Source organism: Arachis ipaensis, chromosome B10 (assembly GCF_059453495.1).
Source record: "Arachis ipaensis isolate K30076 ecotype BB chromosome B10, ASM5945349v1, whole genome shotgun sequence".
Lineage (NCBI taxonomy): Eukaryota > Viridiplantae > Streptophyta > Magnoliopsida > Fabales > Fabaceae > Arachis > Arachis ipaensis.
Window position 1 is genome coordinate 129799419 of NC_142435.1, and position 72089 is coordinate 129871507.

The 72089-nt window shown below is 34.9% G+C and overlaps 1 protein-coding gene and 2 non-coding genes across 3 annotated transcripts; 2 read left to right on the top strand and 1 right to left on the bottom strand.

Annotated features, from left to right (window-relative positions):
• Positions 1–12541: 12541 nt before the first annotated feature.
• On the top strand, positions 12542–13903 carry LOC107624487 (ARM repeat superfamily protein). Its single transcript, XM_016326977.3, has one exon. It carries the CDS (start codon positions 12765–12767, stop codon positions 13743–13745), a length of 981 nt encoding a protein of 326 aa, XP_016182463.1. The 5' UTR covers positions 12542–12764; the 3' UTR covers positions 13746–13903.
• A 24889-nt stretch (positions 13904–38792) lies between these two features.
• Positions 38793–38900, bottom strand: LOC148581705 (small nucleolar RNA R71). Its single transcript, XR_015895916.1, has one exon. It is a non-coding gene; the product is annotated as a small nucleolar RNA R71 (small nucleolar RNA).
• Positions 38901–53028: 14128 nt separating this feature from the next.
• Positions 53029–53136, top strand: LOC148581706 (small nucleolar RNA R71). The gene has a single exon (XR_015896743.1). It is a non-coding gene; the product is annotated as a small nucleolar RNA R71 (small nucleolar RNA).
• The last annotated feature ends 18953 nt before the right edge of the window (positions 53137–72089 follow it).

The window sequence follows — 72089 nt, forward strand, 5'->3', positions numbered from 1 at the left end:
CCAAGCTACAAGGATTTGAATATCTTCATAAGAGTTTGGGTATCAAAGCAATCAAGCTAGAGGCAATTTCTTTCATGAATTGAAATTGCTTGGTGTAGTTCAATATAGCTGCGAACCATGGGTAGAATAACGCTTTACATCGCAGGAGTTGATGAGTTCGTTTTATTAAGGGTTTTGTTCGAAATGACATCGAAAACTCATCGTATCCGTGACTAAGGGTGGCAATTGGGGAAGCCCATTCTATCCCGCTGAAAGTCCGCCTTTTGGCAGGTTGGCCCGTCCCGCCCCGCCTAGTAAGGCAGTCCTAAAATTCCATCCCGTGCCGCCTAATTGTGGGCTGGCAAGCTAAACTCGTCAAATATTATTTTTTTTTATTATTAACTATTAAATAATATATATAATTTTATAATCATTTTAATAAATTTATAATTTCTAAAAGTATAAAAAATTATCATTTTTATATTCACAAACATTTAGTCTTTGTAATTATAAATATCTAATAAACATAATTATAAACCAAGTTTTCATCCAAAACATAATTATAAATATTGTCTCCAAAGCAAAATAAACATAATCTAAAACATTAAATTTTCATCTTCATTCTCTTGTAAGTTGGGTTGGAAGAAGTTGGGTTTTGGCAAAAAATTGAAAAATACCCCCTTGCCAAAAAAACACTAAGCCCGGCGGGAAAGCCCACCCTGCCCCGCCAAAGCCGCGGTCTAAGCGGTATGGGTTAGGCAGACTTTTGCTATTTGGCAGTCCCAATTTTTCAGTCCGACCCGTCTTTTTTGGTAGGTTACGCGGGCCGGTCCGGCGGGTTTAGCCCGTCTGCCACCCCTACCGGTGACAGCATGATTTGTACTTTATAAATAGCATGGTTCTACAAATCGAATAAGATCGGTTGGTTCGACATTAACCGGAAATTAGTCCTTTGGCCGGTTCGATTGATGAAAAACAAACAACAACAACAACAACAACAAAGCCTTGTCCCACTAGGTGGGGTCGGCTACATGGATCAAATGACGCCATTAAGTTCTATCATATATCATGTCCACAGAGAGATCATTTACATGTAGATCTCGTTTGACCACCTCATGGATGGTCTTTCTAGGTCTTCCTCTGCTTTTCACCTATTGTCCATCTTCCATCTCATCCACCCTCTGTCTGGATGCTCTGTCGGTCTTCTTTCCACATGTCCAAACAATCTGAGACGCGATTCTACAATCTTTATCACAATAGGTGCTACTCCAATTCTCTCTCTCTCTTATATCTTCGTTCCTTATTCTATCCAAACATGTATGACCACTCATCCATCTCAACATCTTCATCTCTGCCACACTTAACTTATGTTCGTGCTCCCCTTTGACCGTCCAACACTCTGTACCATAAAACATAGCCGGTCTGATAGCAGTGCGATAAAATTTGCCATTAAGTCTTAAAGGCACTTTTTGTCACATAAAACCAGACGCACTTCGCCATTTTGACTAACCTGCTTGGATCCTATGATTTACATCATGATCAATCTCTCCATTATCATGTATGTTATACCTAAGATACTTAAAACTTTTAACTTTTCATAGGATGTGTTCTCCAATCTTCACCTCTATATTAGGGTTTTTCTTTCGACTACCGAACTCACATTCTATATATTTCGTCTTGCTGCGGCTTATGCGCAGACCATATACTTCGAGAGCTTCTCTCAATAAATCCAACTTCTTATTTAGGTCTTCTCTTGACTCTCCCATAAGGACAATATCATTAGCAAAAAGTATGTACCATGGCAAAAGCTCTTGGATATGCTCTGTGAGTACTTCCAAGACTAATGTTAAAAGGTATGGACTTACGGATGATCCCTTGTGTAACCCATCACCAATAGGAAATTCCTTTGTCACACCACATTGAGTCTTCACGCTAGTTGTAGTCCCATCATACATGTCTTTAATTGCACGAATATATGCGATCCTTACTCTCTTCCTTTTCAAAACCTTCTATAAGACCTCCCTTGGCACCCTATTGTACGCTTTCTCCAAATCAATAAACACCATATATAGATCCTTTTTATTACTATGATACCTCTCCATCATCCTTCTTAACATGTATGTAGCTTCGGTGGTGGATCTGCTTAGCATAAACCTAAATTGGTTATCTGTTACTTGTGTCTCTTATCTCAGCCTCCGTTCTATCCCTTTCCTATAACTTCATAATGTGGCTCATGAGCTTGATCCCTCTATAGTTTTCGCAACTCTGTATATCCTCCTTATTCTTATAGATAGGTACTAAGGTGCTCTTTCTTCACTCATTTGGCATCTTCTTTGACCTTAAAATGTCATTAAAAGGCTTGGTTAACCAACTGATACCTTTCTCTCCAAGGTCTTTCCAAACTTCAATCGGAATATTATCGGGTCCTACTATCCTGTCATTTTTCATCCGCTTTAGAGCCTCTTTTACTTTAAAGTCTCGAATCCTTCGATAGTTGTTGAGGTTTTGATCTTCTTTCCTCGTGCATAACCAACCAAGGCTCGGAAAAGTCTTCTATCTTTCATTAAATAACTCGTAGAAGTAGCTCTTCCACCTTTCATTGATCTTTTCATCTTGAGTCAAAACCTCTCTATCTTTACCCTTTATGCACTTAACCTGTTCTAAGTCTCTTATTCTTTTTTCACGGCTATTTACGATTCTATATATACCTTTTTCTCCTTCCTTCGTCTCTAAAGACTGGTAGAGACCCTCATATGCTCTTGCTCTTGCTTCACTTATAGCCACTTTTTTCTCTTTCTTAGTTGCCTTATATGTTTTCTAGTTATATGCATTGCAGCACAAAAACCACTCTTTAAAGCACTCCCTTTTTGCCTTTATCTTTTCTTGTACACTCACATTCTACCATCATGACTCCTTGTCTCTCGATCCTGTCCCTCTAGATTCACCAAAATTTTCTTTTGCTATTCTTCTAATAACTCTGCGATCTCCCTCCACATCTCCTCTGCGCTTCCATCCCCTTCCCAATTTGCCTCTTCTCCTACCTGTCTCAGAAAGCTTCTTTGTTACTCACCTTTCATCCGCCACCCCTCGTCCTTGGATTCTTCGTATGATGTCTTTTTCTCAACTTGAAAATCCATGACGAACATCCTATGTTGTGTTGTTAAACTCTCTCCCGAAATAATTTTAGAATTAATGCAAAATTTTTTATTGACTCTCCTTAACAAAAAAAAGTCGATTTGAGAGCTTTACATGCCACTCTTATAGGTTATAAGATGTTTGTCTCGCTTTTTAAAACATGTATTTGTGATGAGAAGGTCAAAGGTTGAGCAGAAATCCAAAATAGTTTTACCCTCAGTATTGACCACCCCGAAACCATGGCTTCCATAAATACTTCCATGCCCAGTCACTTCTCTTCCAACATGGCCATTTAAATCTCTTCCTAAGAAAATTTTATCTCCCGAAGGTGTGTCTTAGACCAAACTCTCTAGATCCTCCTAAAACCTTATCTTGTGTTGCTCGTCCGAACCCACTTGCGGTGCATAGGTGCTAATCACATGAAAAGTACCTCCTTCCACCACAAGTTTGATAGAGATGATCCAATCACTCAACTTCTTGATATCCACTACATCCTTCTTCCCCTGCTTATGCACGATAATACCTACTCCATTCCTGTTCTTCACCTTTACTATATACCAAAGTTTGAACTCTGAGGTATCCAACTCCCTAGCGTTTGTGCCGACCCATTTTGTTTCTTGTAGACACATGATGTTAATCTTCCTCCTTGTCATGGTATCCACCACCTCCATAGATTTTTCTATTAGAGTGCGTATGTTCCATGTCCCAAATCTCAACTTTTTGTTACTTCGACCTTTACCTTTACCTCTTTCTTTGTGAACAAGCTTATTTACTCTCGTCCGTTCACGAAAATGCAGTAACCCTTACTCGTTTAACACTACACCCGGGCACTAATGCACTAGCTCTTGCTCATTTGATATTGTACTTGAGCCATACAGCATGTTGCTTCCGGCCAATGACCTAGTTTTAGCGCAATAACGTCTTTGATCCATGCCATGAAGCTTCGACTAAGTTTTTATGTTAGTTGTCGAAGGCCTAACACAACCTTCCTCCTTTATCCGGGTTTGGGACCAGCTATGTACCGCAGGTGTAACATAGGCGGAGTTTGATTGATGAAAAAAAACTGACAAAAAATCAATAAAAAAATTAGTCGATTCGGCGGTTAACCGTTGAACCAGTTTGGTTTTTGAAGAGTTCAGTTCAGTCCTAAACCCCAAAATGATGCTATTTTAAGGTAAAAAAATAAAATAAAATAGAGATTCCTCCTTTCTTCCCAACCTGCTAACCTTAAACGCACTAATTTTCAGTACTCAGAGGCAATGAACACCCAAATTCAAACTTCAACAGCAGGATCCAGTAGCCCCACCGTTATTGAACTCTTCTCCTTGGCCATAGGGTGCCGCTGTCACCGGCAGTGACAGACAGAGGGTGTCGTCATCACCTCTAGAAGGTCTGCTTAGCCCCCTCTTCTCCTCTATGTCGCACAAAGGTCTGCTCGGAGCTCTTGGCGTTGCCGTCACGAACAGTTGCTCTCGTCATCCCTATTTCATCGGTCACGAACGGTTGCTCGATCCTCTTCAAGTGCGTCATCTTTTTTTGTGGAATCAATGCGCGGAGCCCTTCCAAAGGCAACAACTGCACCTTGTAGCCGATGAGAAGAGTTCGGCGATGGTAAGACTACTAGGCGTTGGCTGCTGCTGCTGAAGTTTGATTTTGGGTGCTTCACTACTTTTTAGTTCTTAGGGTTAGTGCCTTTGGGATTAGTGGATTGGAAGAGAGAGAGAGAGGGAGAATATCTGTTTTATTTTATAACTTAAAATGGAATCGTTTTGAGGGTTTAGGACAACCAAAAATTCTCCAAAAATCGAACTGATTCAAACGGTTCAACAGTTAACCGTTGGTTCGACCAGTTTTTTTTACCATTTTTTGCTAGCTATTTTTTCCGTCAACAAACTTGACAGAAGATCGGTTCCTAGTTAACTCTGTTAAACCGGTCGATTCGGTTTGATTTTCAAAAACATGATTTGGATTCTTTGTATAGTTTTTCTATTTTTGTATTCTCTGCTTTTAGATGCTGAGTTTGCTGTTTTTGGATTCTGAATTTTCGTTGCTGAATACTTAATTAGAAGTTATTGTTGACATTTTTGTGTTACTTATTTTTTGTTGTTGATATGATGAGTTTTGGGTAAGTTTATACTTTTCATTGTTGCTGAGTATTTGATTATTAGAAGTTGTTAAATTTTTTTATTCCGAATTTTTGTTGTTAATGTGATGAGTATTGTTATTGATTACTTAATTAGAACTTAAAAGATAATTAATTTAAAAATTATTGAATTTAAATATTTAAAATTATATATTAAATTTTAATATTTTTATTATATATTTAATTAAATTAATTCAATTATGGTTTAATTCTAATTAGACTATTAAACTATTAAATTCGTCACTCGATTGATTCAATAATTAATTAAGTTTTCGCAACCTTAGTAAATAAGTGACAAACTATTAAACCAGTCACTCGACTGGTTCAATAATCAGTTAAGTTTTTGCAACCTTGGTAAATAGGTGACAACTTGGATATTTACAAAATTGTCAAAAATTGGATGCCATGGAAATTGTGATGTGTGCGTGGTAGTGTGGTACTGTTATTTATTGGTTATGTTGCAAAGCCAATCCTTCTAAACTATGGATGCTTGTGGGTTTTAATTTGGTTTGATTTTAAGGAAAAATACAATCGAATTATTGTAAAATAACTAAATAAATAAATAAGGAAGAAGTAACAAATATAAAATATGAAAATATAATTAGATAACTCTAGTAGTAATATTCATTAAAATTATTATATTAATATAATAGATATAATTAATATATTTAATAATATTATAATAAAGTATATAAGAGAGAAAATAGTATGAAAGAGAGAGAGAAGAAGTTTGATATTCTTCTTGTTGTGTAAAATATATCTGACGATGCCTTTTATTTATACAGGTAAGGTGCTTTTATTTTCAACTTTTATTTATTTAAATTCATCCTTGAAAAGTGATTCCTTCATTGTTAACCACCCAAGTCATAAATGGGCATCCATGTATTTGATCTTATCATAACACTCCTCTTTGGATGACTATTTAGGAATATGCCTCGTTAAAATCTTACTAAAGAAAAATCCAGTGGAAAAAAACTTTAGTGAAGGAAAAAAGAGTACAATATCCTTTGTGATGGGGACTGCCTCATTAAAAACCTTGTCAAGAAAAACCCAATGGAAAAAATTCTGACCAAGGAAAAAAGGGTACAGTCTCCCCCTCTTGTCGTCATCATTTAATGTCTCGAAATCGATGCATCCCAATCTCATGTACCAATCTTTTAAAGGAGGATTTAGGAGTGACTTTGTGAATAAATCTGCCAGATTGTCACTTTAGTTGATCTGTTGGACATCAATTGTTCCTTGATTTTGAAGATCATGAGTGAAGAAGAATTTGGGAGAAATATGCTTTGTTCTATCGCCTTTGATATAGATATCACGATCTAATGAGCTGTATAAGTAGGCTGTTACCACATCCATTAAATGCATATGTAGTTTATGATATGCAGATAAACTAACCAAATAACGCAATGTGATCGCATCCACTATAGAGGAATACGTTTTTTCATAATCTATACCGGGCCTTTGTGAAAATCTTGTGCTACAAGTCGAGCTTTGTAGCGTACAACTTCATTGTTCTCATTTCATTTTCTCACAAATACCCATCGATATCCAACAGGTTTTACATCTTTTGGTGTACGGACTACAGGTCCAAAGACTTCACGTTTTGCAAGTGAGTCGAACTCAACCTTCATGGCTTCTTTCCATTTTGGCCAATCATTCATTTGTCAACATTCTTCAACTGATCTTAACTCAATATCCTTACTTTCATGCATGATATTTAATGTCACATTATATGCAAATATTTCATTGACAATTGTCTTATTTCGGTCCCATTTCTCTCCTGTAAAGACATAATTTATCGAGATCTCGTCATTTTCACAATTTTCAGGTACCTGAATGTCTTCTGGCGTTAAAAATATATTAGAATTTGGACAACTGTAGATGTCTCTACTATGTCTTTTTTAATAGGAATCGTATTTACTTCTCTTCTTTTTCGAGGATTTTTATCTTTGGAACCGACAGGCCTACCACGCTTCTGGCGTAAATTTGCTTCAGTGGCTACTTGTCCTACTGGGACATCAATTCGAATTGGGGCATTTTCCGATGGTATATAAGACTTGGTTATCCTCTTTGTATCGGAAAATGCATCAGGTAATTCATTTGCTATTCTTTGCAAATGTATAATCTTTTGAACTTCTAGTTCACATTGCCCTGATCGAGGATCTAAATGCATCAACGATGATGCATTCCAATTAAGTTTCTTTTCAGGAAGCTTATTCTCTCCCCCTAATGTTAGAAATTTTGATTCTTCAAAATCACAACCCGCAAATCGGGCTTTAAATACATCTCCAATTTGTATCTCGAGATACCTCACTATAAAGGGAGAATCATATCCAATATATATCTCTAATTTTCTTTGGGGTCCCATTTTGGTACGAGAAGGTGGTACAATGGGAACATATAGCGCACACCCAAATATTCTTAAATGGAAAACATTTGTTTGCTGGCCAAAAGCTAACTTCATAGGAGAGAACTGATGGTAACTCGTTGGCCTCAAACGAATACGTGCTGCGGTATGTAAAATAGCATGCCCCCAAAGCGAGGTTGGGAGATTTGTTCTCATAAGTAAGGGGTCTAGCAATTAATTGGAGGCGTTTAATAAGTGATTCTGCTAACCCATTTTGTGTGTGAACATAAGCTACTGGATGTTCAACACTTATTCCATTAGCCATACAATAAGCATCAAAAGCTTGGAAAGTAAATTCATCAGCATTACCAAAACGAATTACTTTGATTGAATTTTCTGAAAATTGTGCTTTTAATCGAATAATTTGAGCAAGTAATCTCGCAAACACCAGATTGCGAGAAGATAATAAGCACACATGTGACCATCTCGAAGATGCGTCTATTAGGATTATAAAATATCTAAAAGATCCACGTGGTGGATGAATAGGTCTACATATATCGCCTTGAATCATTTCTAGAAATTCAGGGGACTCAAATCCAATATTTACTGATGATGGCCTTAAAATTAACTTCCCTTGAGAACATGCAGCACAACAAATCTCACTAGATTTAAGAATCTTCTAATTCTTTAGTGAATGTCCATGGGAGTTTTCAATAATTCTCCGCATCATGGTTGTTCCCAGAGGACCCAATCGGTCGTGCCAAGTTATGAATTCATGTGGGTTAGTAAACTTCTGGTTTACAGTGGCATGTGATTCAATTGCACTAATCTTAGTATAATATAACCCAGATAAAAGTGAGGGTAACTTTTCTAATATAAAATTTTTATTTAAATCATGAGTTGTGATACATAAGTACTCATCATTTTCCTCATTCATAGTCTCAATATGATATCCATTTCAACGAATATCTTTAAAGCTCAACAAGTTTCTTAGAGACTTGGTAGACAATAGTGCATTATTTATTATGAATTTTGTTCCTCTGGAAAACAAAATTGTAGCTCTTCCGGAGCCTTCAATCACATTGCTTGAGCCAATAATAGTATTAACATATTCTTCTTTTGGCACAAGATGGGTAAAATATATATCACTTTTGAGAATGATGTGCGAACTTGCATTATCCGCAAGGCATACATCTTCATTATATATCCTTGCCATTTTCTTCAAAGACAAATAATAACAATAACATGAGTAATATGCACAGTTAAATTGAATACTTGATCAAAATTATTTTTCTAAGAAACACTGTACACAAAAATAATGTCATATACTAAAATTTTATTTTAAAACTTGACACCTTTAATGATTTTAAAATTCATAAACATTAATATTTCATTATTTATATACATCATATTTGAAACTTAAATACATAGAAAACAAAACTTAACAACAAGTTTTTTACATTATTTATTTACATGGATACTTAACAATCCCACATATTAAACTATTCCATCATTGATCAAATGACCAATATTTCTTTCAGGATCCTCAAAGAAGTCAGATACATCATAATGAGTGGTGGAATTTTCAGCATCATTTGAAACAAAATTTGTTTCCTTTTCTTTGTCATCCCTTTTTAAAGATGCTTGATAAAGATCGACTAGGTGCCTTGGTGTACGACAGGTACGCGACCAATGGCCATTTCCACCACAACGGAAACACTTATCCTCTGTTGATTTATTTTGCCCAATATTTCTTTCTTTATCCCACTTCTGGTGAGATCCTCTCTTTTGAACATAATTTCTTTTCTTTCCATAAATTTTTTTTGTCACCAAAACCTTGCCATTTACCTCTTCTGGGATAATGATTTACCGCATTTATTTCAGGAAATGGGGCGGCACTAGCTGGGCACGCTTCGTGATTCTTTAAGAGCAACTCATTGTTGCATTCAGTAACAAGAAGACAAGAAATTAGTTCAGAATATTTTTTAAATTCTTTTTCTCGATACTGCTATTGCAGGAGCACATTCGAGGCATGGAAGGTCGAGAAAGTTTTCTCTAACATATCATTATCAGATATCTTTTCCCCACATAATTTCATTAGTGAGGTGATTCGAAACATTGCCAAATTATATTCATTTATGGATTTAAAATCTTATGGACGCAAGTGCGTCCATTCATATCGGGTTTGAGGAAGTATCACCATCTTTTGATGATTATACATTTTTTCAAGGTCTTTTCAAAGATCTGCAGGATCTTTTAACGTGAGATATTCATTTTTCAATCCTTCGTCTAGATGACGACGAAGAAAAATCATGACTTTGGCTTTATCTTTCTAAGATGCATTATTTTCAACCTTAATGGTATCTCCAAGATCCATTGAATCAAGATGGATTTCAGCATCTAATATCCATGATAAATAATTGTTTTCAGATATATCAAGAGCATTGAATTCAAGATGAGAGAGTTTCAACATAATGAAAATTTATTACCTGAAGTCTTCCTAAAATTTGATCAGAGTCTCATGCTGATAACGTGTTGTAAAATAACTAAATAAATAAATAAGGAAGAAGTAACAAATATAAAATATGAAAATATAATTAGATAACTCTAGTAGTAATTCACTAGAATTACTATATCAATATAATAGATATAATTAATATATTTAATAATATTATAATAAAGTATATAAGAGAGAAAATAGTAAGAAAGAGAGAAAGAAGAAATTTGTTATTCTTATTGTTGTGTAAAATACATTTGACGATACTTTTTATTTATTCAGGTAAGGTGCTTTTATTTTCAACTCTCATTTACAAGTAATTCCTTCATTGTTAACTGTCCAAATCATAAATGGACATCCATATATTTAATCTTATCGTAACACGAACTAAACTATAAATTTAATTTCAGTTTGTTTTTATTTCATTTAAAAAATTGAACCAAGCCAAACCTAATCAAAGTAGTATATTAATTTGGTATATTAAAATATATAAAAATAATTTTAAATTTTGTTATAGTATATTAATTTGGTATTGGCATATAATATATGTTATGATAATGTCTAAAATTATTAATAAATAAAAGAAATAAAAATCATTCAAACAAAAGCAAATAAAAATCATTCAAACAAAATATAGTAAATAATTTTTGGTTCTTTGGTTCTTTTTCTTTCAAACAAAATATAGTAAACAATTTTTTATTCTTCTCTTCATTATCGTCATTGTTATCGTTATCATTATCTTCTAATTAAGTTTACTGCGTTATCTACCGATTTTTCACTTAATTTTTTTTATTAAAATTTGTAAATTTTCAACTCAAGTTTTCATAAAATAAATTTTTAGTTCTATTACATTATTTAGTTAAAATTTTGGTGTTAGAATAAAGATATTTTAGTGTTAGAGTAAATATTTCGGTATTATTCTTTAAAAATTTATATATTGTTTTATATATCAAATACGTCGTCTTCTTCTTATATGTAAATACCACTGTTTATTTTTTCTTTTGAATTTTTGTACTCTTTTTACTTAATTTTGCTGTGTTATCTACAAATTTTTTCACTTATTCTCTTTCTATTAAAATTTGTGAATCTGCAACTCAAGTTTTCATGAAATAAGTTCTTACTTCTTTCACATTATTTAGTTGAAAATTTTGATATTAGAATGAAGATATTTCGATATTATTTTTTAGATTTTTATGTGTTGTTTTATATACTAGATAAGCATTCAATTCATTAAATGTATAATATTTTTTAAAAAGATTCAATATTTTTTTGTGTCGTATTACTGAATTTCTTGTATCAATTCGGTGCTATCTTATTTTATTTTATAGAGTTAATGTGATTTTTTAGTATACAATTTATATTTTACATTATATATGTATTTAAATTCTGATGTCACTTTAAACAAATTTTGGTACTATTTTTATTTTTGGTAAGAATTCAATCCAATAAGTATGAACTTATGTTCATTCAACTAAATAAGATTACAATATAACATATTCATTCATTAAGTCGAATATGAGAAGTAATGCTTCTAGAGAAAAAAGTAAGAGCAACAAAAAAAAAGTAAGAAAGAAAGAAGAATAAGAAGAAAAAAAAATACAATATTAAAAATGAAAGATATTTCTGTATTTTTTAGTAAAATTTCGGTATCAAAATTAAAATATTATTTTAATGTTATTGTTAAAATATTTCGGTGTTATTTAAATATTTATTTTAATTTTAAATAAATTATATTAATATTAAATTTAATGTTAAAAATATTATTTATTTTTAAAGATTTGTAAAAAATTAGATATTTTTATATAAGAAATATTAAAAGACTAATATTTTTTATTAATATTAACTAATATGTTAGATTAATATTTTATTTTTATACTATTAAAATTTAAGTTTAAAATCTATAATTTAAAATTTAATATAAAAATATTTTTGTTAATCAAATATTAACAAAAAAAAATTTATTTATCATATAAAATTGTTATCGTATTGAAAAAAAAAAAAAAGTCTCTCTTGTAAGTACCCGTCTTCATGCAACTTCAGTTGCCTACCAAAATCCAAAGAAACCTTCAACGTATCACGCAATTTAGTTCGCAAGAGGACTACACCAAATACAAATACACCCATGATGAAGTGCAGCAGAGTATTATATTAATATTTCTGAAGCCGAAACACCACAACTTCGCAAGACAAGGACACATCTATGTTGACCCATCCTAATTTGTTTTCCACACAGATGACAGAAAGTGAAAACCACGTCGTACTGCATCACCATCAATCCTGTACCCTCTATAGAGTAGTAGCATTTCATAATTTCATTAATTATTAGGCTGTGTTTGGTTTGGTTTGGTTTGGTGTTTCCAAATCATAAATACAGAATTTGATATAGGAGATATAAAATGATTAAATATATAATATTTAATCATTAAAACGGTAAGTAAATTCCAAATGAGAATATATTCTCCCCGACTTTCTCCTTTATCTGTATTTCTTAGCCTCTATATCCCTGTGGCAAATACAGAATCTAAACAAACGTTGTTATTGTTGTTGTAAGTTTTTCAAACACAGCACATCAAAAGCAACACAAAATCTACCTACATACGCAGATAGATACAGAGAGAGAGAGAGAGAGAATCAAAGATTGTTAACACAACACAAAAGAAAGCATGAAACCCCATCAACCAAAGCTGAAGACCCAACTCTTCTCCTGCGGCTTCTTCCGCCACTGTGCCCAAACTGTTCTCAGCCCCACCGGCAACACCCTCCACTCACCACCCCTCCCCAGCACTCCTCCACCACCGCCACCGCCGCCACCACCACCACCGCCTCACAACCTTCGCAACTCATGCGAGTCATCCACCTCTTCTTCTTCCTCCACAACCTCCCAAAGCTTCACCCAATGGAGGTTCTCTCTCCCGACAACTCCCTCCACCACCACCACCACTACTCTTCCGCCACAACAACCACCACCAACTCCACCACCGCTTCTACTTCCCAACAATCTCGAAGAACTTTTTCACCTCTCTGAGCTTCAACTCACAACCGGCTCCGAATCCGACCGCGCCGCAGCCATCCACCTTCTAGAACGTTCTCTCGTCCCAAACCCTCCTCAGGACCAGCCACCATGTCCACCCGCCCTCCTCCGCCACGTCATCCGCCACCTCACCGCCACCACCAAGATCCTCTTCGCCCTCTGCCTCTCCCCCTCCAACCGCCGCCTCGCCGTTGAAGCCGGCGCCGTCGCAGCCATCGTCGAGTCCGCCCCTGACCTCGACGGCGCACCCGCCGAGCGCGCCCTCGCCGCCCTGGAGCTGATGTGCACGGTGGCGGAGGGCGCGGAGGCGGTGAGGGCTCACGCGCTTGCAGTGCCTGTGATGGTAACCATGATGGGGAGGACGGGTGCTCGCGGGAAGGAGTACGCGATCGGAGTGCTTGCGGTGGTGTACGGAGGTTCTGCGGCTGCGGAGAGGGAGACGGCTGCTCCGCCTGAGGAAGTGGCGCGTGCAGTGGAGCTTGCGCTTCAGGGAGAGTGCAGCGCGAGAGGAAGAAGAAAAGGAAGCCAGCTTTTGAAGACTCTTCAGCTTCTTTCTGACTCAAATTATGAGTCTCCTCACTCTCACATCAATAATGAAGATCAACCAAGTTGAAAATCATTTTCATGTTTGCGGACGTAGTGTTATGGAATATTTCCATCAGGTTTTCTTCTTATTAGTGCTAGCTCCTGTTTTTGTTGTTATCAACTTTTGTTAAGACAACCAAGATCGAATTATGTTACTACTTTTGAATGATGTAGCTTAGTTGTTATTATAAGACTATCAACATCAAATTATGTTATGAATTGTTATAGTTAGTTGTAGGGTTTATTTATAGTTGAAGACCGGCATTAAGTTAAACAGGTTAAGTTAATAGTTAAAAATTATTAGATAATTAATTTAGTTAAATTAAAAAATATTAAAAAGTTATTAGAATTTATTATTTTTGTTTATAATCTTGTTATGTTATTAATAGTATTTTTGTCAATTTTTATCAATTTTGATTTATAACAATATTTAATGAAAGTGTTTTTGTGTATGTGTCTAATAAAAATATTTTTTTTATAGTTGTGTTTAATAAAAATATTTTTATAAATATAGTCTCTTTATATATGTGTTTAAAATATAATAATTAATTATTGTTGGTAATAATAAGTTGACAGATAGTATATTGATATCTTATATTTTTTTTGTTTATTATTTAAAATTATAAGATAAAATATGTTATTTAATTATTAGACTAAAAAAATTAAATAAAAAAATTAAGTTAATAATTAAGTTGTAATTAAAAATAATAAATTATGATATTTTTTTAATATTTTTTTGTTAAAGTATTTGAAAAATTTTAAATTTTTCAATTTTACATAGTTGCGTGAATTTTCACCATATTTATATATATAATCATTGAATTTACCTACCATGTCATGGCATTGTTGAAGTTCAAACTAGTTCGTATAGTGGACCTAAAATTTTCAAATCTAGGGCTCATTATCAGCTTCCATTTTGAGGGTGGCCGATCCCACTCAATTGAAAGCCTAAGTCAGTAATTCCGCAACTGATATATATAAATGATGATGCGAATTGTAAATATAATCTCACACTTTATAAAACTTTAAATATTATATAATATGAGTCATATTTATAACTCGATCAATTAAAATAAGGTATTTGTTACGGTACGATAATAAATTCATACGTACCGATACGTTTAAAATATGGACAAATAATAACAAATTATGTGAAATTTATTTTTCACATTAACATTTAATTTTTATTTTTCTAAATATATATTATATCACTACTTTTATTAATACACCTATTTAATTAAATAAAAATAAAAATATCTTTTATTTAATTTTATAAAAAGTCTTAAACATCTTTCTTTTATTTGATTAGACAAAAATATCCTTTTAAATTAACAAAATTTTAGAATTCAATTAATCCTAATTTTATAGTTTCAAATAATTTAAATAACAAAACAAAAATATATTAAAAAAATAAAAAATCAAAATTTCTTTATCTTCTCCAATTTCTCTAATCATCCGTGCCCCCTCTAATAAGCAAAACATATTAAAGAAACAAAAAATCGATCGTTCTTCATCTTCTCCAATTACCCCTTTAAAGCAAAGCAGTGAAAGTTCCAACCCAAAACTCTAGTTTCTTTGCCACCGCCGTCCCAAATCAAGTGGAGGATTGGGTTTCTCCGGAGGCACGCTAACGCTTCGTTTCTTCCTTCCGGAGTTGATAGAAGTGTCATCGCTGAAGTTGGAGAAAATAATTGGTCTAAACTTTTGTCCGCATTACTTCCTTTTGTTGTTGTAGCCACTGCAGTTGCCGCTCTTATTCAACCTTCCACTTTCACTTGGTGTGGTTCTCATCGAACTTTTTTCTTTCAAACTTTTGTGAAAAAGGAAAAAAAAAAGTCATGATAGGATTTTACTGCTTAATGGGTATATTATCATTTTTGTCATCCAATAGATTATAGTTATAAACAAAATAGTCTCTTAATAAAAAAAATTGTAACCCTCTAAATCACACAAGATTTATGAAGTTGTGCCAATCTTTTGTGATCTTTGGAGGCACTACGGGTGCATTTCTTTCATTTTGAACTGGGAATGGAGATGTTGTCAAATTCTTAAAATTCAACATCTTCTCTAGGTATTTTCTCTTGATCTCCAATAAATTAGTATATCGAGAGGTCACAATTTAGGGTTCTGGATAGGGGGAAGAGGAAGAAGTGGAAGTGCTGAGCCTGGGATGGCAGCGGCAAAGAACCTAGGGTTTTGGTTTAGGATTTTCACTGCTTTGCTTCAGAGAGGTAATTGGAGAAGATGAAGAACGATTGATTTTTTGTTTCTTTGATATGTTTTGCTTAGAGGGGGCATGAATGATTAGAGAAATTGGAGAAGACGAAGAAATTTTGATTTTTTATTTTCTTAATATGTTTTTGTTTTGTTGTTTAAATTATTTGAAACTATAAAATTAGAATTAATTGAATTCTAAAATTTTGTTAATTTAAAAGGATATTTTTGTCTAATCAAATAAAAAAAAAGATGTTTAAGACTTTTTATAAAATTAAATAAAAATTATTTTTATTTTTATTTAATTAAAGGGGTGTATTAGTAAAAGTGGTGATATAATATATATTTAAAAAAACAAAAATTAAATGTTGACGTGGAAAATAAATTCTACATAAATTGTTATTATTTGTTCATATTTTAAACGTATCGGTACATATGAATTTATCGTACCGTAGCAAACACCTTAAAATAATATATATTTTCAGTTATATAGACGTGGCATATGATAGTACATAATTTAGATGTATATATAAAAAATTTTTCTATCAATAAAATATTAAGATTAATCTCTATTTTATATTAGAAAAAGTATAGATAGAGAATGAGAATATTAAATAATGTGAACAATAAATATATCAGATGTTCAATTCAATAGATATGTAGATAATTATATTTATTATTTTTAATTAGATGATTATTTCTTTTGATTCGATTTATTCATACACAATTAACAATGAGTGATGTTTAATTCACTAAATGTGTCTATTATTCACATTATTTACAAAAATCATTGTTTACCTAACAAAATCGTTTGTATTATTGAACACACTGGAATTATATACGTTGGACATGCATACACAGTAAAAACAATAATTAATATCCAAATTTTTTTTTTGGTTGAAGTGCAACAATAGACAATACTAATAGCAATAGTATGTATAAAGAGGTAATTTTGTCGACCACACAACTTTTATAGATTTTAATGCAAGTGAATAATTCAAACATGTTAATGAAAGTGAATAATTCAAGCAAGCATATATATATTGGTGAAATTGAGCATGTCAGATTCACGTGGAGTGGGGTTAAGTTTCAGAAATAATATTTCTGAAGTGGCTGGTGTGTTTGTTTTTGTAGGAAAGAGATGTCAGATTTGGGTGAGAATCAACGGTGTGCAACGGAAGATACAGATCAGTGTGATGGCTCCATTGCTGAACATGGTATCTTGATTCCTGCGAGTGAGGGCTAGATAAAATATTCTATCTTGTGTATAAAATGTTAACTAAATCAAATATTTCTTACACTGATCAATTACTTTAAAATTGTGGTCATAATTGATATTGACAGTGCGTGACATGCACAATTTGGGTGGATGTAATGTAAGTTCACTTAATTTGATTTACAAAAAGATTTTATGTATAAAAAAATTCAGTTGTTATATAAATTATATATATATTTTAATAAAATAATTAATTATTAAAATAATTAAATCTGATAATAGAATAATCAAATTTTGTATGAATATTATTGATAATTAATTTTTTATATAACATATATGGTTGTTTAAGAACACTTATAGTATCTTTTTTAATAAATGAACTATACAAATACATTCAAAATTTTAAATTTCCTGATTTTTAATAAAAAACTTTCTCTGTTTAATCCATTTTATTTAAATCATTAATTTAATTATAACCTAATTTTATTATTAGGGTTGCAACAAAATGCAGAAACTCCAATAGATTGTATCTAGAGTTTAGCTTTTAGGGATAATTATTAATGTAAAATATTGTTGATGAAAAATTTACATTATTAGTTTAAATATTCATACATTTATTATTTTTAAAAAATTTAAATTTTTTATATCTTGAATATCCTTTACCCTAAAGTTAGAAATAGGAAAAAAATCACACTAATGCAAAAATTGTCATACACATCACATAAATTACAGTGTCTACAATACAATGTAGGAACTGAGAACAGCAAGTTAATGGGTCAAACTCACAAGTCTATAAATAAATTTGTGGAGATTGTCTAGGCAAGACTTGTAAATTCATATAATATTATTTATTATAAAATTATTTTTAAAAAAATATATATCATACATAATTATAATATATATTTATTCAAATCTAGTCACCAAAAATATTTACTCAAATCTAAATATTTAAAATTAATAATTTTATCACAAAATACGTAATAAATTAAAATAGTAATATAAATGATAATGAGTATATTTAAATCTTTCGCAATTATACAATAAGCACAAAGCAAAACACAACCACAAAGCAAAAGCAAGACTTGAAATCAGGGGCAAAAGCACAAACACAAAATAAAAGCAGGAGTTAAAATTTAAAAATTCAAACTAGGAGCAGAATTCAGAAGTAGATGTAACAAATTAACAATGATCAAAACAACAAAATAGAGACAAAATGAGTGAATAACAAAGCAGACCAACGGTAGAAAATATAGAAGGAGAAGGTTGAGAAGTACGAAAGAAACAGAGGCTGGGAGTACTAGAGTTAGCTAGATGTCGAATAACGAGTTATTTTAACTTTTAAGTCAAAATGACGTTGTTTTCCTTTAAAATTGAGTAAAAATCAAACTTGTAAATTCGAGAGTAAATTTGCGAATTTGAATAAATTTGTCTGAATCTGTCCAAAAAAAAAATATTTAAAGCCGAATCAATTTGATTCTACTACTTATACATATAAACTAAAAAAATTCTACCATATCTATAGTAGTATGACTAGTTTCTTTAAAAATATTAAATATATATTAGCTAATTAATAACTGACTATATTGTAGGCAAATTGTAGCTAGGAAAACAAACATACAATACACCCTATGACTCACAATAGACCCTATGACTCGAGAAACGAAGTTAAAGAGGAGACATTTAACTGAGTATCATATAAACATTCTTATTATTAGGATCCTGTAACAAAAGAAAAACAAACTCGCTCAATTTTTTCGTTATGGACCCATGAATGTAATGTGTCTGGATATGGAAATAGAGCGTGCTAAATCAAATTGTGGGACAGTTTTATATGAGTCGCAGAAATTAGAATTCGGACTGTGCGAATTTTATGTTGGCAAAAATTGCTTAACAAATCGGAGGGTCCGATTTGACAGGGATTAAAATTTGAATTTCACAGCATGCAAATCGGACTGTGCGTTTTGTATCTATATAAATTTTTGTATGAATCCGTGTTTTTACCTACAAATCAGACCGTCCGACAAGTTATGAGGAACTCACATGGTCTAATTTGTGGTGTTCTGACACCACACACAGGTCAAGCATCTCCATTCTCCATAACCGCGTCCAATCCAACATTTACATCCATATTGAAATTAAAAAGTGACAAACTGTGTCATCATCTTATAAATATTCTCGAAATTTTAAAAACAAAATGTCCAACTAGGAAATCAATTTTTTTTTTCTAAATAAATATCAGTCAATTTTTTTAAAATTATTTTATTTAGAGTTAAGTACTATTTTAGTTTTTATTAATTTGGTTGAAAATAAAATTTGTACCTTGTTCTGCTAAAGATACTTTGCCGAACTATAGCTCGCCACCGAGATTCCACGAAGGCTTCAAGCTTTTTATTCGGCACAAATGAGCAATCCTCCAAACTTCGACTCGGGTGTGAAACCTGTAAAAAGAACCCCGACGTTCAAGTCAGTCAAATATCTCCTATAAAGTTTTAAGTGTTGAGATGATGATTTGTTTTCTGAATGTGTCCCATATGATCGTGTTAGTGCTACTATTTATCATTGTTCGGGACAAACAGATTTTTACCATTGTTTCTGCATTTTGAGATAGGTCAGAGGAAGTAAAAAATCATTCTTCGTAGTGGACTATTATTACTTTGAAAGATTTTTTGAATGAGTACCCGAGGTATAATCGTTTTTTGCCGATTTGCGAGGGATTAGGAACACAACCCCCAAGCTTGACTTGCTAAGGTCACATGTGAGCAAGTTGAGCTTTTTTGCATAACGGTATACCTCGGTTTAATTTATTTCTTTAGTCCCCAAGTTCAACGTTCGTCGTTTTGGCGGGTATAGACAAGCTTGGTTTAATTTATTACCTTTGTAGAATGCAAAAACGTGAAAAAGTGTAATAATGACAGTGGCGGTTACTTCGAGATAATCATAGTCACCTATCACCATTCTAAATGAGCCGTTTTTTAAAATCTAACCGTGGAGAAGCAAAAAACGTGTACAAAAGTTTATTGTAGCTCTTTATTACTGCTCTTGCTTCGGAAAAAGGTATTGGTTATCCCATCCTCTCCAGGTGTGAAGCAGAAATAAGATGACTTCTAAAGGTTAGTGACTTTTTGTCTTTTGTTTTTGGTTTCTTGTAGTGATGAATAGTGGTAAAGAAGTAGAAGTGAAAAAAGAATATATCTACTATTGGGTTCATGTTGATGTAAAGCATTGTGCTTCCACCTTTAGTAATGAGGAATTATTGGTTGGATTGAAATCTTTGAACTTGGTAAAATCAGGCTCTGATACTGGTGTGGAGCTACTTCTTTGTAGTAGTGATGTAAGAATGTGTGAGAGAAGAGGAGATTGGGCATATTTCTATCTTTATACCCCATGTTTGACAGAGCTAAATTTAAAATTCCCATTCTTAGAGCTTGAGTATAAAGTCTTGACTCAGTTGAATTGTGTTCCATTACAGCTTCATCCGAATGCATAAGCATTCCTTCGGGCCTTTCAGTGCTTGATGGACTTTCTTCATTTTCATCCGTCCTTGAATATATTTTTTCTTTGTTTCAGTCCACCAGTGTTCATAAAGATCTGTGGGTTAACTTGAGTAATTATCCCGGACGTTCTTTGTTTCGATTGTTAGAGATTGAGTATCCCTTCTTTTTAGATGAGAAATTAGGTGAAAAATTTTCTCTATATTGGTGTCCAGAGCCAATGCAAAATTTGAAAGCTCTGAAAAGGAGTGAAGATGAAAACTTGTTTTTGGATTTTTTGATTGAATGTTTTTTGGAAGGTGAATTGTTGTGAATTACTAAAGGTTGAATCAGATAAGGAGGCACTAGGGGCTTATATAGGTAAGTGAATGATTTTAGAAAATGTCCCTTTATACTTGCTATTGTTTTTATAATTGTTTAAATTGTGTTTGTAGGTGGACGAGTGCCGAATTTGATAACTTCTCGACTTCAATCATTCATAGTTCAGAAGAAAAAGAGTGAAAAAGAGGATGGTGCTTCTGGAGTGGTGAAGGAAATTGGTGCCGATGCTTCACAATCAAGCGCTCGGCCCATTCCTCCACAAAAAAGAAAGAGGCTTGAATCCGAAAAATCTTTGGAAATTCTCTCTGAAGAGAACTTGGATGTTACTGCTGGCAAGTCTGTTTTTGAGAAACAGAAAAAATTACATAGTTTTATTGAAGGGGTTAATTCGAAATCTTTGTAGAGCGATCCGTTTTCCCTAACAGAACTTGCTGACAAAGTAGCTCAATATCCTGGAGATGTGAGGATGGTGAAGCATATTGGTACAGAGGTCAGAAAATATATGCAAATAAATTCTATTTTTGCTGTTTTGTTTAGTGTATTTATTTTGTCTGTGTCTAATGTGATCATGCATTTGTAGATAGTTGCGTCATGACTCTTATGTATAGGTCGGACTGATGAACTGTTGGGTGCTGAGGAGATTAGTATTTTAGAGAAGGTGACTACTTTGGAGAAATCTGTGAAGGAAAAGAAAAATGTCATTATAGATGTAACTGCTAAGATGAAGAATGGAGAAGAGGAGATCCCGAAACTCCAAAATCAAATACGTCTACTGTAAAACTAGACTAAAGAGGGTGATAAAGACAAAGGTCAAATAACATCTAGAATTCATGAGATGGAGAACGACGTGTTGGAGATGTTTATGGCTAGCTTTGATCGGGCTGTAAGCCAGGTATCTGCCTTTGCTCCTAAGTTTGACATGGGTAAGTTGGATATTACCAAGATTATGGTGAATGGTGAGCTGGTTGAGGATGAAGCCAGAGAGGTAGAGGATGAAAATGATGCTCATGTTGATTAAAGATATATAGGCTCCTTTATTTGTATTTGTTTATTTTTGAACTTATGTTTGGAATCTTAGCAGTGTTTAGGTGCTAAGTGAACTTTTGGATGTTGGTTTTTTGTTTGCTAAACTTGTGCCGACCTTGGATGTCGGTTTTGTATTAGATATGACTTTTGAATTTTGAATATGTTGCTGATCTATATTATCAGTTACTTTATGAAAATCATTTGATGTTCAGATAAATAGTACAGAAATGTATTTGATTGAATTGGGAAATCCTTCTATCATGGAAGGCGCGAGATGATCGGCCTCATTAAAACCTATCCGAGTAAAATTCTTTGTGAGAAAAAACCTCGAGACTAGGAAAAAGAGTACCTTTCATCCCGTCTTTTACAAAGGATTAACTGTAATACAACTTTAAGGAAGTGATATTCCAAGTATTGGGCAATTCATTGCCATCTAATGTCTGTAAGGAGTAAGCTCGTTTGCCATGGTCGTGTGATACTCAGAAGGGACCTTCCCAGATTGCTGCCAATTTTTCATGTCCTGAAGGTTTTCGTACTTCTTCAATTATTTTGAGCAACAAGTCTCCTTGCTGTGGTGTGCATGGTTTAACCCGTTTGTTATACTTTCTTTGTATTGTGAGCTGCATAGATTTTTGTCTTAGTGCTGCCAAATCGCAGTCTTCATCTAATGTGTTAAGCTCGGCTAATCGTGTCTACGTGTTGGCCTCATGCCTAATAGCTCGGTTTGTAGTGAACCTTGGAAAATTTCTACGGGTACCATCGCATCTGCACCGTATACTAATCAGAATGGAGTTTCTTTAGTTGTTGATTGTGATGTTGTGTTATAAATCCATAGAACCTCAAGAACGAGCTCGGCCCAGCTTTCTCTGGTGTCTGTCAATTTCTTTCTTAGAACCTACAAAATAACTTTGTTAGCTGCCTCTACGAGCTTGTTGCTTTGTGGGTGCTCTACAGAGGAAAAATGGTGCTTTATGTGAAGATTTGTCAAAAAAGATGCTATTCTTTTATTCATAAATTGCTGACCATTATCAGAAATGATATGTCTGGGCAAACCATATCTACATATTATAAATTTCTAAATAAAAAAGTATACCTTATCTGAAGTTATTTTGGCAAGTGGTTGTGCTTCAATCTATTTTGTAAAGTAATCTATACTAGTAAGAATTTTACCTGTCCAACTGATGTTGGAAATGGTCCGAGTATATCAAGACCCTATTTGTGAAAAGACCATCCAATTTTTGAAGCATGCAATAGCTCGGCTGGTCTATAGATAATTGGTGAACACATTTGGCAATTATCGTAGCGTTAGTCTTTTTCCATGCAATCTCTTTTTAGTGTCGGCTAATATCCTACCCTTAGGAGTTTTGATGCTAAGCTCCGTCCTCCAATATGCGTGCCACAAATTCCTTCATGCACTTTGGAGATCGCCAACTCTGCTTCTATGGGTCCAAGGCATTTGAGTAGTGGTTGGGTGAATCCTCTTTTATATAAGTCATCCCCCATAAGTGTGTAATAACTCACCCTTCTCTTAAATAACCTCAGATGGTATGTTTCCTGTTTTTAAATAATTTATGTACGGGCTTGTCCAATCTGCCTGCTGTGACAAACTCAGGATATTCTTATTAAATATAGTTAGTTTATCAAGAGTTAATTATAATAAAGTACTCGGAATGCCTTGTTTCCTGGAAGTAGCTAATTTGGATAAAATATGTAACATCCTCACTACCAGAATGTCACGCTTCCGGCTGCGCCACTCTGATTGCAAGAAGTGTTACGACTACTTTATATACTTAATATTAAAATAGGAGCCTGTGACTCGATACCGTATCGCTGATTTCTTTGAAACCCAGAAATAAATACTTTATCTAAAAAAAACTACAAGCAGGCATAGATTCATATACAATACTCCTTACATAATATCTCATAATATAATATACATATAAAACATACAACTCCTATCCCTCTTACAAACTTGTAATAACAAAGACGAGGGAAGAAAATAATCTAATTAATACAACAACATATAAACCAAACGCAGTTTAACTCTTCATAATGCTTCATCCGGTTCCTGAAAAGGTAAAGCTGTAGGGGGTGAGAACCTAACCACATGGTCTCACAACAGAGTTTCAAAGTTATCATAAGAAGATATTTAATAAGAAAACTATTTTCAAACTCAGTGATTATCATTGCCTTATGAATCTTTTAAAAACCAATAGGTAATCGTTCAAAACATTTTCAAAGAAACAATGTTTAATCTTTCAGAAATTCGAAACATTTCCTTTCTTATAAGAAAATCTCAAATAAGAAGCCAACCAGGCAATCAAACAACAATCATTAATTCAGCACCAAAATTCATTCTCAAATGTAGCACGCCAAGACAAACACAGGCAAGACAGACAAGGAAAGTACAAGTAGGTAGCAGTTACAGCAAATAGTTAAAGTAGCAGTTAAGAACAGTTTAGCAATTAGGCAAACCAAAACAAGTTCAAACCCAAGCAAAGCATACAAATGCATATGATACATGCCTGTCCTATGGATGATGAGGCTCATCTGTCGGTTATCCAGCCAACCCGACAAGTCTGAATTGTCCTTAGACTGTCCCCCGACGTGCATCCCCAAGAGTCTATGCATAGCTTTTTCTCAAATAATCAATATTGCTCAATAGGGGTAACATTCCTGGAATTTATATAGTGCCCGGTCACACTTACGTCGTAGGGTCAACAGAGTATCGAGTTTTCAACCTGGTACACGTGGTGGCAAGCCACGACACTTAATCCAGGGAACCTCATATCTCAGATATTTCAAATTCATAAGCCATATGAATAATTCAAAAATCATATCTCAACATTCTCAATATCATAATCATTCATCAATCCAAATTCCATTTCCAAATTCATTCAAAAACCATATTTCAAAGAAAAATCAATCCTCATCATCCTTCTTTCCATCCCATTCATTAACAATAAACATAATTCTTTCTTTGATAAATAAATCAATCTTAAAACATATAATGTTTAAAAACAAATCTTTTTAATTAATTACTTCAAATAAAACTTCTAATTTTTTATAAAATTTCGGCAGCATCTCCTTTAAAACTTGGTCACTGCCACCCTTTTTCTGGTCCCAACCAAACCAAACCAAATGCCTGTTAATCAGTCAAATCACTTCCAATAACCATTATCACAACAACACTCAATCCAAGGAAATTGCAAAATCCAGAATTCAATCAACCAATCCTATATAAATCATAATTTAAACCGACTTCAACCAATAGCATCAATCAATAGTTAAGAATTCTCGGTCTTCTCAAACAGTTTCAAACCAAACCATTCCTCAAACACTTTTCGAATAATTTCCAAAATAGCAAATCATTCTCAATAAATAACCCATTTTCAAATATCAAGTCCTTTCCAAATTTATTTTAAAATCAAATTCCGATATCAAATCGGGTTTATTATCAAATCAAATTTTAATATTAAATCTTTTCTAAAATCAAACGGTTTCCAAAATTAACCTAAAAGGAAATAATAAATCTTCTCTAATAATTCAAGGAAAACCACTTTAACAACATCAATCAACTAATCCAAATATCCAACTTTCTCAATCGATCAGTTTATCAATCAAACTAATAATCTCATTCAACCAAAACAACTCAATTCAATTCATAAGACTCACGAAATCACAAAAAGTGTATTTTACGCGTTAATATCGATTTATAACAACCCTGTAATGTAAAATAGATTTAAGAAAAACTCCTACCTCGAAAAGTCGAAACATAATCAAACGCATTAAAACCCCTTTTTTCTTTCCTTGCAGCCTGCCACAACCACGGCTTTAGACCACTTCCGAGGCAACAACAGTGACCTCAAGCACGACATACAAGCACCGACACTCAACCCTATGTCAAATATTACCACAAAACCTCAGCCACAACCAACTCATATGCACTTTTCAAATATTTATATATACTAGAAACTGCAATTTTAAAATAAAGTTCTTACCTTTTTTTTATATAATTAGTAGGAATTGGACTCAATGACAAGGTGAAACAGTGCCAGTGGGTGTTAGGCAGAATGGATTGCGGGCAAGAAGAGGTTAGCTCAGACTTTGACGGCAACGGCTCTGGCAGACGGAAAGGCACCAAGAATAACCATTAAACAGAGGGCAGAGCAAAGCAACACAGAGCAAGAGCAGCAGTAATTGCAGGTTCTTACCAGGTAAAACGGTGCTAGCACCAGTCTCTCTCTTTTCGCGACGAGCTCCAGCCGGCTCCAGCAATGACGGCAGCGGCTCCAAAAGCTTCAACAGGGCACAGCAGAGGTAGCAATGGAGTTATACAGCAACAAAACCTAGCCTCCATCCTTTCTTACTCATTGAGCGCGCTCTCTTCTCCGTCTCGGGCTTGATGGCGGTGACAGTTTTGCGGCAGTGCGACGCGGTGAGGGCGACGGCGATGGCACCGACAGTAGCGGCGGCGCGACGCTCCTCGTGGTGATGACGGTGACGCGACTCCACGGGACGGCGATGCCTCCTCCTCGCGCAGCTGTCGGCGACGCATGGCGCAGTGGCGATGCGAAACAGGGCAGAGCGCGGTGGCGAGCTGGACAGCGGCGACTTCTTCTCCGTCTTCCTTTGCCGACGATGCTCTCCCCTCCTCACCGTTCTCCCTCTCTTCTCCCTTTCCCCTTTTCTTTCTTTCCTGTTCTCGTTTCCCTTCTTTCTTTCTTTTTTTCTTTCTTCAAGCTTCCCTTGTTTTCCCCCCTTTTTATTATTTTTCTTTCTTTTTTTTCTTTTCTTTCGTTGGGTATAGGGTGGTTAGGTTAGGGTTAATTCTTTTGGGAGTGTAAAATTATTAATAAAATAATAAAATAAAATAATAATTTAAAACTAAATTAAATATAAAGTAAATATCTTTGAAATACCATTTAATTACCAACTTGAAATTTATTTTCGAATAAATACTAATTCAATGAAAATTGGTGATAATTAGATTAATTCTTCTTTATTTATAAAATAAGGTTAAGAATCTATATATTAAAATTAAGGCATATAAAATACTCATTATTTTTCAATTATAAGAACTCTAAATAATAAATGAGTTTACTAAATTTTTATATAAAAATATCTAAAATGTAGTCTTAAATAAATATAATACATCATAATAATTTATTAATAACTTTCAAAAATTTAGGGGTCTTACATCCTACCCCACTTACAAAAATTTTCGACCTCGAAAATTAAAGTAATATATAAGGTAATACATAGTCTTTGTACTCTACTTTTTAAACACTTTATAAAAAGGTATGAAATCTTAGTATGCATATATAAATGTTCAAAACTTTACAAAAGTTTGGGGGAACAAAATAGGGTGCAAATCAAGATAGGCGTTTACAAATAAAATGGTAGCTTGTGTGGCAAAAGGGCTATAAAGCAGGCTGGTATAACATAACGGATATAATGCTCGCTCGCAGATCTCTTACCCATTTCAAAACTTCGACTCCCCAACTCCATCACTCACTTCACAACTGCATAACCTATCACATTCCTAACATCCGCAAACTTTTACGAGGAACAAACGACTATACTCCTCATAACGTTGCATACTTACCACTCCATCTTTCACGTTTACGAACGGCATTTTTAAAGTTCCGTTTGCTACCCATAAAAGTCATACGTGATTCTAAGGCAATCCTCGAATTTATTTAAAAGAATACAAGACCTTGGAAAAAGACAAGCGATAAAATTCGCCAGGGTTTGAAAGGATTGTTGAAATCACAAGTAATTAGGAATGCATAAGAAATGAAGAGTATCCGACAGAAAATTAGTTTAGCAATCTCAAGAATGATTCCCGAATCTACAAAATCCGATAAAAATAACAAAAGAAAAAGTAGTACAGTAGTTTGAAGCAAAATTAAGTCGAGTCAAGGAATATGAGATTTACAGAAAAAGAATGTCTAAGACCAAAGACAAGGTTCATAAGTCTCGAGTAGAATTGAGAATACTTTCGAATGAATTGCTCATAGAGAATGAAAAATTTTTCAAAAACTATTTCACATTTGTCAAAGGAAAAGTGCGCATCAAACACTTTGTAAAAGAAATAACAAAAGTATATTTGTGGCATTACTTCAAACAATTCCATGTTGAAATAAGTTATGTAGAGTTTTAAAACAAAATGAATACCGATTTGGCTAAGAACAAAAATATTCTCTCAAATATTTGAGAAAAATAATTAGGTGAACCACTTAACCAAAAGTAGGCATAAAGCTCTGAAGGAAATCAAATTGTCTTTTGTTAAAATAATTTACAAGTTAAAGACAAAATAGGTAAGGTTTGAAAAGGAAAAGTCAATTGGGTTAAGGCCAAAAAAATTTTCTAAAAGTCTTAATAGATATTTAGGTATTTAGTCAAATAAAGGTATACAGTGAAATTGTGGCAAGGTTATAAAAACTCAAAACGTTTATTTAAAAATTCTCAAGGTTTATATTCAATCAAGCGTGTATAAAAATTATAGCAAATATGAAAGAGGAAGAAGTTAAACTTTATTTAGAAAAGAATTTCGAAGTAAAAATTTGCTTATAAATTGGTTTCAAAACTTTATTTAAAACAATGTATGCAAATTTCAAAATAACTTTGTCAATTTAAAGAATAACTATGGATGTGATTCAAACGAGAAAATTTGATTTAACTTTCTTAAGAAGAGAATCCAAAACTTGTTTTAAAAGTTAATATCAAAACGAAATTGCCATCACATAAGAGTATTCAAGAATATTAAGACGTACTTAAAAAAGAAATCAAGCCATATGAAAAGGGATCTTAAATCAAGGGAGTTCAAACAGGATCAACTAGGCATAAGATATCAAACAAGCTTTCAATCGAGCTACTGAAAACTCAAACTTCTTCTTCTACCAGTCATTCCCTAAAAAGCTAACACATCGGTTCTCACCTCTAAGGACCATGTGTGACACTGAGATAAGTATAAGTACGTTCAAAGAGATACAATTCGCAGGAAGAGAAGAATAAGCGACAAAATTATGTTTCTCATAAATTCGGAAGGAGGTGTAAGATTGCAACTAAGCAATAATGTACAGGTACGAGAAAATGTTTCGAAAAGAGTTATTTCGCATCCTAACAAGAAATATTGAATTTAGGAACTCCAAAGAAAACAAAAAAAAGGCAGTGGTAAATTAGATCAAAATAAATTAAAACCATATCAGAGGAGCACAAGGCTCACAAGAATATGAAGGAATGGTTCAAATCGCCAACAAATAAGAATGATCAAAATCATGAAGTATGCCGGAAGAAAGAATCAAATTGCAAATGAAAAAAAACTTTGATTTCAAAGAACTTCAATAGAAATAATGGAGGAGAACAGGGCAATTGTTTTATAAAATTTAAGAGAATCATCAAAAACGTAAATATTATGTCATGTTAAAACAAATTCAAGTTAAACTAAATTATGCAAGATTTGTGAAATGAAAATTATCCAGACTAAAGATGAAATATTTTCTTGACAATCTTGAAAGGTACTTTACATAATCAATTAAGAATTTGCATAAAAACAAAGCGAGCTTGGTAGGAAATCAAGTTGTTTTTCACCAAAACTATTTCTAAGGTAAAGACAAAATATGTGAAATTTGAAAAATGGAATTTAATTGAATAAAGGATCAAAAGTAATTCCTCAGAAAACTTAAAAGATACTCAAGTATTTAGTCAATTAGGTGTATATAGTGAAATCACGGTGATATTGAAAGGAGTTCCAAATTTTGTTTAAAAAGGAAAATTTGAAGTATGGTTTCAAAAATACATATGAATAAAGACATGCCAAATTCAAAACACTTTTGTCAAAATTTAAAGAATGATTATAGGTACAATTAAGTAAGAGAGGATTGAGTTGAAATTTCTTCTAAGAGAATCGAAAATCTCCTTTTTAAAAAGTTTAAAACTAAAATTCCAAGTGTTTTTTTTTTTCATTAAACAATTTCAGATTTACATAAAAGACTACATGAATCAAAAGAGTTTGAAAAGACAAACAAATCCTCCAAAGAATTTAAGTAAACATAAGCAGTTAGGATTAAACGAGAATGCATTTCAACAAGAGGCCAAATTGAAAAATAATCAAACTACTTTTCAGAAAGAAATCTCAAATAAGGATTTCAAGGCACACTATGAAAGAACAAGTTACCAGTCATTAGTAAAATTTTCGAGACATATAAAAGAATATCCTCGAGAATTAATTCCTAACGTCCGCAAGGATCGCGATAAGCGTTACCTATTACTTATCAATTCCAATTCGCCCATAATAACCTATTAACTTCCCCATTCACATAGCCATCAACATTAAGTTGGCCAGACTTAACATCAACAGATATGCAATGACAAGCTAACATTGTTAATTAATAGACAGTCATGTGCATAAAATTCTAATTCTTGTTACTTGGACAAGACCTACAACATGACAGACACTCAGAGAATGCAATGAAGCATGGTCAGTCCATCCCCAAGGCTCTAATTAGGATGAACTACTCTGATACCAAAATGTAACATCCTCACTACCAGAATGTCACGCTTCCGGCTGCGCCACTCTGATTGTAAGAAGTGTTACGACTACTTTATATACTTAATATTAAAATAAGAGCCTGTGACTCGACACCATATCGCTGATTTCTTTGAATCCCAGAAATAAATACTTTATCTAAAAAAAACTACAAGCAGGCATAGATTCATATACAATACTCCTTACATAATATCTCATAATATAATATACATATAAAACATACAACTCATATCACTCTTACAAACTTGTAATAACAAAGACGAGGGAAGAAAATAATCTAATTAATACAACAACATATAAACCAAACGCAGTTTAACTCTTCATAATGCTTCAACCGGTTCCTGAAAAGGTAAAGCTGTAGGAGGGGTGAGAACCTAACCACATGGTCTCACCACAGTGTTTCAAAGTTGTCATAAGAAGATATTTAATAAGAAAACTATTTTCAAACTCAGTGATTATCATTGCCTTATGAATCTTTTAAAAACCAATAGGTAATCGTTCAAAACCTTTTCAAAGAAACAATGTTTAATCTTTCAGAAATTCGAAACATTTACTTTCTTATAAGAAAATCTCAAATAAGAAGCCAACCAGGCAATCAAACAACAATCATTAATTCAGCACCAAAATTCATTCTCAAATGTAGCACGCCAAGACAAACACAGGCAAGACAGACAAGGAAAGCACAAGTAGGTAGTAGTTACAGCAAATAGTTCAAGTAGCAGTTAAGAACAGTTTAGCAATTAGGCAAACCAAAACAAGTTCAAACCCAAGCAAAGCATACAAATGCATATGATGCATGCCTGTCCTATGGCTGATGAGGCTCATCTGTCGGTTATCCAGCCAACCCGACAAGTCTGAATTGTCCTTAGATTGTCCCCCGACGTGCATCCCCAAGAGTCTATGCATAGCTTTTTCTCAAATAATCAATATTGCTCAATGGGGGTAACATTCCCGGGAATTTAAATAGTGTCCGGTCACACTTACGTGGTAGGGTCAACAGAGTATCGAGTTTTCAACCTGGTATACGTGGTGGCAAGCCACGGCACTTAATCCAGGGAACCTCGTATCTCAGATATTTCAAGTTCATAAGCCATATGAATAATTCAAAAATCATATCTCAACATTCTCAATATCATAATCATTCATCAATCCAAATCCCATTTCCAAATTCATTCAAAAACCATATTTCAAAGAAAATCCTCATCAATCCTCATCATCCTTCTTTCCATCCCATTCATTAACAATCCCAATTCAAAACATAATCCTTTCTTTGATAAATAAATCAATGTTAAAACATATAATGTTTAAAAACAAATCTTTTTAATTAATTACTTCAAATAAAACTTCTAATTTTTTATAAAATTTCGGCAGCATCTCCTTTAAAACTTGGACACTGCCACCATTTTCGGGTCCCAACCAAACCAAACCAAATGCTTGTTAATCAATCAAATCACTTCCAATAACCATTATCACAACAACACTCAATCCAAGGAAATTGCAAAATCCAGAATTCAATCAACCAATCCTACAAATCGCAATTTAAACCGACTTCAACCAACAGCATCAATAAACAGTTAAGAATTCTCGGTCTTCTCAAACAGTTTCAAACCAAACCATTCCTCAAACACTTTTCGAATCATTTCCAAAATAGCAAATCATTCTCAATAAATAACCCATTTTTAAATATCAAGTCCTTTCCAAATTTATTTTAAAATCAAATTTCAATATCAAATCGGGTTTAATATCAAATCAAATTTTAATATTAAATCTTTTCTAAAATCAAACGGTTTCCAAAATTAACCTAAAAGGCAATAATAAATCTTCTCTAATAATTCAAGGTAAACCACTTTAACAACATCAATCAACTAATCCAAATATCCAACTTTCTTAATCGATCAGTTTATCAATCAAACTAATAATCTCATTCAACCAAAACAACTCAATTCAATTCACAAGACTCACGAAATCACAAAAAAGTGTATTTTACGCGTTAATATCGATTTATAACAACCCTGTAATGTAAAATAGATTTAAGAAAAACCCCTACCTCGAAAAGTCGAAACATAATCAAACGCATCAAAACCCCTTTTTTCTTTCCTTGCGGCCTGCTGATGAGCGGATAATTTATACGCTTTATGACATTGTTTTTAGTATGTTTTTAGTAGGATCTAGTTACGTTTAGGGATGTTTTCATTAGTTTTTATGTTAAATTCACATTTCTGGACTTTACTTTGAGATTGTGTGTTTTTCTGTGATTTCAGGTATTTTCTGGCTGAAATTGAGGGACTTGAGCAAAAATCAGATTCAGAGGTTGAAGAAGGACTGCTGATGCTGTTGGATTCTGACCTCCCTGCACTCAAAGTGGATTTTCTGGAGCCATAGAACTCGAAATGGCGCGCTTCCAATTGCGTTGGAAAGTAGACATCCAGGGCTTTCCAGCAATATATAATATTCCATACTTTGGCCAATAATAGATGACGTAAACTGGCGTTCAACGCCAGCTCTCTGCCCAAATCTGGCGTCCAGCGCCAGAAAAGGAGCCAAAACCAGAGTTGAACGCCCAAACTGGCACAAAAGCTGGCGTTCAACTCCACAAATGGCCTCTGCACGTGCAACACTAAAGCTCAGCCCAAGCACACACCAAGTGGGCCCCAGAAGTGGATTTATGCATCAATTACTTACTTCTGTAAACCTTAGTAGCTAGTTTATTATAAATAGGACCTCTTACTATTGTATTAGACATCTTTGGTCTCAGTTTTAATCCATTGTTCATCTTAGGAGACTATTGATCACGTTTTAGGGGGCTGGCCATCTCGGTCATGCCTGGACCTTTCACTTATGTATTTTCAACGGTAGAGTTTCTACACTCCATAGATTAAGGTGTAGAGCTCTGCTGTTCCTCAAAGATTAATGCAAGTACTACTGTTTTCTATTCAATTCATCTTATTTCGCTTCTAAGATATCCATTCGCACCCAAGAACGTGATGAAGGTGATGATTATGTGTGACGCTCATCACCATTCTCCCCTATGAACACGTGCCTGACAAACACTTCCGTTCTACATGAAATAAGCTAGAATGAATATCTCTTAGATCTCTTAATCAAAATCTTCGTGGCGTACGCTAGAATGATGGCGGCATTCAAGAGAATCCGGAAAGTCTAAACCTTGTCTGTGGTATTCCGAGTAGGATTCAATGATTGAATGACTGTGACGAGCTTCAAACTCGCGATTGTTGGGCGTTAGTGACAGACGCAAAAGGAGGGTGAATCCTATTCCAGCATGATCGAGAACCGACAGATGATTAGCCGTGCTGTGACAGAGCATGTGAGCATATTTTTCACTGAGAGAAGGGGATGTAGCCACTGACAACGGTGATGCCCTTGCATAAAGCCAGCCATGGAAAGGAGTAAGACTGATTGGATGAAGATAGCAGGAAAGCAGAGGTTCAGAGGAATGAAAAGCATCTCCATTCGCTTATCTGAAATTCCTACCAATGATTTACATAAGTATTTCTATCCCTATTCTATTACATTAAATTCGAAAACACCATTATCAATTTATATCTGCCTAACTGAGATTTGCAAGGTGACCATAGCTTGCTTCATACCAACAATCTCCGTGGGATTCGACCCTTACTCACGTAAGGTATTACTTGGACAACCCAGTGCACTTGCTGGTTAGTTGTATCGAAGTTGTGAACCATGGTATTGGCACCATGTTATTGGCGCCATTGCCAGGGAAAGAAAGAGCCATGAATTTTACATTATTAAAGTGTAATCACGATTACGCGTACCAAGTTGCTCACGTTGCCAGGGATTGTTCGAGCCTGGACATCACAGTTTCGTGCACCACCTGCCACAACCACGGCTTCAGACCACTTTCGAGGCAACAACAGTGACCTCAAGCACGACATACAAGCACCGATACTCAACCCTATATCAAATATTGCTATAAAACCTCAGTGATGAGCGGATAATTTATACGCTTTTTGACATTGTTTTTAGTATGTTGTTAGTAGGATCTAGTCACTTTTAGGGATGTTTTCATTAGTTTTTATGTTAAATTCACATTTCTGGACTTTACTATGAGTTTGTGTATTTTTCTGTGATTTCAGGTATTTTCTGGCTGAAATTGAGGGACTTGAGCAGAAATCAGATTCAGAGGTTGAAAAAGGACTGCTGATGTTGTTGGATTCTGACCTCCCTGCACTCAAAGTGGATTTTCTGGAGCTACAGAATTCGAAATGGCGCGCTTCCAATTGCGTTGGAAAGTAGACATCCAGGGCTTTCCAGAAATATATAATAGTCCATACTTTGGCCAATAATTGACGACGTAAACTGGCGTTCAATGCCAGCCTTCTGCCCAAATCTGGCGTCCAGCGCCAGAAAAGGATCCAAAACCAGAGTTGAACGCCCAAACTAGCACAGAACTTGGCGTTCAACTCCACAAATGGCCTCTGCACGTGCTACACTCAAGCTCAGCCCAAACACACACCAAGTGGGCCTCGGAAGTGGATTTATGCATCAATTACTTACTCATGTAAACCCTAGTGACTAGTTTATTATAAATAGGACTTCTTACTATTGTATTAGGCATCTTTGGATTACCTTATGATCCTTTGATCATGTTTTAGGGGGCTGGCCATCTCGGCCATGCCTGGACCTTCACTTATGTATTTTTAACGGCAGAGTTTCTACACTCCATAGATTAAGGTGTGGAGCTCTGCTGTTCCTCAAAGATTAATGCAAAGTACTACTGTTTTCTATTCAATTCTTCTTATTTCGCTTCTAAGATATCCATTCGCACCCAAGAACGTGATGAAGGTAATGATTATGTGTGACGCTCATCATCCTTCTCCCTTATGAACACGTGCCTGACAAACACTTCCGTTCTACATGAAATAAGCTAGAATGAATATCTCTTAGATCTCCCAACCAGAATCTTCGTGGCATAAGCTAGAATGATGGCGGCATTCAAGAGAATCCGGAAGGTCTAAACCTTGTCTGTGGTATTCCGAGTAGGATTCAATGATTGAATGACTGTGACGAGCTCCTAACTCGCGATTGCAGGGCGTTAGTGACAGACGCAAAAGGATAGTAAATCCTATTCCAGCATGATCGAGAACCGACAGATGAATAGCCGTGCCGTGACAGGGTGCGTGAGCATATTATTCACTGAGAGGATAAGATGAAGCCATTGGCAAGGGTGATGCCTCCAGACGATTAGCCGTGCCGTGACAGGGCATTTGATCATTTTCCCGAGAGATGACCGAAAGTAGCCATTGACAGTGGTGATGTATCACATAAAGCCAGCCATGGAAAGGAGTGAGACCGATTGGATGAAGATAGCAGGAAAGCAGAGGTTCAGAAGAACGAAAAGCATCTCCATTCGCTTATCTGAAATTCCTACCAATGATTTACATAAGTATCCCTATCCCTATTCTATTATTTATCATTCGAAAACATCATTGTCAATTTATATCTGCCTGACTGAGATTTACAAGGTGACCATAGCTTGCTTCATACCAACAATCTCCGTGGGATTCGACCCTTACTCACGTAAGGTATTACTTGGACGACCCAGTGCACTTGCTGGTTAGTTGTATCGAAGTTGTGACAAATTATGAATGTGTAATCACGATTACGCGTACCAAGTTGCTCACGTGCCAGGAATAGTTTGAGCCTGGACATCACAATTTCGTGCACCAAGTTTTTGGCGCCGTTGCTGGGAAATTAATTTTTCCTGTTTGGCGCCAAGAATCGTCTGAGATCCCAATCCCGGCAACAACACCAAGTTTTTGGCGCCGTTGCCGGGGATTGTTCGAGTTTGGACAACTGACGGTTCATCTTGTTGCTCAGATTAGGTAATTTTCTTTTTATTTTATTTTCAAAAATTTTTCAAAAATATTTCTAAAATTTTCTCATCTGTTTTCGAAAATAACAAAAATGTTTTCAAAAAATTTTTATTCAAAATTTTTAAGAATGAATTCTAGTGTTTCATGAAGCATGTGAAGCCTGGCTGGCTGTAAAGCCATGTCTAAATTCTTTTGGACTGAGGCTTCCAAACCATCAGAGGTAAGTTACATACTTGATAAATGATGAGCAGCAATTTGTTATCAAGATCAATATACTCTGGTGTTAAATGCTGAAGATTGGCTGGCCATTGGCCATGTCTAGTGTTTTGGACTGGAGCTTTCTTTAAAAGCTTGGCTGGCTAGTGAGCCATGTCTAATTCCTGGACTGAAGCTTTAGTCTAAGAATGCAAGATTCCTGGAATTCATATTAAAAATTTTGGAATCCTTATTTTTCTTTTTCATATAATTTTCAAAAAAAAAATCCAAAAAAATTAGAAAATCATAAAAATCAAAAATATTTTTCTGTTTCTTGTTTGAGTCTTGAGTCATGTTATAAGTTTGGTGTCACTTGCATATGCATCTAGCATTTTTCGAAAATATCATGCATTCATAGTGTTCTTCATGATCTTCAAGTTGTTCTTGGTAAGTCTTCTTGTTTGATCTTGATGATTTTTTGTTTTGTGTCTTTTCATGTTTTTCATATGCATTCTTGAATTCTTAGTGCGTAAGCATTAAAGAATTCTAAGTTTGGTGTCTTGCATGTTTTCTTTGCATCAAAAATTTTTCAAAAATATGTTCTTGATGTTCATCTTGACATTCAAAGTGTTCTTGGTGTTCATCTTGACACTTATATCATTCATGCATGCATTCATTGTTTTGATCTAAAAATTTCATGCATTGCATAATTTTCATGTTTTTCATAAAAATTTCAAAAATAAAAAAAATATCTTTCCCTTTTTTCTCTCATCAAATTCGAAAATTGAGTTGACTTTTTCAAAAATTTAAAAAAAAAAAAATCAAAGTTGTTTCTTATGAGTCAAATCAATTTTTCAATTTGAAAATCTTATCTTTATCAAAATCTTTTTCAAAAATCAAATCTTTTTCAAAATTCTTAGTTATTTTCGAAAATTCCAAAAATATTTTTCAAAAATCTTTTTCTTATTTTTATACCAAATTTTCGAAAATAACATAATCAATTAATTTTTTGATTCAAAAATTTGAAGTTTGTTACTTGTTAAGAAAGATTCAAACTTTAAGTTCTAGAATCATATCTTGTGATTTCTTATGAATCAAGTCATTAATTGAGATTTTAAAAATCAAATCTTTTTTCAAATTAGTTTCTAAAATATCTTCTTATCTTTTTCAAAAATATCTTTTCAAAATATCTTTTCTAACTTCCTAACTTCTTATCTTTTCAAAATTTGTTTCAACTAACTAACTAACTTTTTGTTTGTTTCTTAACTTTTTCAAAACTACCTAACTAACTCTCTCTCTCTAGTTTTCGAAAATATATTCCCTCTTTTTCAAAAATTTCTTTTTAATTAACTAATTATTTTTATTTTTATTTTTTATTTCAAAAATTTTCGAAAAAAAATACTAAACATTTTTCAAAAACTATTTTCAAAAATCACTAACTCTTTTTTAAAATAATTTTCGAAAATTTTCCCTTCCCCATCTTATTCTATTTATTCATTCATATCCTAACATCTCATCTCACATCTCTAGCCTCCTCACAGTTGTGTTTCTTCCATTATATTACATTCTTTGTCTCCCCCTCTTCTTCTACTCACACAGGGATCCCTATACTGTGGTATAAAGGATCTCTATTATTATTATTATTTTTCTGTGCCTTCTTCTTTGTCATATGAGCAGGAGCAAGGATAAGAATATTCTTGTGGAAGCAGATCCAGAACCTGAAAGGACTCTGAAGAAAAAATTAAGAGAAGCTAAAATACAACAATCCAGAGATAATCTTTCAGAAATTTTTGAACAGGAGAAGGAGATGGCAGCCGAAAATAATAATAATGTAAGGAAGATGCTTGGTGACTTTACTGCACCTAATTCCAATTTACATGGAAGAAGCATCTCCATTCCTGCCATTGGAGCAAACAACTTTGAGCTGAAACCTCAATTAGTTTCTCTGATGCAGCAGAACTGCAAGTTTCATGGACTTCCATCTGAAGATCCTTTTCAGTTCTTAACTGAATTCTTGCAGATATGTGATACTGTTAAGACTAATGGAGTAGATCCTGAAGTCTACAGGCTCATGCTTTTCCCTTTTGCTGTAAGAGACAGAGCTAGATTATGGTTGGATTCTCAACCCAAAGACAGCCTGAACTCTTGGGATAAGCTGGTCACGGCTTTCTTAGCCAAGTACTTTCCTCCTCAAAAGCTGAGCAAGCTTAGAGCTGATGTTCAAACCTTCAGACAGAAAGAAGGTGAATCCCTCTATGAAGCTTGGGAAAGATACAAACAGTTGACCAAAAAGTGTCCTTCTGACATGCTTTCAGAATGGACCATCCTGGATATATTCTATGATGGTTTATCTGAGCTATCAAAGATGTCACTGGACACTTCTGCAGGTGGATCCATTCACCTAAAGAAAACGCCTGCAGAAGCTCAAGAACTCATTGACATGGTTGCTAATAACCAGTTCATGTACACTTCTGAAAGAAATCCTGTGAATAATGGGACGCCTATGAAGAAGGGAGTTCTTGAAGTTGATACTCTGAATGCCATATTGGCTCAGAATAAAATATTGACTCAGCAAGTCAATATGATCTCTCAGAGTCTGCATGGAATGCAAGCTGCATCCAACAGTACTCAAGAGGCATCTTCTGAAGAAGAAGCCTATGATCCTGAGAACCCTGCAATAGCAGAGGTGAACTACTTAGGTGAACCTTATGGAAACACCTATAACTCAACATGGAGAAATCATCCAAATTTCTCATGGAAGGATCAAAAGTCCCAACAAGGCTTTAATAATGGTGGAAGAAACAGGTTTAGCAATAGCAAACCTTTTCCATCATCAACTCAGCAACAGACAGAGAACTCTGAACAAAATGCTTCTAATTTAGCAAATCTAGTCTCTGATCTATCTAAGACCACTGTAAGTTTCATGAATGAAACAAGATCTTCCATTAGAAATCTGGAAGCACAAGTGGGCCAGCTGAGTAAAAGGATCACTGAAATCCCTCCTAGTACTCTCCCAAGCAATACAGAAGAGAATCCAAAAGGAGAGTGCAAGGCCATTGACATAAGCGCCATGGCCGAACCTGTGAGGAGAGGAGAGGACGTGAATCCCAAGGAGGAATACCTCCAGGGACGTCCAGTGATCAATAAGGAGCATCCCTCTGGGGAACCAAAGGACTCTGAGGCTCATCTAGAGACCATAGAGATTCCATTGAACCTCCTTATACCCTTCATGAGCTCTGATGAGTATTCCTCTTCTGAAGAGAATGAGGATGTTACTGAAGAGCAAACTGCCAAGTTTCTTGGTGCAATCATGAAGCTGAATGCCAAATTATTTGGCATTGATACTTGGGAAATTGAACCTCCCTTGTTCATCAATGAACTAAGTGATCTGGATCAACTGACATTGCCTCAGAAGAGACAGGATCCTGGAAATTTCATAATACCCTGTACCATAGGCACCATGATCTTTAAGGCTCTATGTGACCTTGGTTCAGGAATAAACCTCATGCCCCTCTCTGTAATAGAGAAACTGGGAATCTATGGGGTGCAAGCTGCTAAAATCTCATTAGAGATGGCAGACAGCTCAAGAAAACAGACATATGGACAAGTAGAGGACGTGTTAGTAAAGGTTGAAGGCCTTTACATCCCTGCTGATTTCATAGTCCTGGATACTGGAAAGGAAGAGGATGAATCCATCATCCTAGGAAGACCTTTCCTGGCCACAGCAAGAGCTGTGATTGATGTTGACAGAGGTGAAATATTCCTTCAATGGAATGAGAACTCCCTTGTGTTTAAAACTCAAAGATCTCCCTCTGCAACCATGGAGAGGAAGCAGAAAAAGCTTCTCTCCAAGCAGAGTCAACCAGAGCCCCCACAGTCAAACTCTAAGTTTGGTGTTGGGAGGCCACAACCAAACTCTAAGTTTGGTGTTGAACTCCCATATCCAAACTCTAAGTTTGGTGTTGGAGAGTTTCAACAAAGCTCTGCACATCTGTGAGGCTCCATGAGAGCCCACTGTCAAGCTATTGACATTAAAGAAGCGCTTGTTGGGAGGCAACCCAATGTTTATCTAATTCTTATTTTTATTGTTTTTCATGTTTTCTTAGGTTCGTGATCATGTGGAGTCACAAAATAAATAGAAAAATTGAAAACGGAATCAAAAACAGCAGAAGAAAAATCACACACTGGAGGAGCATCTGTCTGGCGTTCAGCGCCAGAACAGAGCATGGTTCTGGCGCTGAACGCCCAAAATGGGCAGCTTCTGGATGCTAAACGCCAGAATAGGCATGGTTCTGGCGTTCAACGCCAGAAATGGCACACAAATGGGCGTTGAACGCCCAAAATGGCCACCAACCTGGCGCTGAACGCCCAGAGTTGGGTACAAAGGCATTTTTATATGCCTAATGGGTGCAGGGATGTAATTCCTTGAACACCTCAGGATCTGTGGACCCACAGGATCCACTCAGAATCTGTGGACCCCACAGGATCCCCACCTACCTCCACTCACTTCTTCTCACCACTCTCTTTCACACAACCCCATAAACACTCTTCCCTAAAAACCTCTCACCAATCACCTCAATCTCTCTTCCCCACTAAACCTTCACCACTCACATCCACCCACTCTTCCCAATAAACCTACCTCATAAACTCTACCTACCTTCAAAATTCAAAACCAATTTCCCACCCAAACCCACCCATATGGCCGAACCTTAACCCCCCCTCCATTCCCTATATAAAGACCTCCATTCTTCACCAAATTCACACAACACAACCCCTCTATACCCTTCTTGGCCGAACCACATCACCCTCTCCCTCTCCTCCATTTCTTCTTCTTCTTCATCTATTCTTTTGTTTATTGCTCGAGGGCGAGCAATATTCTAAGTTTGGTGTGGTAAAAGCATAGCTTTTTTTGTTTTTCCATTACCATTGATGGCACCCAAGACCGGAGAATCCTCTAGAAGAGGGAAAGGGAAGACAAAAGCTTCCACATCCGAGTCATGGGAGATGGAAAGGTTCATCTCCAAAGCCCATCAAGACCACTTCTATGATGTTGTGGCCAAGAAGAAGGTGATCCCTGAGGTCCCTTTTAAACTCAAAAGAAATGAGTATCCGGAGATCCGACATGAAATTCAAAGAAGAGGTTGGGAAGTTCTAACAAATCCCATCCAACAAGTCGGCATCCTAATGGTTCAAGAGTTCTATGCCAATGCATGGATCACCAAGAACCATGATCAAAGTAAGAACCCGGATCCAAAGAACTATGTTACAATGGTTTGGGGGAAATACTTAGATTTTAGTCCGGAGAATGTGAGGTTGGCGTTCAACTTGCCATACATGGAAGAGAACGCACGCCCCTACACAAGGAGAGTCAACTTTGATCAAAGGTTGGACCAAGTCCTTATGGACATATGTGTAGAAGGAGCTCAATGGAAGATTGACTCCAAAGGCAAGCCGGTTCAACTAAGAAGATTGGACCTCAAGCCTATAGCTTGAGGATGGTTGGAGTTTATTCAATGCTCAATCATTCCCACTAGCAACCGGTCTGAAGTTACTATAGACCGGGCCATCATGATCCATAGCATCATGATTGGAGAAGAGGTGGAAGTTCATGAGATTATACCTCAAGAACTCTACAAGGTGGCTGACAAGTCCTCCACCATGGCAAGGTTAGCCTTTCCTCACCTCATTTTCCACCTATGCAATTCAGCTGGAATTGACATAGAGGGAGATATCCTCATTAAAGAGGACAAGCCCATCACTAAGAAAAAGATGGAGCCAGCAAGAGAGCCCAATCATGGAGCTCAAGAGGCGCAAGAAGCTCATTTCCATGAGATCCCGGAGATGCCTCAAATGCACTTTCCTCCACAAAATTATTGGGAGCAAATCAACACCTCCCTAGGAGAATTGAGTTCCAATATGGGACAACTAAGGGTGGAACATCAAGAGCACTCCATCATGCTTCATGAAATAAGAGAAGATCAAAAAGCAATGAGGAAGGAGCAACAAAGACAAGGAAGAGACATAGAAGAGCTCAAGGACATCATTGGTTCCTCAAGAAGGAAACGCCACCATCACTAAGGTGGATTCATTCCTTGTTCTTGCTTTCTCTGTTTTTAGTTTTCTGTATTATGTGCTTATCTATGTTTGTGCCTTCATTACATGATCATTAGTAGTTAGTAACTTTGTCTTAAAGATATGAATGTCCTATGAATCCATCACCTCTCTTAAATGAAAAATGTTTTAATTCAAAAGAACAAGAAGTACATGAGTTTCGAATTTATCCTTGAACTTAGTTTAATTATATTGATGTGGTGACAATGCTTCTTGTTTTCTGAATGTATGCTTGAACAGTGCATATGTCTTTTGAAGTTGTTGTTTAAGAATGTTAAATATGTTGGCTCTTGAAAGAATGATGACTAGGAGACATGTTATTTGATAATCTGAAAAATCATAAAAATGATTCTTGAAGCAAGAAAAAGCAGCAAAGAACAAAGCTTGCAGAAAAAAAAAGAAGAAAAAAGAAAAAAATAGGCGAAAAAAAAAAGAAAAAGAAAAAGCAAGCAGAAAAAGCCAATAACCCTTAAAACCAAAAGGCAAGGGCAAATAAAAAGGATCCCAAGGCTTTGAGCATCAGTGGATAGGAGGGCCTAAAGGAATAAAATCCTGGTCTAAGCGGCTAAACCAAGCTGTCCCTAACCATGTGCTTGTGGCGTGTAAGTGTCAAGTGAAAACTTGAGACTGAGCGGTTAAAGTCAAGGTCCAAAGCAAAAACAAAGAGTGTGCTTAAGAACCCTGGACACCTCTAATTGGGGACTCTAGCAAAGCTGAGTCACAATCTGAAAAGGTTCACCCAATTATGTGTCTGTGGCATTTATGTATCCGGTGGTAATACTGGAAAACAAAGTGCTTAGGGCCACGGCCAAGACTCATAAAGAAGCTGTGTTCAATAATCATCATACTGAACTAGGAGAGTCAATAACACTATTCGAAATCTGAAGTTCCTATAGATGCCAATCATTTTGAACCTCAATGGATAAAGTGAGATGCCAAAACTATTTAAGAGGCAAAAAGCTATAAGTCCCGCTCATATGATTGGAGCTATGTTTCATTGATAGTTTGGAATTTATAGTATATTCTCTTCTTTTTATCCTATTTGATTTTCAGTTGCTTGGGGACAAGCAACAATTTAAGTTTGGTGTTGTGATGAGCGGATAATTTATACGCTTTTTGACATTGTTTTTAGTATGTTGTTAGTAGGATCTAGTCACTTTTAGGGATGTTTTCATTAGTTTTTATGTTAAATTCACATTTCTGGACTTTACTATGAGTTTGTGTGTTTTTCTGTGATTTCAGGTATTTTCTGGCTGAAATTGAGGGACTTGAGCAGAAATCAGATTCAGAGGTTGAAAAAGGACTGCTGATGCTGTTGGATTCTGACCTCCCTGCATTCAAAGTGGATTTTCTGGAGCTACAGAACTCGAAATGGCGCGCTTCCAATTGCGTTGGAAAGTAGACATCCAGGGCTTTCCAAAAATATATAATAGTCCATACTTTAGCCAAGAATTGACGACGTAAACTGGCGTTCAACGCCAGCCTTCTGCCCAAATCTGGCGTCCAGCGCCAGAAAAGGATCCAAAACCAGAGTTGAACGCCCAAACTGGCACAGAACTTGGCGTTCAACTCCACAAATGGCCTCTGCACGTGCTACATTCAAGCTCAGCCCAAACACACACCAAGTGGGCCCCGGAAGTGGATTTATGCATCAATTACTTACTCATGTAAACCCTAGTGACTAGTTTATTATAAATAGGACCTCTTACTATTGTATTAGGCATCTTTGGATTACCTTATGATCCTTTGATCACGTTTTAGGGGGCTGGCCATCTCGGCCATGCCTGGACCTTCACTTATGTATTTTTAACGGCAGAGTTTCTACACTCCATAGATTAAGGTGTGGAGCTCTGCTGTTCCTCAAAGATTAATGCAAAGTACTACTGTTTTCTATTCAATTCTTCTTATTTCGCTTCTAAGATATCCATTCGCACCCAAGAACGTGATGAAGGTGATGATTATGTGTGACGCTCGTCATCCTTCTCCCTTATGAACACGTGCCTGACAAACACTTCCGTTCTACATGAAATAAGCTAGAATGAATATCTCTTAGATCTCCCAACCAGAATCTTCGTGGCGTAAGCTAGAATGATGGCGGCATTCAAGAGAATTTGGAAGGTCTAAACCTTGTCTGTGGTATTCCGAGTAGGATTCAATGATTGAATGACTGTGACGAGCTCCTAACTCGCGATTGCAGGGCGTTAGTGACAGACGCAAAAGGATAGTAAATCCTATTCCAGCATGATCGAGAACCGACAGATGAATAGCCGTGCCGTGACAGGGTGCGTGAGCATATTATTCACTGAGAGGATAAGATGAAGCCATTGGCAAGGGTGATGCCTCCAGACGATTAGCCGTGCCGTGACAGGGCATTGGATCATTTTCCCGAGAGATGACCGAAAGTAGCCATTGACAGTGGTGATGTATCACATAAAGCCAGCCATGGAAAGGAGTGAGACCGATTGGATGAAGATAGCAGGAAAGCAGAGGTTCAGAGGAACGAAAAGCATCTCCATTCGCTTATCTGAAATTCCTACCAATGATTTACATAAGTATCCCTATCCCTATTCTATTATTTATCATTCGAAAACATCATTGTCAATTTATATCTGCCTGACTGAGATTTACAAGGTGACCATAGCTTGCTTCATACCAACAATCTCCGTGGGATTCGACCCTTACTCACGTAAGGTATTACTTGGACGACCCAGTGCACTTGCTGGTTAGTTGTATCGAAGTTGTGACAAATTATGAATGTGTAATCACGATTACGCGTACCAAGTTGCTCACGTGCCAGGAATAGTTTGAGCCTGGACATCACAATTTCGTGCACCACTCAGCCACAACCAACTCATATGCACTTTTCAAATATTTATATATACTAGAAACTGCAATTTTAAAATAAAATTCTTACCTTTTTTTTATATAATTAGTAGGAATTGGACTCAACGACAAGGTGAAACAGTGCCAGTGGGTGTTAGGCAGAACGGATTGCGGGCAAGAAGAGGTTAGCTCAGACTTCGACGGCAACGGCTCTGGCAGACGGAAAGCCACGAAGAATAACCATTAAACAGAGGGCAGAGCAAAGCAACACAAAGCAAGAGCAGCAGTAATTGCAGGTTCTTACCAGGTAAAACGGTGCTAGCACCAGTCTCTCTCTTTTCACGACGAGCTCCAGCAATGACGGCAGCGGCTCCAGAAGCTTCAACAGGGCACAGCAGAGGTAGCAATGGAGTTATACAGCGACAAAACCTAGCCTCCATCCTTTCTTAATCATCGAGCGCGCTTTCTTCTCCGTCTCGGGCTTGATGGCGGTGACAGTTTTGCGGCGGCGCGACGTAGTGAGGGCGACGGCGATGGCACCGACAGTAGCGGCGGCGTGACGCTCCTCGTGGTGATGACGGTGACGCAACTCCACGGGACGGCGATGCCTCCTCCTTGCGCGGCTGTCGGCGACGCATGGCACAGTGGCGACACGAAACAAGGCAGAACGCGGTGGCGAGCTGGACAGCGGCGACTTTTTCTCCGTCTTCCTTTGCCGATGATGCTATCCCCTCCTCACCGTTCTCCCTCTCTTCTCCCTTTCCCCTTTTCTTTCTTTCTTGTTCTCGTTTCCCTTCTTTCTTTCTTTTTTTCTTTCTTCAAGCTTCCCCTGTTTTCCCCTTTCTATTCTTTCCCTTTCTTTTTTTCTTTTCTTTCGTTGGGTATGGGGTGGTTAAGTTAGGGTTAATTCTTTTGGGAGTGTAAAATTATTAATAAAATAATAATTTAAAACTAAATTAAATATAAAGTAAATATCTTTGAAATACCATTTAATTACCAACTTGAAATTTATTTTCGAATAAATACTAATTCAATGAAAATTGGTGATAATTAGATTAATTCTTCTTTATTTATGAAATAAGGTTAAGAATCTATATATTAAAATTAAGGCATATAAAATACTCATTATTTTTCAATTATAAGAACTCTAAATAATAAATGAGTTTACTAAAATTTTATATAAAAATATCTAAAATGTAGTCTTAAATAAATATAATACATCATAATAATTTATTAATAACTTTGAAAAATTTAGGGGTCTTACAAAATATCTGCCATATTGTTGTGTTTTCTAGGTATATGTGATATGTCAAAATGTTTAAAATGTTGTATATGATTCTTTACTTCATTTAAATATTTCTCTAAGAAGGGGTCTCTTACTTGAAAATTACCAGTTACCTGTTGAACAACAAAGAGAGAGTCACAATGAACTTTGATGTTTTGAATGTTTGGCTCTTTTGCCAATCGAATTCCGGCGAGTAAAGCTTCATACTCGGATTGGTTGTTGCTTGCTTGAAACAAGAACCTTATAGATTGTTCGACATAAATACCAGTATTATCTTTAAAGAGGATTCCTGCTCCGTAACCCCTTCATTGGTAGCTCCGTCGATATATTGTTCCCACACTGGCAGGACTTCTTCTATTGTTGTAAATTCAGTGACAAAATCAGCCAATATTTGAGCCTTCAACGACTCTCTTAATTGATAGAAGATGTCGAATTCTGATAATTCGACTGACCATTTGATTAGTCGTCCTTCCAGGTCTGGTCATGATAATATCTGTCAGAGTGGTTGACTTGTCCGAACTATGATTTGGTGGTTCTGAAAATAATGTTGTAAGTGCCTGGCTGTGATTATTAAAGCGAACACTAGCTTTTCTATGGTTGGGTATCTTGTCTTTTCATTTTGTAGCACCTTGCTTATGAAGTAAACTGAACATTGTTTGTTACCTATTTCTGTGACAAGTACAGAGCTAACTACATGAGTTGAAACTGAAAGGTATAAGTAGAGAGATTTACCATGTTGTGGTTTTCGAAGAATTGGTAGTGAACTAATGAGATTATTAAAGTTGTTGAATGCTTGTTCACACTCGTCGGTCCAAGTGAATTTTTTGGCTTTTCTAAGGGTGTTAAAGAAGTGATAAAATCGTGCTGCAGCTACAGGCAAAAACCTTGATAGAGTAGCAAGTCGACCAGTGAGTTGTTGTACTTCCTTTGGTATTTTGGATGATTGAATTCGTATGATGGCTTGGCATTTGTTGGTGTTTGCCTTAATTCCCCTGTGTGTCAGCAGAAAACCGAAGGATTTTGTCACCAAGTACTCCGAATGCACATTTTCCTGAATTTAACCGCATGTTGTATTTCCGCAGTTAGTGAAAGACTTCATGGAGGTCGGCTAGATAGGTGGTGCAGAATTTATAACCCACAAACTAACCGGCAAGTGCACCGAGTCGTACCAAGTAATACCTCAGGTAAGTGAGGATCAATCCCACAAAGATTGATGGACTAAGCAACAATGATTGCGTGATTTACTTAGTTAGACAAATAGAAAAGAGTGTTGAGAGTTCAAATGCATCAAACAGTAATTCAGATAATCAGAAAACAAGCAGTAAATTGAAGTGAAATATATATGGAGCAAACAGTTAAGGCTTCAGAGATATCTATCTTCCGGATTGACTTTTCTTACTAACTATTTTAATCAGGCAAGATTCAATTCATGGCAAACTATATGTGACTAAACCCTAATTCTTTAGACCTTTTTAGTCTCCTTTAACCTTTATCAACCGCCAATTCCTTGGTCACTTAATTCCAATTAGAGGGTGAAGTTCAATTCTAGTTTATATGCCACAGAAACCCTAATTACCCAAATATAAGAGGATTATATGTCACGTATCTCGTTAAGACTAGATAATTAGAAATTTAGGAGAAATTATTTTCAAGCTGTTGTTCAAGTAAAGAGCTTTTCCAAGTTATACAAGAACTCAATTAGAACCAAGGTTATACTTCCGTTCCACCCATATTCAAAAGATAAAGAAAGAAAACAATTCTTGAAATGGAAATCAGTACATGAATTAAAATAGAAAAATAATAGTATTAATCCATACAATAGACAGAGCTCCTAACCTTAACAGTGGAGGTTTAGTTGCTCATGGTTCAGAGAGTAAACAATGATTCTGAAAAACTGTAAATTGCGGAATGAGGTACGCAGACAAGAGATATCAATCCTAATTAATGTAAATTATATTTCCTAAAACTAAATAATATCTTTTCCTATTTTAAAAATAAAATAAAGTTTAATCAAAACTTAATAAATAATCCGTGCAAGCCTTGTACAGCGTGGGGACCACTTGGTTTAGAGTAGGTGGCACCAAACTTGGAGAATCCAAGTTTGGTTTCAACACACCCGAATGCAATTCTTCAAGTCTCCTTAGCTGGTGCCATACTTGAGGTATCTCAAGTTTGGCTTCATCAAGTCCGTAAGCACTCCTTCAAAGTTTTCCTTGCTGGCGCCAAACTTGAGATATCTCAAGTTTGGCTTCAGCAAGCTAGTACACTTTCCTTAGAGAATGAGTTTGTGGCGCCAAACTTGAGGTATCTCAAGTTTCGCTTCACTGAGGCCAAAAGCAATGGGGCTTGTGTAGTGCTCCTGGCGCCAAACTTGGAGAATTCCAAGTTTGGCGCTGTTGAGGCTGAGTGTGCTGGAGAAGAAGTGTGCACTATTATACATCATTGTAAATCTCTGGACGTTAGCTTTCTAATGCCACTAGAATCATGTCAATTGGACTTCTGTAGCTAAAGTTATTCCTATTGGAGTGCAGGGAGGTCAGAGTTGACAGCATCATTCACTTTCTTCTCTTTTTCTACAGAAACTCCATCAAATCTATCTGAATATTACCTGAAATAAATAGGATTGCAAACAGCTCAAAGTAGCATTCATAGTAGCTAGAGGATGTTTAATTCTTGATTAAACTCAATAATTTGAATACAAATTCACTAGGAAAAGATAGGAAAGATGCTCACGCATCACAACACCAAACTTGAATTGTTGCTTGCGGTCAAGAAACCAAAACTAATACATGATTAAGATGTGAATTTGCATGAGAAGTGAGAGTTCAATTAGGCTCATGTCTCTTCTTGAAATGGGGTTTATCTGTTTCAACACTTAATAGTTTTGGCATCTCACTCTCCTTTGAATAAGAGGAATGTCATTGTCATTCGAAGTTAGAATCTGGATAATATTATGAATTCTCTAATCCTTTATACTTCAGTTTAATCCTTGAATACAAAAAATTTCCTTTAATTCTCTTTTCTTTGGTGCTTTGAACCTTGAGCCTAGCCGTGACTTTAAATGTTTCATCTCAAGCTTCACTTGACACAAAAACACCACAAGTACTTAACTGGAAAACTTTCTTGAAGTTCTGATTTTTCTTTCAGTTACTCCCAGACAGTGGTGCTCAAAGCCTTTGGCATACTCTGTTAACTGTATTTGATCTCGACTCTTAGTGTTCTGTCTCAAGGGTTACTTGACACATCTACATCCCAAGTATATGACTAGGAAAACAACTCTTTGAGCTTTTAATCATGTCTGACCTCCCTAGTCATTGATGCTCAGAGTCTTGGACCTTGTTTTTTATATTTTTTTTCTTTTCTTTTGCTGTTTCTTTTGCTTCAAGGATTAAGCTTTCACTAACTTCAAAGAATTCATAATATTTCTCTAAATTCATGTTCCTTATACATCAACATCCCTTGACTCAAACTCAAATATGCACTGTTCATGTCATGCATTCAGAATCACAAAGAATACCACCACATTTAAGTAATTAAGACTACTCTTTGTTATAAACTCTATTTCTCATGCAATACATATTTTTCTTTTGAATTCAAGCTCAGTAAGCAATACATGAGACATTTTTTTAAACTAAAATCAAATGACAGAATGAAACTAAATCTAAGAACTGAAAGTACTAAAAATCATGCAGGAAATCTAAACAACAGAAAACAGAAGACAACAAAATAAGAACGGAAGGGGAAATAGAATGAGAGAAACTCAACCACCTCAGTTATGCTAGTGGCCATCTCGTTCCTCCGACTGTGCTCCTCCATGAAGAACATTCATCTCCCCATGGTGCCACTGATGATAAGCTAAATAGAGAGCATATTCTAAAACACCAAACTTAAAAGTTTTCTTGTCCCCAAGCAAAGAAAAACTCCAAGGTGTCAAAAATTCCTTTTAATTGCTCCTGTTTCTGTTCTAATCACTCTGCATGACCAAAACACATGTAAAACATGAAAAATTCTAAAAAAAATTGAGAAAAAGTAATTTAAAACCAGAACTAAAATAACTATAATGCTAAAATCAAAAGAACTATAAAATTAAAACCAAAGTAACTGCAGAACCAAGGATATTAGTAGTTGGGTTGCCTCCCAACAAGCGCTTCTTTACTGTCACTAGCTTGACGGTCAGCTCCTCTAGGGAGGAGGATCATAGGGGTTTAACTCTTCACCCCTCACTGTGAACTTCTTTCCTGTGCTCCCATTGATCAACTCTATATGCTCAAGAGACAGGATCTTGTTCACTGTATGAGGCAGGATTGGACATGCAGTGAATACCACCTTCATTCCTGGGGAGAAGTCTTCAATGGGAATCTTTTTGTTTCTCCATCCCTTGGGTACTTTCTTCTTTTTGGGAACCTCCTCCTTGGTAGATGATGCATTCCTGACACCAAACTTAGGGTTGATGTCAGCAGAAATTTTATTGATTGTCAACAAAGAAGGTTTGAGCTGCAGATTCTGTTGTGCATCATCAGGGGGTTCTTGAAGGTTTGGATTGATAAGCTCAGTCTGCATGCACCTTTCCTTTTCACCTGCTGAATGCATATATTTGAAGACATGAAAGATCAGTTGCTCATTATGCACTCTAAGCACTAATTCACCCACTTCTACATCAATTAGAGCTCTTCCAGTGGCTAGGAAATGTCTTCCTAGAATTATAGAGGCATTCTCATCCTCTCCCGTGTCAAGAATCATAAAATCTGCTGGGAGGAAGAACTTACCCATTTTGACCAAGATATTCTCCACTAATCCATATGCAGGCTTTATAGATTTGTCTGCCATCTGTAATGCTATCCTTGTGGGTTGTGCCTCTTGGATTTGCAACTTCTTTATCACATACAAGGGCATTAAATTGATGCTTGCTCCTAGATCACATAATGTTTTCTCAAAGGTTGTGCTTCCAATGGTGCATGAAATTTGAAAGCTCCCTGGATCTGGCATCTTCTTTGGCAAGTTATTCTGAATTATGGCACTACATTCCTTAGTCAGGACCACTGTCTCATCTCCCTTTAAAGGCTTCTTCTTTGACAACAACTCCTTCATCATGAATTTAACATAAAGAGGAATTTGCTCCAAAACCTCCGCAAAAGGAAGATTGATTTGTAACTTTCTGAAAACTTTCAAGAACTTTGAAAACTGCTTGTCATTGGTCTACTTTAGAAGTCTCTGAGGATATGGCATCTTAGTTTTGTACTTAGGAGCTTTAGGCAATGTAGGATGAGTGTCAAGAGAGACTAGGAAGGGGTTATCTGAACGCCTAGGAGGGGTGTGTACTACTGTGTCTTCAGTCTGCTCTGGAGCTTCTTTTTTCAACTGGCTGCTCAGTAACTTGTGCTTCCGTACTTGTCACTTGTCTACTTATCAAGATGATAACCTTGCATTACTCTATTGGATTCACCACTGTATCACCAGGAAATGTACTTAGAGGCCTCTTAGGTATTTGCTTACTCAACTGGCCTACTTGCACCTCCAAGTTTCTGAGGGAAGCTCTAGTTTTCTGCATAAAACGATTCAGTACTGCTTCCATATCAGTGTTCTTCTGGGGTTGAGAATTTGCCTGTTGAGGTGGTTGTTGATGATGAGACTGAAACTGGCAGTTATTATGATTATTCTGCTGAAAACTGCCCTGAGAATTATTGTTAAAATTCTGTGATCACTGAGGTTGCTCTCTCCACCTAAAATTTGGGTGATTTCTCCACCCCTGATTATAGGTCTTAGAGTATGAATCATTATTGGGGTTTCTAGGAGCATTCCCCATGTAATTGACCTGTTCAGAAGAAGATTGAACATAATCATAATTCTCACCATGCATAGAGCTACTAGTCATGTCATAAGGGGCCTCTTGAGGTGCGTTCTGAATGTTGACAGTTAAAATCTACATCCTACTCAATTGTTGAGTAATTAAATTCATCTGCTGAGACAAAATTTTGTTCTGAGCAAGAAGAGCATCAAAAGCTTCTGCTTCCATAATGCTTTTCTTCTGAGGAGTCCCAGAATTCACAGGATTCCTGTTCGATGAGTATAAGTATTGGTTGTTAGTAACCAACTCAATGAGCTCAGTAGTCTCCTCCAATGTCTTCTTCATGTGCAATGAACCACCTGCAGAATTATCTAAACACATCTTGGACATTTCACATAAGCCCTCATAAAAGATATACAGCTGAGTCCATTTAGAAAACATGTCCGGAGGGCATTGCCTGGTCAGTAGCTTGAATCTCTCCCAGGTTTCATAAAGGGTCTCACCATCCTTCTGTCTGAAGGTCTGAACCTCCACCCTCAGCTTGGTCAGCTTTTGTAGGAGAAAAATTTAGTCAGAAATCCAGTGACCACCTTGTCCCAAGTATCCAGACTCTCCTTGGATTGAGAATCTAACCACAGCTTTGCTCTATTCCTCACAGCAAATGGGAAGAGCATGAGTTTGTATACCTTAGAATTCACTCCATTGGTCTTCACAGTATTACAAATTTGCAGGAAATTAGAAATAAATTGATTTGGGTCTTCATGAGGAAGTCCATGATTTGGGTCTTCAGTCAAAGTTGTTTGTAGCTATGGGAGACACCACAACGTTTTTTCCATAAAGATATACATTAGGAGTAGTGTATGACCCAAGCACTCTTCTAGGTTGCTCATTCTCATTCAGATTTGCCATATTGGGATTCGCAGCATGATTTTGATCTATGGTGGACTCTGCAGCTTCTCTTTCAAGAGTACCACTCATATTTTCACTAGCCTTGTAAAGTCTAGCTTGTTGCAAACGCCGCCTCAAATTCCGTTCAGGTTCAGGATCAAAATCTATAAGAGGTTCCTTGTCCCTATTTCTGCTCATAAACAGATAGAAGATAAGAAAAAAGTGAGAATCTCTACGTTAGAGTGCAGAGAATTCCCGGTGAGGTAACCTGTGTAAAGAAATAAAATAAAAATACTAAATAAACTAGGCAATAAAATTCAAAAATTGTAAGTAAATTTAGGACAAAATTTTTGAAATTATTAAGAAAAATAATTAGAAAAATTTAAAATAAAAATAACTAGGGGACACCAAACTTAATTTCAGAAATTACGAAAAAATTGTAGCTAAAAATTTTGAAAATTAAAGTGCAAAATTAAATAAAATTAAAGTTAAAATGCCTAATCTAAGCAATCAAACAACTAATAGTTGTCAATCAATCCCCGGCAACGGCGCCAAAAACTTGGTGCGAAATTTATAGCCCACAATCTAACCGGCAAGTGCACCGGATCATACCAAGTAATACCTCAGGTGAGTGAGGGTCGATCCCACGAGGATTGATGGACTAAGCAACAATGATTGCGTGATTTACTTATTTAGACAAACAGAAAAAAGTGTTGAGAGTTCAAATGCATCAAACAGTAATTCAGAGAATTAGAAAACAAGCAGTAAATTGAAGTGAAATATATATGGAGCAAACAGTTAAGGCTTTAGAGATATCTATCTTCCGGATTGACTTTTCTTAATAACTATTTTAATCATGCAAAATTCAATTCATGACAAACTATATGTGAATAAACCCTAATTTCTTAGACCTTTTTAGTCTCCTCTAACCTTTATCAACTGCCAATTCCTTGGTCACTTAATTCCAATTAGAGGGTGAAGTTCAATTCTAGTTTATATGCCACAAAAATCCTAATTACCCAAATATAAGAGGATTATATGTCACGTATCCCGTTAAGTCCAGATAATTAGAAATTTAGGAGAAATTGTTTTCAAGCTGTTGTCCAAGTAAAGAGCTATTCCAAGTTATACAAGAACTCAATTAGAACCAAGGTCATACTTCCGTTCCACCCAGATTCATAAGATAAAGAACGAAAACAATTCTTGAAATAGAAATCAGTACATGAATTAAAATAGAAAAATAATAGTATCAATTCATACAATAGACAGAGCTCCTAACCTTAACAATGAAGGTTTAGTTGCTCATGGTTCAGAGAGAAAACAAGGATTCTGAAAAACTGTAAATTGTAGAATGAGGTATGACGACAAGAGATATCAATCCTAATTAATATAAATTATATTTTATAAAACTAAATAATATCTTTTTCTATTTTAAAAATAAAATAAAGTTTAATCAAAACTTAATAAACAATCCGTGCAAGCCTTGTACAGCGTGGAGACCACTTGGTTTAAAGTAGGTGGCGCCAAACGTGGAGAATCCAAGTTTGGCTTCAACACACACGAATGCAATTCTTCAAGTCTCCTTAGCTGGCGCCAAACTTGAGGTATCTCAAGATTGGCTTCATCATGTTCGTAAGCACTCCTTCAAAGTTTTCCTTGCTAGCGCCAAACTTGAGGTATCTCAAGTTTGGCTTTAGCATACAAGTACGCTTTCCTTAGAGAATGAGTGTGTGGCACCAAACTTAAGGTATCTCAAGTTTGGCTTCACTGAGGCCGAAAGCAATGGGGCTTGTGTAGTGCTCCTGGCGCCAAACTTGGAGAATCCCAAGTTTTGCTCCGTTGAGGCCGAGTGTGCTGGAAAAGAAGTGTGCACTATTATACATCATTGGAAAGCTTTGGATGTTAGCTTTCTAATGCCACTGAAGGCACATCAATTAGACCTTTGTAGCTAAAGTTATTTCTGTTGGAGTGCAGAGAGGTCAAAGTTGACATCATCATTCACTTTCTTCTCTTTTTCTACAAAAACTCCATCAAATCTATTTGAATGCTACCTGAAATAAACAGGATTGCACACAATTCAAAGTAGCATTCATAGTGGCTAGAGGATGATTGATTCTTGATTAAACTCAACAATTTGAATGCAAATTCACTTGGAAAAGATAGGAAAGATGCGTGGGCTTCTTTTGAATCTGATTTAACGACCATGTTGATGCGTAAGCATCTTCCATATCTTTTCCTAGTGAATTTGCATCTAAATTGTTGTATTTAATAAAGAATTAATTATATTTTAGCCACTATGGATGCTATTTTGAGTTTTGTGCAATACTGTTTATTTTAGGTAGCATTCGGCTGGATTTGATGGAGTTTCTGCATAGAAAGAGAAGAAACCAAGGAGATGACCAGCGAATACCGACGCGGACGCATGGCTCACGCGACCGCACGGAATGGAGGAATTCACAATGATGCGATCGCGCGCCTGACGCGAACGCGTGGACTGGAATCTGCACAAATGACGCGAACGCGTGGACGACACGGAAGCGTCACATGCGCCACGTGCAAAAAATGCAGAAAAATGCAGGGGGCGATTTTTGGGCTGTTTTAACTCAATTTTTAGCCCAGAAAACACATATTAGAAGCTGCAGAATGGACAGAACAAGTGGTCCCCACCCATCAACTGAAGATCTATTAATTAATTCAAATTTAAATTCAAATCTTAAATTAGGAAAAGATATTATTTTAATTTTTAGTTTTAGATATTAGATTTTAAATTTATTAGGATTAGTTATAAAAGGAAGAAGCTTTCCTTCCTTTAGAGAGGTCCTGGGGAGGATCCCATTCCATACAAATTTACATTCTATATTCCATGAGTAACTAATCCTCCATTGTTAAGGTTAGGAGCTCTGTCTATTGTATGGATTGATAATATTAATTTTCTATTTTAATTCATGTTTTGATTTATATTTCAATAATTGTTTTCGTTCTTTATTTTATGAATTTGGGTGGAACGGAAGTATGACCCATGTTCTATTTGAGTTCTTGTATAACTTGGAAAAACTCTTTACTTGAACAATAGCTTGAAAACATATTATCCTGAATTTCTAATTGTTTGTATTTAACGGGATACGTGACATATAATCCCTTTATTTTTGGATAATTAGGATTCTTGTGGCATATAAACTAGAATTTGATCATCACCCTCTAATTGAAATTAATTGACCAAGGAATTGGCAGTTGATGAATTTTAGAGGAGACTATGAAGGTCTAAGGAATTAGGGTCTAGTCACAAATAGTTTGCCATGAATTAAATCTTGCATGATTAAAATAGTTAATAAGAAAAGTCAATCCAGAAAATAGATAACTCTGAAACCTTAACTGTTTTCTCCATATTTTATTCCCAACTTATTTATCTGCCTATCTTTAATATTTTTGCTATTATTTAATCTCGTTGAACTCTCAACACTATTTTCTATTTGTCTAACTAATCCTATCAAACGCTATTGTTGCTTAATCTATCAATCCTCGTGGGATCGACTCTTACTCACGTAAGGTATTACTTGGTACGACCCGGTGCACTTGCCGGTAAGTTAGTAGGTTATAAATTCCGCACCAAGTTTTTGACACCGTTGCCAGAAATTGACTGTGATTAACAACTATTAATTGTTTGATTGTTTAGATTAGACATTTTAATTTTAATTTTATTTAAATATTGTTTTATTAATATTTCAAAAAAAATTTTAAAATTCTCCTTGTTTTTTTTCCGTTAGCAAATTCCCCTGCCCCCGTTTTATTAATTTTGTTTACTTCCGTTAAAATTTTTTTTTTAAAAATCTCGTCGATTTTTTTTTAGTTTATTTTATTTCTCTTTTCATTTTCATTTTTTTCTTTTTCTTTCTTCATTTTACTTTGTTTATTTTTTTTATTTTTTTTTACTTTTTATATTCTATTAGTTTTATTTTATTTTTATTTAAAAAAAAAATAAAAAAATTTAAAATAATAATAATAATAAAATAAAATTACACTAAATTTTTTTTTAATTTCTGAAATTAAGTTTGGTGTTTCCTAATTAATTTTATTTTAATTTTTTTTATTTTAATTTTTAGAATTCTGTTCTTTCTTCTTTGCTTTCCTATTTACCACATGGTGCGTTTAATCTTTTTTGGTGTTTTGTGCTAAGAAAAAAATAATGGAGAGAGATCATATGGGTTACTACTCACACCCAAGTAGTGATTCATATCATTATGAATGGGGCAACTATCCGAATTTTGGTTGGCAAGGTCAAAACCAAAGAAACTTCAATGCTCCATGTTCCAACTATCAAGAACCACCATCTCCATATTCATATCAAGAACCACCATCTTCATATCCATACCAAGAACCACCACCTCTCTATCCATATCAAGAACCATCCTCTTTTTACACTTATCAAGAACCATCACCTCCTCCTTATTCATTTCAAATACCATCAGATCTTGAGCTTCTCATAAAAGAATTCTTACATGATATAAAGACAAGTGTCAAAAATATAGAGAAGCATGTGCAGTCGATTATCAAGTCACAGGAAGAGGAGCAAGTAAATTCCTTCCCAAGAAATATAATGCAAGATCCTATAGAAGAAAGTGAGGAAATCAATCAAAAGAGTTCATACTCCAGTGAACTAGAGAACTTTCCATCCTCACACATGGAAGAAGAGGAAGATGCAAAAACAAAGGAGGAAGATGCACAACCTCCCATGCCCTTGGTAAGTAATGAAGAAGAGATTGAATTAGAAGACAGCTACCAAGAGGAAGAGGTTGAAATTGAGGAAGCCTGCAAAGAAGTGGAAGAATTCAAAGAAGAACACAAGGGAGTGGAGCTTGCAAGACCTCTTCCAAAGCCATCACCATCCAATACAACATTCAAGTGGGTAAAATTCCTATCCTTAATCCTTACTTTCCCACTTGAATATGGGCTACTGGAGACGGATGGTCAACTTAGAGCTCTTTGTGGCATTAAGAGTAAGAGGAAGATGGTTAGTGGTAAGAGTTGTCAAGCAAGGTTCAATATGGTTGCATGCTCCAAATTGAAGTGCAAGGATTGGTGTAGAGCTCAATTGAATGGGTTTAGAAGGTTGTTTGGATGTTTCTGTGAGAATTCAGATCAATTGCCACCCGGTGGGAACAATGGTGATCCACAAGAAGACGGGTGTAAAAGCAAGGTTTGGGACCCTGGAATTCATTCTCACAATCAACACTATTGGGGCCTTGTCACTTGCTTCAACTTGCTCGAAGGAGTTATGCGCCTAGTTTGGAATCCCAGTGGCCATTGGATTAACAAACATTGGTGGAGATTCTTGGATCAGTACAAGCACAAGCCACCATGACAAGGAGCTCACCACATGTCCAACTTAAGGACTTTAACTAAAAGTGCTTGGTGGGAGACAACCCACCGTGGTATGATCGTTCTTTTTCATTCTTAGTTGTTTTTCGTAGTAGTAGTTTTTACTTAGTTGATTTTTATTAAGTTCTTACTAATTTTTTGATCATGCAGCTATTTTATCACAAGAACCGAACACCTCAGGCTAAAAAAAAGAGAGAGAGAACACATGACGCGCAAGCATCGCTGACGCGTACGCGTCAGGTGGGTGCGTGTGAAAAAATAAATTTGACAGAGAGTTGCGAGGGAGTGGCGCTGGAATAGTGCCTTTGGCACAAATTGTTTCACGCGACCGCGTCGATGACGCGCCCGCGTCATGTGGGAAAACTGCCTCCCACGCGTCCGTGTCACGCGTGACCTGCATAATCGACGTAAAAGAGTGTTTGGGCAGAGAGTTGTGCTGGCTTGGGGCAAGAAGTGTGCTAAAAGCACAAATTTGGTCACGCGAACGCGTACCCCATGCGTCCGCGTTGTTTTTTTCAATATCGGCCATCCACGCGATCACGTCCCCCACGCGTTCGCGTCACTTCAACAGCGCGCTAATCGCGCGATCGCGTGACTCACGCGTCCGCGCCGCTTGCGCTGCACTAGTTCTGCCCAATTTTCTTTCTCTCTCTCTCTCCCAATCCCTATTCTCGCTTATTCTTTTATCCTCTTCTTTTTCTTTCTTCATAATAATTCATCTCTTTCTAATTTCAGTTCTTCTTTGCTTGAGGACAAGCAAACATTTAAGTTTGGTGTTGACGCTTCGCTTAAGGATTTTCTGTTTATTCCTATGGCACCAAAAGGGAGGCGAATCATCTTCACAAAGGAGCACAACCTGAAGAATAAAATGACCGCTCAGATAACTAAGGTGGTTGAGTTCCTTTCATTTTTTTTCTTTCCGCTTTTATTATGTATGTTCTGGTTTTCTGCTAGTTTGCTTTGTTTGCTGTATGATCCTTTATTAGTAGATTCATAGGTTATAGTTTAATTTTTCTGTTAAGTGCTTTAATTCTGAAAGATGTCTCATGTATTGCCCACTAAGCTTGAAATCAAAAAGAAAGAAGAACAGATGTAGTGCATGAGAATTTGAATTTAATTTTTAGAGTAGTCTCATTTACTTAGATGTGGTGGTATTTTCTGTGATTCTGAATGAATGCTTGAACAGTGCATATTTTTTTATAGTGAAGTTTATGAATGTTAAAATTGTTGGCTCTTGAAAGAATGATGAAAAAGAGAAATATTATTGATAATCTGAAAAATCATAAAATTGATTCTTGAAGCAAGAAAAAGCAGTAAAAAACACAAAGCTTGCGGAAAAAAAAAAGAAAAGAAGTAGAAAAAAAGAAAAAGCAAGCAGAAAAAGCCAATAACCCTTTTAACTAAAAGGCAAGGGTAAAAAGGATCCAAGGCTTTGAGCATTAATGGATAGGAGGGCCCAAAGGAATAAAATCCTGGCCTAAGCGGCTAAATCAAGCTGTCCCTAACCATGTGCTTGTGGCGTGAAGGTGTTAAGTGAAAAGCTTGAGACTGAGCGGTTAAAGTCGTGATCCAAAGCAAAAAGAGTGTGCTTAAGAACTCTGGCACCTCTAACTGGGGACTCCAGCAAAGCTGAGTCACAATCTGAAAAGGTTCACCCAGTTACGTGTCTGTGGCATTTATGTATCCGGTGGTAATACTGGAAAACAAAATGCTTAGGGTCATGGCCAAGACTCATAAAGTAACTGTGTTCAAGAATCAACATACTGAACTAGGAGAATCAATAACACTATCTGGATTCTGAGTTTTCATGGATGCCAATCATTCTGAACTTCAAAGGATAAAGTGAGATGCCAAAACTATTCAGGATTGCAGTTGTAAACCCCACTATAAGAAGAGACATGAGCTTAATCGAACTCTCATTCTCATGCAAATTCACATCCTAAGCTTATATTAGTTTTTGGTTGCTTGAGGACAAGCAACAGTTTAAGTTTGGTGTTGTGATACGTGAGCATCTTCCCTATCTTTTCCTAGTGAATTTGCATCTAAATTATTGAAGTTAATAAAGAATTAATTATAATTTAGCCACTATGGATGCTATTTTGAGTTTTGTGCAATACTGTTTATTTTAGGTAGCATTCGGCTGGATTTGATGGAGTTTCTGCAGAGAAAGAGAAGAAACCAAGGAGATGACCAGTGAATACCGACGCGGACGCATGGCTCACGCGACTGCGCGGAATGGAGGGATTCGCAATGACGCGATCGCGTGCCTGACGCGAACGCGTGGACTGGAATCTGCACAAATGACGTGAACGCGTGGACGACGCGGACGCGTCACATGCGCCACATGCAGAAAATGCAGAAAAATGCTGGGGGCGATTTCTAGGCTGTTTTAACTCAATTTTCAGCCCAGAAAACACAGATTAGAAGCTGCAGAATGGACAGAACAAGTGGTCCCCACTCATCAACTGAAGATCTGTTAATTAATTCAAATTTAAATTCAAATATTAAATTAGGAAAAGATATTATTTTAATTTTTAGTTTTAGATATTAGATTTTAAATTTATTAGGATTAGTTATAAAAGGAAGAAGCTTTCCTTCCTTAGAGAGGTCCTGGGGAGGATCCTATTCCATACAAATTTACATTCTATATTCCATGAGTAACTAATCCTCCATTGTTAAGGTTAGGAGCTCTGTCTATTGTATGGATTGATAATATTATTTTTCTATTTTAATTTATGTTTTGTTTTATATTTCAATAATTGTTTTCGTTCTTTATTTTATGAATTTGGGTGGAACGGAAGTATGACCCATGTTCTATTTGAGTTCTTGTATAACTTGAAAAAGCTCTTTACTTGAATAATAGCTTGAAAACATATTATCCTGAATTTCTAATTGTTTGTATTTAACGGGATACGTGACATATAATCCCTTTATTTTTGGATAATTAGGATTCTTGTAGCATATAAACTAGAATTTGATCATCACCCTCTAATTGGAATTAATTGACCAAGGAATTGGCAGTTGATGAATTTTAGAGGAGACTAGGAAGGTCTAAGGAATTAGGGTCTAGTCACAAATAGTTTGCCATGAATTAAATCTTGCATGATTAAAATAGTTAATAAGAAAAGTCAATCCAGAAAATAGATAACTCTGAAACCTTAACTGTTTTCTCCATATTTTATTCTCAACTTATTTATCTGCCTATCTTTAATATTTTTGCTATTATTTAATGTCTTTGAACTCTCAACAATATTTTCTATTTGTCTAACTAATCCTATCAAACGCTATTGTTGCTTAATCTATCAATCCTCGTGGGATCGACCCTTACTCACGTAAGGTATTACTTGGTACGACCCGGTGCACTTGCCGGTAAGTTAGTGGGTTATAAATTCCGCACCACATGTCATCGACATAGACTTTCATGCATGTTCTGACCTATTTGCTCTTTGAAAATCTTATCCATCCGCCACTGATATGTTGCTCCAGCATTTTTAAGTCCAAAAGGCATTACTTTATAACAAGAATTACCGTTATAAATGCAGTCTTATCCTGGTCTTCTTGGTGCATTAGTATCTGATTATATCCAGAATAAGCGTCTATAAAACTTAACACCTTGAATCCTGATGTGTTGTTGACTAGCATGTTGATGTTCGGCAATGGGTACGAATCTTTAGGACATGCCTTGTTTAAGTTTGTAAACTCCACACACATACGCCACTTTCTCGAGCTCCTTTTTACCATGGCTACGTTTGCGAACCATGATGAGAATCTTAGTTCTTTGATGAATCCTGCGTCAAGTAGTTTCTGGGTTTCTGTTGGGGTTGTATTTTTCCTTTTCGTCCCTAGGTTTAACTTTTTCTGGTGTACTGGTTGGCCTCTTGGGTTGTTAGCAAGTTTATGGCATATAATATTTGGATTGATCCCGAGGGCATATATGCTGGCATCCATGCAAAGAGGTCGGTGAGGGACCTAAGGAATTTGGTGAGGTTTTGCTCATTTCCTACAAAAAGAAGCAGATTCGATGTTAGTATACTGGTGTTTGAATTCAGTTAGTGGTACCTTATTTAGTTCATCAGTTGGGGTAGGTTGGCTAGAAAAATTGTCTCGGGGATCTCGTTCAGCTAATGTTGGATGTCTTCCACATTGTAGACACAGTTGATTCTTTGAATGGTTTCTTTTGCTGGTAGCTTCAACTTTAAACCTGCGTTGTAGCATTGTCATACGTCCTTATGATCGGCATGCACTGTTGCTATATCCGACACATGGAACTTTACACATAAATGAACTGTAGAAACAATAGCTCCAAAAGATTTAAGGGATGGTCATCCCAAGATGATATTATAAGAACTAATGCAATCAACTGTTAAGAATTGAATATCTAAGGTTTTCGAACGTGGGGGTTCCCCAAGTGTTGTTCTTAACCATACATAACCTGTCACGAGTACCCTTTCTCTGGAGAACCCTACCAATTCGCCAGTTGAGGGTTGTAAGGCTTTGTCGCTAAGCTGTATTTTTTTGAATGTTGAGTAGAACAATACATCAGCACTACTTCCTGGGTCCAATAAAACTTTTTTAACCGTCAATTCTCCTACGTTCACAAAGATCACCACAGGGTTTTCTAGGTTTGAGCATTGTGATTTAAAGTCAGATTTGTCAAAAGAAATGCATTCGATGGGGAGTGATACTTCTTGTGTTCTGGAGGATCCTTCCATGGTCAGCATGGTTCGGTAACTTTGTTTTCTAACCGTGTTGGTGATTCCTCCACCTGCAAAACCTTCCGAGATATAATTTATAACACCATTTAATTTGGGAAAATCTAATGTATCGTTCCAAGTTTCCTTGTCTTTAAGAGCTGAATTATTGTTTGGTTGGTCTGCAACCATGTTTGTGATTTCTTTTTTCCCTCTACTGCTGACATATTCGTCCAATAAGCCTGTCTTGCCAATCTTTTCAGTAGATCTTTTGTCTATCTTTTGATCTTGGTAAGTTCTGGCTTTGCTAGGTGGCTTTATGAGCTTACTGTGGAGAATTTCTTTTATTATATCCTCTCTTTTTATGTTTAATTTTGTGTAGAAGTTAAACTTTAGTGTCAATTTAAAAGGTTTTCTTGGTTCGTGTGCCAAACCTTGCCTTCTCTGCCTATCTTCTTCTCTTTGAGATGTTTGTGGTGTTTGTGTTTCGGTCTTTCTGGCTTTCCTTAGCTCTTCGATTTCTATTTGTCCCAATGCTTTGTCTGTGAATTCGGCCAACATTTTGGACTTAGTGTCAACAATAGTCTCCTGAAATCTCCCTGGACATAATCCACTTTTTAACGCATGAAGGTGCATGTCGGAACTGAGGTCGGAAATTTTCATTGCTACTTTTGCAAATCTTGTCATGTAGTCTTTTAAGCTTTCATGTCGTCCTTGCTTGATAATGCTGAGGAAATCAAAATCATGAACATAGATTTTTGAGGCTGTAAAATGGTTGACAAATTGGTCGGCAAACTCGTCAAAGCTGGAAATTGAACCTGTAAGGAGAGTAGAAAACCATAATAAAGCAGCTTCGTCCAAAAAGGTCGAAAACGAATGACATAAGATTCGGTCAGAAGCACCGTTTAAAAACATCATAGATTCAAATTTAGTGACATGAATTTTGGGTCACCAAACCCCTCATAAGGCTTTAGCGTGGTTGGAAGTGTAAAGTTCTTTGGCATTTGGAAGTTCATGATTTCGTCAAAGAAAGGATTTGTTCTCTTCTTATTGGACTTGGGGGGTGTGACTTCCATTGCCGTGTTTGTATCAGATTGATGCTCGTCTTCGAGGTTTTCCTTGCTTGCAGTCTTTTTGTCGCCCTCTTCATTGTCTGCTTTACTCGCCAAGAGTTCGAACATTTTCTTTACTTCTGTTTGGAGAGCAGCGTTCATGGCCACCAATTCGGTATGAGTGGGGGGAGTCGGCGGCAGTGAATCATCAGTCATTTTTGAAATCTTGCAAAAAAGGAAAAAATGCCAACAAAGGAAAAAGAGAAGTGGGGTAATATTAGAATCGGGCCCACGGTGGACGCTAAATGTTCTGTCAAGATACTCTGTCGAACTATAACTTGCCACTGAGATTCCACGAAGGCTTCAAGATTTCTATTCGGTACAGATGAGCAATAATCCTCCAAACTTCGACTCGGGTGTGGAACCTGCAAAAAGAATTCTGACGCTCAAGTTAGTTAAATATCTCCTTTAAAATTTTAAGTGCTGAGATGGTGATTTATTTTCTGAATGTGTCCCTTATATTGTGTTAGCACTACTATTTATCATTGTTCGGGACCAACGGTTTTGTCCATTGTTTCCTCATTTTGAGATAGATCCGAGAAAGTAGGAAACCATTCTTCGTAGTGGGCCGTTGTTACTTTGAAATATTTTTTGAATAAGTATCTGAAGTATAACCGTTTTTTGCCGAAAATAATCTTTTCCAAATTTTCGAATAAATTACCTTTCTTGTCTCACCTCCTCAGTAATGTTTTCCACTCTTCTCACTAACACCCTTCATCCCTTCCCTAAATTAATAATCGATCACGGTTTTGGAACGAGACAGGTCGTCATCTTCAAGCAAGAGATTTCATGGTGATCTTAACAATGGAAGCAACACCACCATTCACGAGAGGAGAACATCTCCTTTGTTTCACTTCTTAACCAGCTCCCTCATAACACAACGTTTCATCCAAACTCCATTCTTGGCTCCATTGGAGCACTGTGTTGAGGCAACAATTTCAACTTCCAGACTTAAATTGGAACTAACTAATCAATTAATTATTATTATTATTATTATTATTATTAATATTTTACGTTGCTTTGGTGGGGGATTTAATATAATTGTTATTTGGTTTAGGTTACAGTTACACAAATTATTTGTTTCGGTCAATCGTTTGTTCCCATCAGGTTCTGCTTTGTGATGAGAATGATATTGCAGAACAATAGTATAACTTGATTATTGGAATTTTCTAAATCGTAGAAATCGACGTAGGAATGAAGTTGATGGTGAGGAGAGGGGGACACGGGAGTGAAGAAGTCGGGAAAAAAAAAAGTATTTTTGTTCGAAAACTAAAAAAGAGTAATTTTAAAACAAAATTCAAACGTCAAAGAAGATTTTAATTTTTAAATTATAAAATTAAATTTTAAAATTAATTAATATTAATTAATTAAAATTAATTTTCTATATGTCCTTTATATTATGTATATAGGTGGGAAAGCTAAATTATTATTCTAAAAATAAAGGAGTGGATGGCAATATAACTTTAAATGAAGTATCCACTTCGATCTTAAGTAGCCCTAAAATTTATCTGTTAGAAAGCCTATTAGGTTTCCAAAAAGTATCATGTACTAGATATAGTAAGTAGTGATTATTATGCTTGACATGCTTTCACAAAGATTTAATTTTTAGAGTCCTTCTTTTCGTGGATGAATTGCAACTTATTTAGTCTTTACCCTGTCCGCGGGAGAAAAATTATCTAACGGTCAAGTGATAAAAATATAATAAACTCTTCAAGAGTTAGTGATTTCATCAATTGATATACACATAGAAATAGTATAGTGAGTTAAGGGACTACATTTTAACCTAGATTTTCAAAACATTGAGTTTATAAATATTTTATATTATACATTTTTCACTTAATTTATTTCTTGACTTACGCTTAAAATTTCTAATAAATTAAATTTACCTGGTGATCACGGCAAACACTTTTTAAATCGATAGCATATATAAACCTTATTTATTTTTTTCCTTCTGAGCAAAGAAAAGAAAGAAAATAGATAGCTATAATAGATACAAAGTTTTATTTTTGATATTGGGATCATTGTGGTATATGGCACCATTATGAGAGTGCAGAGTGTATCACACGGCTCTGACGGCGCTGAGGAGCAAATCAAACGGTCCGATTTGAGAGAGAAAAATTGGACATTTCGATTTGAAACATTACAGATACACAAATCGGATTGTCCAATTTATGCACCTCAATGCAATGTGTTGCACATGCAAAATTCCCTAGTGTTAAAGCTTGTATTAAAGCTTGTATGTATGCTTCAAATCGGACTATCCCCATTCATTCTCCCTTTTCCGTGTCTTCCCATCTCCAACCCCACCTTCTTTCTTCTTCTTCCATTGTTGAAGTACCAACGGTCCAGAAAACCAAAAATAGTATCACCACCATCATCAAACTTCCTTCAACAATGCTCAGGAGACAAAAAATAAAAAAATGTCAACCGTCTAAAGTTTTACATTACTAATTATCTTGATCACCTTAATTATATAAGTTTTTATTTTTGAATATTTTGATTTAATAAAAATAATAATGATAATGTTATAGTAAAAAAATATACTGTAATAATAATTATTAAGATTAAATCTGATATGTTATTAATTGTTAAAAATATAATCAATAAAATAAAAAATTTCAAAAATATTTAAACAATTAGTGAATTTATTATTATTATTATTATTATTATTATTATTATTATTATTATTATTATTATTATTATTATGTTATTTAAATATTTAATTAAAGATTAATAACTTATATTGTGTGTCAGAGGTTATAGTTACTTGAAATGTTTATGTTAGAATAGAATAGAATGGTATAGTTATAGTTATGTTAGAAGTGAAAAGGAAAGAAAACTTTAAAATTGTTTAAATATAATATTTGTTAGAAGTGAATTAATTAAGGATTGATGACATGTTGTTGTGTGTTGTTAGATTAGATTAAAATAGTTAGTTAAGAATGTTTGTTTGTTTATTATGTTGAGAGTGGACATGTTAAAATTGGTTAGATAGAATAATTATTGGAACTGATAATTAGAATATGTTATTATTATTATTATTATTATTATTATTATTATACCATGAACAATGAAAACCGAATAAATTTAGTGTAATTTTGGTAATGAATTAAAATTTAGTAACACTAAATTTTAGTTATGAATTTAATAAATTATTTATGACTATTGATAAATTTGGTGGTGTATAAAATTTATATGTATAATAATAATTTAATTGAGGTGTTTAAAACTTTTTAAAATTATTTTAGTTATATAAATAGAAAAAAATGAATAAAAATTATTATTATAAAATAAATAGATTTTAAACATTAAAAAATATAATTTTAATGTATAGTAATAATTAGATTTATATTTAAGATTCGTTTAAAGTTTGTTGATAATTATAAGTATCTAATAAATATAAATGTGAACTTATTTGTAAAATAGATTTAGTATATTTTGAGTTGTTAATAATATAGTTGTTAATATGATTAACTTTAACTGTTAATTAAATTTGGATATCACTGTTTTGTTTAATGTTATATATGGCTACGTTTTGTAGGGCTCACAAATGTTGGAATGCAACTACCTAATGCCGCAGGATTCGTACAATAACATTGTGGAGTGGCATTTATGGGAGACTGATTTTTATCACGTTTTTTAAATTGGAGTTGTCCAGTGTCAGTCAGTATTGGTTAATGCTCTGATCGAGATATGGCGCCTTGAGACTCACACATTCCATTTTCCGGTTGGTGAGTGTATTGTGACGTTGAAGGACGTGGCATTAATTCTTAGTCTTCCGACAAGTGATCTACCAGTTACAGGACCGACCCTCAGTAGTTTTGAGGTCTTGGAGGCCGAATGCTTGGATCAGTTTAGTGTTGCACCTAGGAAGACAAACTGTAGAGAAAGTTTCATTAAGTTAACGTGGTTCCGAGGACTGAAAGATCGTTTAGTATTCGCTAATGATATTCACATTTAAAGATACATCAAGTGTTACATAATGTTATTATTTGAGATAATTATATTTAAAGATAAATCTGGGATATTTGTGCACTAAAAGTTTCTACCATTGTTCCGTAATTTTACTGGGATCATATAATTTAATTGGAGATCGACATACCTAATACATCTATATAGAGCATTGTGCAGGGCATTGCGTGTCGACTACAAAAAAATTGCTAGTCCATTAATTAAACCATCCAATTTCTTCTTGTCAATTAACCGTCATTACAATCGTATAAAAGACCCCTAATTAAATCATCCAATTTCTTCTTGCAATTAACTGTCATTACAATCGTATAAAAGACCCCTAACTTTCATAACCCGACACCAACCAGGTGTCATATCGAAAAAAATTAGCCAAAATAGATAGCATAGCACATCTAATTGAATTGATTTAGTTTGCGCAAATGAAGAAATTAAATATCCAAACTTGTTCTTGTCTAATTCCCATCAATGCTTTGCCTTTATTTGTTGCCAGAAGAAACCCCACCAACCAATTAAGCCTCAAATAACCCATCAATTAATCAAACATTGTGAGAACTGAGCCACCAACTAACAATATATATGTAATTATATATATTTTTTATTTTTTTATTTTTTATTTACCAAAGATAGAAAAATTCGAATTTGTAACTTCTTAGATAAGTATAAAAAAATTATGCCATTTAAATTATAATTTATTGGCATATATATAATTATATACTACCATATTAAATGTACAAAAAAAATCAAATACTAAATTAATTATTTGTATAAATTATTATTAAAATATAAATTATAAAATACATACTAAAAATAAATTAAATAATATATATTTATATATAAATATATAGTGATTAATTTTATGTGTATATATCGCACCCAATATTTTAGGGCCCAAAATATTTGCCTAATTAATCTCATGTGTCAACCATTCACATGCTCTAATATGCTACTTGTACAACACTAATCAGCTTTTAATCAGCCTTTAATAATATTTAATTTTTTTTATTGAAACATATCCCTATTTTTTAGATACATATCTATAAATAAATTTAATTTAAATATTAAAAACAAAAGTTTTCCTAACTTCTCTCCCACTTCATAGTTAGTTATTAGGACTTTGCTTCTTTTACGTAACTTCACTTCACATAACAAATATGATTTGTTATTCTTTTTTTTACGTAACATTCACATTGTATTAGTGAATTTCAAATGAAACAGGAACCATCCAGCCCCTCTCATTTTCATCGGTGAAAGGTATCACCACCTTCCAGCTGAAGCACTGCATTAGTGAATTTCAAACGAAACAGGAATCTTTCAGCTGAAGTCCCCTCTCATTTTCATCGGTAAAATGTATCACCACCTTCCAGCTGAAGCACCCTCTCGTCTTCATTGGTAAAAGATATCACCACTTTTCATATTTGTGCTTAATTAATGTTATGAAATATCATGTTCATCATTTTTAATTATATTTAAAAATAAACATGAAAATTCCATTCTTATTTAATTGGAACAAATTTGATTTTATTTGATTTTATCAATAGAATTGTTACAAATAAATTATTTTGTACTTAATTAGTGTGAGTAAAGAAGCAAAGAAAAAATCTAGAGTTTACGAGAGAGAAGATGTAGCTGGTATAGTCATAAAAATTGTATTTTTATTTTTTAATTATAACACATCTAATAGTACGATGTTATATATAAAATATTTTTAAAACACATCCAAAATTATAAGATTATAGAATTTAAATATAAACGTTAATAATACAATTAGCTTTTGATTTTTGATTCGATAAAATGCAACTAATATTTATTATTTAATTATTAGTTGGATTTTTTCGTTACTTATTTGAACATTAACGTTTTCAAATAAAGTAATTCATACCTAATTTGTTTGATTAAAAATGCAAAAAAAAATTACAAATTTAAGTAAAAAGATGTAAATGGTATGTTCATATTTTCTTTTAATTGTAACAAAAATCTAAATATATGATGTTATACATAAATTATTTTTTAAACACATCCAAAATTTAAAAGTTTAAGTAAGAATATGTAGATGGTATGTTCATAAAAATTGTTTTTTTTTTTTTAATTATAACACATTTAAAAATATGATGTTATATATAAATTATTTTTGAAACACATCCAAAATTATAAATTCTAGCATTTAAATATAAACACTAAAAATACAATTAATATTTTGATATTTGATTTAATAAAATGCATCTAATATTTATTATTTTATCACTAGTTAGATTTATTTGTTACTTATTTGAACATTAACAGTTTCAAAATTATTAAAATCAATAATTAATTTAAATTTTTTATAACTTATGAATAAAAATATAACTAACATGTATTATCATAGTATTAGTTGAAATTTTTATTATTTACTTGAACATTAGTATTTATTCATTTTAATTTTTTTACTGATGTTATTGTTTGCTGTTTTAGTTAATGTTTAAAATTAGTTTATTTCGTAAGTTTATTACGCATATAAAATAATACAGTTGTACTCAAAATATTTTTAGAACACATCTAAAAACCTATCAAATAAATATAATTAGATGGTTTAAGATTTATTTTAGAATTTTAAAATCAAAATTTTAAATTTTGAATAATTTAATTTTTAGATGTGTATTTAAATTATAATATATTAATAATTAAATATATTAAATATAAAACAAAAATTTAAAATTTAAATTTCAGTTTTATTTAGTTTGTAATTTAAATGTGTATTTAATTTTAAAAAGACACTAAATCTATTCCTAAGTTTTAGTTGTGTTTGTTTTACGAGAGCTTGAACGAGAGATTGAAAATGAGAATTGAATTGTGATATTGATTGATTATAATGCTGACGACTTGAGGTATATATATACAGAAGAGAGATTGGCTACATAATCAAGATTGATGCAAGATTAGGTAGTCAGCTTCCACGAGAAGAAACAGATTCTGTTTTAGCCATATTATTACTGTCTACACCCCCCTTACAAACTCATAATTGGTGGAGCACCAGTTCTGATCTTGTCCTTGAATTTTTTAAAACCAGTGGAGGAAAGAGGCTTAATGAGTGTATCTACTACTTGAGAATGAGAAAGAACATGAACCACAGAGTTGTTTCTTATTAATTCTATTTCAAACGAAGTGTAGATCAACCTCAAAGTGCTTTGTTCGACTATGAAGCACTGAATTAGCTACTAAAAGAACAGCATTGAGGTTATCACAAAATATAGTCGGAGGGATTTTCGATGGTAAGCTGAGTTCAGTTAGCAAGCAAGGTAGCAATCACATAGTTTCAGTAGCAGCATCTGTCAGGTATAGAAATTCTACCTACATTAAAGATCTAGATACTGTGTTCTGTTTTTGAATTGACCAAAGGATTGGATTGCATCCAAGATATAAGTAGTAACCGCTTGTGGATCTCTTATCTTCCAAATCACTTATCCAGTATGAATCTGCAAAT

What these genes read in the sequence shown, in the direction of transcription:
- LOC107624487 (XM_016326977.3), top strand. Translation starts at nt 12,765, where the DNA reads ATGAAACCCCATCAACCAAAGCTGAAGACCCAACTCTTCTCCTGCGGC.